Consider the following 70,759-nt stretch of genomic DNA (forward strand, 5'->3'; position numbering starts at 1 on the left):
CATCTGAATTCCATGAAGTAGAAAGAGGCTGGTCCTGCGAGTAATGAGCTCCCTCGTATTAGAGGTGTCCAAGCATAGGCTGAGGAACTCCCATTTGGCTGGATGGGCAAACTTGGAGTGGAAATTCCACATAAGCAACCTTGGCCCTAGATGTCTCTGAGTTTTGTTCCTGTTGTCTTGCAGTGCATAGAAAGGTTTCCCAAAGGCCAATATTTCATTGTTCTACCTATGATCTGGATCATCTCTCCTAGCTACAAATGACAGCCCATCTTTGGGCTCCACTTTTGGTTTAGGAAATCAGGGTGCCTCCTCTCCTACCTGTCTTTGATGTTCTTTATCTTGTAAATATTCTGCTAGTGGAAATCCAATTTCTTATCCTGCAAGTCATCCAGTCCCTGGGAAGGAGGAGTGCTCTCTCCAGGGCCTCTCAGTCTGCCCCTCCTCTCCTCTCCAACTGTCCTCACCACACCTCCCCACCCAGGGCTCACATGACTGTGTTCCCCTGGGACTTGGTTGTAAGCTATCCCCACTTCTACCATCTCCCTTTCCAAAACAGGCCCCTGTACTTCAGCACACACATGTGAATAACAGAAATGTTGAATGACAACATGATGTGGAGTTTTCACTCCAGAGCCCTGTGCACTCTTCAAAGACCTGGGTTGATAGAGACTCAGGGAGGCAGTTGGATCTCAAAGTTCCAAGGGTCTGGGATCTAACGGTGATAGTTCTAGTGAAACCCTCCCACCCTGCCAGGAGACCCATTCCTATAAGAAATATGACTGAAGAGCCCAACTGTCTCACTTTGATAACCAATTCTGCCATTTGCATTTCCATTGATGTGTATTGGGCAAAGAGCAGAGCTTTTTCTTGTGGTTAATATCTGTTTAATCCAGAAGAAGACCTTAAGGAAAGGTCAGTATTTAGGTCCCAGAGTAGCTCTTTAAAATCCTTTAAAGGAAAAGGGAGTATGGGATAGTAAAGGGCCATGGGATGGATCTTTGAGGATCAAGGAACTTGGGACAGGAGGAGAAAGGATCTGAGAGCCTTTATTCCACCATCTTGACATCTGTGTTGGTGCTTCTCAATTTTTAAGAAGCTGTGGATGTTGAGAGAACCCCTTAAAGGAGTTATGAGAGATGCTGATATGGATTTCTCATTAGCCATTAATTATCAGTGTCTAGAAGAGAGGGAGATAGGGCTCTATTAAACTAAGGATATTATCTATTGCTGTGTAACAAATTATCATAAACTCAGTGGATTAAAAGAACATCCATTGATTATCTCATGGTTCCATGGGCCAGGAGTCTGGGCATGGCTTTCCTTGGTCCTTTGTTTAGGGTCTCAGAGACTGCAGTCCTTTCTGGAGTTCAGCTTCCTCTTCCAAGCTCATGTGCTTATTGGAGAATTCAGTTTCTTATGGTTGTAGGACTGAGGCCCTCAGTTCCTTGCTACGTGGCCCTCACCACAGGCAGTTTGCATCATGGCTGTTTACTTTTCAAGGCCAGTAGAATGTTTCTTTCCAATTTGATAAGAGGGAATCTCATGCGGTATAGTGTGATCATGAGAATGACATCCCACCATCTTTGCCATATGATGTAATCCACTAGAGAGGGTCACCCATCACCTTTGCCATATTCTGTTGGTTAGAAGGAAATCACAGGTTCTACCCACACACTCTCAAGGGGATGGCTTTATTGAAGGGTATGGGTCGTTGGGGCCATCATAAGGTGTGTGTCGCACCTCATATTTTACAAATTCTGTTGATCTCAAAAGAGCTTGAGGAAGAGATGATGGAAGCCATTACAGAAGCAGCAGTGGACTCGAGTGAGGAGGTGTCAGAGGAAAGAGATGACCTGGGACCTCTTGAATTACATGACAGTGGTAAGAATGTCATCCACATCTCTGCTTTCCTGCCCCATCTCAGACACTAACTCTTTGACTGCAGCCCCAGCCTAGGTCTCCCTTTCTCCATCTGCACGGTGGACATCATATCACACATAGAGCTGGAGCTGCACAGGTAGAGGCAAGGCCAGGGACACAAGGGCACTTCCTGTCATGGTCATTTCCACACTGCACCTGGGTGGCCTTTGTTTTCATAGGTACCTTTCAACAAGTCTTGAACCTCCTGGACATCATTGACAGCGAGTCAGCAAAGACGGACACGACAGGGGCAGGCCTTGACATGCGGAAGACCCTGGCCTCGGTGATAATCACGGAGAAGGCCACCACTGAGCCTTCTGTGGTGATAAACACTCTCATCCGCTGCCTGCAGGTGCCAGAGGTAGGGCCATCTTACCCACTGGGCTCAGCCACCTTTCGCTGTGTGTGCATCCATCCACCACCCAGCACATAGTTACTGACTATCAGAGATGTGATGCATGGTACTGGGATACAGAGATGGGCAAGACTGTGAGGTGCTTACTCCTTGAGGACCAATTGGGACCTGAGATATTCATAATTTTTAAAGTTCATAATTTTTAAAAGTTCCCTTGTCTTCTGACAGAGTGGGTTTGGGAGCCATTGTCCTAGAGCACATGAGCTGAGTTGCAAAGATGTTGAGCCAGTGGGCATGGGAGAGTAAAGATACACCAGACACAGTGTCCAGGGTTGTTTGGCTAGTGGGGAGATGCTTAGCTGGGTTAAGGGGCTGGGGTAGAGGATGTTGGAGGGAGTGATACAAAGTGCAACCAGGGGACCTGGTGGGCTTGTACAGACAAGGTTTGCATCACCTGGTACCAGACAAGGTTTTGGACTAGACAAGGGTTTGGAACAGAGCTGATCTAAACCTTGCTGGGCACCACCCCCAGAGTTTCTGATTGAGTAAGTCTGGGGTGGAGCCTGAGAATCAGCATTTCTAACAAGTTCCCAGGTGATGCCAAGGCTCATCTGGAGAGCATACTTTGAGAACTGTTGGATTTTAGACTACCCTTTTGCTTGGAGTAGGTAGCAAAGGGGTGCTATGAGCAGAGGAGCTTATTTATAAAAAGCTTTATTATTTTTGTTGGATTTGGATTTGCATTTGCATTTTCCCCCTTTTATTTTTAGTTGACACATAACAATTGTACATATTTATAGAATACAAAGTGATATTTCAAAACATATATACAATGTGTAATGACCGAATCAGGGTAATTAGTATATCCAACACTGCAAACATTTATCATTTCTTTGTGTTGCAAGCATTCAAAACTGTTTCTTCTAGTGTTTTGAAAATATACAGTCAATCATTGTTAACCTTGATTCATAACCTACAGTGCTATAATCATTCATAACCTACATAATCATTCATAACCTACAGTGCTATAGAACACAAGAACTTATTCCTTCTCTCCTGCTGTAATTTTGTATCTTTTAATCAACTTCTCCCTATCCTCCCCTGCCCTTACCTTTCCCATACCCTAATACCAAAATTCTATTCTTGACTTCTGTGAGCTCACCATTTTTATAGCTCCCATATATGAGTGAGAACATGTGGTATTTATCTATCTGTGCCTGACTCATTTCACTTGACATAATGTCCTCCAGTTTTATTCATGTTACTGTAAATGACAGGGTTTCTTTCTTTTTTACGGTTGAATAATATTCTGTTGTCTATATATACCACATTTTCTTTATCCCTTCATCCATTGATGGGTGCTTAGGTTGATTCCATATCTTGGCTATTGTGAATAGTATTGCAATAAACATGAAAATGCAGATATCTCTTTGATATATTGACTTCCTTTCTTTTGGATACACACCCAGTAGTAGAATTGCTGGATCATATGGTAATTCTAGTTTTACTTTTTTTGAGAAACCTCCATAGAGTTTTCCTTAATGGCTGTACTAATTTATAGTCTTACCAACAATGTGTGAGGTTTCCCCTTTCTCCACATCCTTGCTAGCATCTATTATTTTCTATATTTTGGATAAAAGCCTTTTTAACTGGAGTGAAATAATATCTCATTGTGGTTTTGATTTGCATTTCTCTGGTGATTAGTGAGGTTGAGCGTTTTTTATATCCCTGTTGGCCACTTGTATGCCTTCGTTTGAGAAATGTCTGTTTAGATCTTTTACCCATTTTTAAATTGGATTTTTTTTTCTTTTTTTTTTTTTTGCTATTGAGTTGTTTGAGCTCCTTGTATATTCTGGTTATTAATCCCTTGTAGGATGGAGAGATATTCTCCTATTCTGTGAGTTGTCTCTTCACTTTGTTCGCTGTTTCCTTTGCTGTGCATAAGTTTTTTGCTTGACATAATCCCATTTGTCTATTTTTGCTTTTGTTACCTGTGCTTTTGAGGTCTTACACAAAAAATCTTTGCGCAAACCAATTTCCTGGAGCATTTCCCTAATGATTATTTTCTAGTAGTTTCATAGTTTCAGGTCTTGGATTTAAGTCTTTAATCCATTTTGATTTGATTTTTGCATATGGTGAGAGATAGGGGGTTAGTTTCATTTTTCTGCATATGGTTATCCAGTTTTCCCAGCACAATTTATTGAAGAGACTGTCCTTTCACCATTATATGTGCCTAGCACCTTTGTCAAAAATGAGTTGACTGTAAATGCATGGATTGACATCTGGGCTCTCTATTCTGTTCCATTGGTCTATGTGCATGTTTTTATGCCAGTACCATGCTATTTTGGTTACTATGGCTTTAAAGTATATTTTGAAGTCAGGTAGTATGATGCCTCCAGCTTTACTCTTTTTGCTCAGGATTGGTTTGTCTGTTTGGAGTCTTATGGTTCCATGTAAAAATTGTCTGTAAAGAATGTCATTGGTATTTTTATAGAGATTTCAATGAATCTTTAAATTGCTTCTGGTAGTATTGTCATTTTGATAATATTAATTTTTCTATCAGTGAGCATGAAATAGCTTTCCATTTTTTGGTGTCTTCTTCAATTCTTTTCATCAGTGTTTTATAGTTTCCCTTGCATAGATCTTTCACTTCTTTGGTTAAATTTATTCCTAGGTATTTTATATTTTTGTAGCTATTGTAAATGAAATGGATTTCTTGATTTCTTTTTCAAATTGGGTGAAGTGTTCTGTTGTTTGCCATTTGGCATATACTAATGTTACTGATTTTCGTATGTCAATTTTGTAATCTGCAACTTAACTAAATTTATTTATCAGTTCTAACAGTTTTTGGATGGAGTCTTTGTATTTTTCTAGTATGAGATTGTGTCATCTGTGAACAAGGATAATTTGACTTCTTCCTTTCTATTTTGTATGCCCTTTGTTTCTTTCTCTTGCCTAATTGCTCTGGCCAGGACTTCCAGTATTATGTTGAAGAGCAGTGGTAAAAGTGGGCATTTTTGTCTTGTTCCAGATTTTAGAGGAAAGGCTTTCGATTTCTTCCATCTGGTACAATGTTAGCTGTGGGTTTGTCATATATGGCTTTTATTATCGTGAGGTATGCTCTTTCTATACCCAGCTTGTTGAGTTTTTAAAAAGATCATAAAGGGCTGCTGAATTTATCGAATACTTTTTTTACCATATATTGAAATGATCATGTGACTGTTGTTCTTGGCTCTGTTAATGTGATGTATCACATTTATTGATTTGCGTGTACTGGACCATCCTTACATCCTTGGGATGAATCCCACTTGATCACGTTGAATGAAAGTGACTTGTCATGCCTGATTAAAAGTATTCTCAAATACGACCCTCCAGGTGTGATCTGGGATGTGCAATCTATCTGCCCAATCCCATCCTAAACCAGGTCATTTTCAGTGGTGATAAGCGCTATCATGCAGGAATTGGAAGAGAGTAAGAGGCAATTTTCCTGGGCCCACAGACTCCCTCAATAGGGCAAAGGCAAGGTGAGCCTGCTTTCTTTGGGCTTTCAAGATGGCCAATGCCCCATGCATAGAGAACCTTGTGTGTTGATCACTTAACACCTGCCTTGCCAGATATTTACTGAAATCAGGGGCAGGAATACAGATAAGCAAGTCATACTGATAAGGCCAGTGGGATGAGAAGGGCAGGAGAAGGGAAGCAGGAGGATTTAGACATGGAGGAATGGGGATCTAAGATTTGTGTGTTTGGAGGCTGGTGGTTTGGGTGTAGGGAAGGAGGACAGTGGGAGAGAGAGGTGGACTTGTGCCGGGGGCAGGGTGAGGTCCATTCCACCCACCATACTTGTTTCCCAGATATCCACCCAGTGCAAGGTCAACATTTACAACATCCTCCAGGAGATCATCCAGCAGGAGGGGGAGCTGGAGGAGCAGTGCGTGCAGAGGCTGGTGGCCACTGCCTCCAAGGAGATGAGGGAGATCCCAGAGGTAGGACCCCAAGCTCCATCGGTGCCTTCCCTCTGCCAGCCCAGGAGGTGGGCCACTGGGGGCCTGGCCCAGGATGCCCACAGCCCTGTGCAGTTACCTCTCAGAGCAGGGGTAAGGCTGAGCCCAAGGGAGCCAGGCTGGATGGAGAGAGCCTGGGGTAGAAGGGTTTTCCTGGAGGCCCGGCTGGTGGTGGTGCCATATGTCCCTCTCCTGTCCCCTGCAGATGGAGGGCTATATGAAGGCAGAGGTGGCCAGCGACACACTGGTGGCTCTGTCCCGAAACCACTTCAGCTTGGTCATGTATGAGCTGCAGCACCACCTCAAGCCCCTCAACCTCACTGATGAATTTGTCATCATCACACTGGCCAAGCTGGCCAATGGCAATGGTAGGGGCTTGAGGGCCCTCAGCCTGGCCCAGTGTGCCTTCCTGGTCTCTGCCTCTCTCTGCCCCTTCCATCTGTCCCTATGTTCACCTCTTCCCCTTCCCTTTCATTTCTCTCTTTTTCCCTCTAAAATTTATTCATTTTGTCTCTGCAGTCCTTTTGTCTCTTAGCTGTTAAGATTCTGTGTGTTCTGTCTCTCATCCTTCCTCCCCCTCTCTCCTGTCTCCCCTCAGCCTGCATTGTTCTGTCTTTCCATCTCTTTCTTTTTTAATTTCCTTCCTTCCTTCCTTCCTCTTTCGTTTCCTTTTTTATTGCCTGCTTGACTTACTCCTTCCCCTCCCTCCCCCTTTCTTTTTCTCCTTCCTTCCTTCGTCCCTCCCTTCCTCCCTCCCACCCTTCCTTTGTCCCCTCTTTTCTTCTCTCCTTCGTTCCTCCCTCCCTCCCTCCTTCCTTCCTTGTTTCCTTCCTTCCTTCCTTCCTTCCTTCCTTCCTTCCTTCCTTCCTTCCTCCCTCTCTCCCTCCCTCCTTCCTTCCTTCCTTTCCTTTTTTATTGCCTGCCTTACTTACTCCTTTCCTTCCCTCTTTCTTTTTCTCCTTCCTTCCTTCCTTCATCCCTCCCTTCCTTCCTCCCTTCCTTCCTCCCTTCCTTCCTCCCTTCCTCCATCCCTTCCTCCCTCCCACCCTTCTTTCCTACCCTCTTTTCTTCTCTCCTTTCTTCCTTCCTTCCTTCCCTCCCTTTCTGCATGTTTCTGCCTCTCATCCTTCTTCCCCTCTCTCTCCTGTCTCCCCTCCATCTGCATTGTTCTGTCTTTCCATCTCTTTCTTTTTCAATTTCCTTCCTTCCTTCCTCCTTCCTTTCCTTTTTAATTGCCTGCCTTACTTACTCTTTCCCCTCCCTCCCCCTTTCTTTTTCTCCTTCCTTCCTTCCTTCCTCCCTCCCTCCTTCCTCCCTCCCTCCCTCCTTCCCCTTCCCCTCCCCTCCCCTCCCCTCCCTCCCTCCCTCCCTTCCTTCCTTCCTTCCTTCCTTCCTTCCTTCCTTCCTTCCTTCTCCATCCTCCCTCCCTTCCTTTCACCCCAGAAGCATGCACTGAGCTCCTACTCCATGCAGGCCTTGTGGCGGATACCTGGCCACTACAATAAATAAGACACACATGGCTCCTGTGCTCAGAAGGGACCAACAGGCAAACAAGGAAATAGACGTTTATAACAGGAGGTGACGTGTATGAAGAGAGCAGCCAAATGGGCGTTTGAGATCTGGCTAACGGAGGGGACCCCATCTCTGCAGCCCTTGTTGAGGTAGCGATATTTCAGCTAAGACCTGAAGGCAGAGAGGAGGACATCTGTGTGAAGCATGGGATGGGGAGAACCTTCCACACGGAGAGAACATTGCAGAGGCTCTGGGGCACAGAAGAGCTTGGATTCTCTGAAGAGTTGAGAAGTGGCTGTGGCTGGAGTTAAGGAGTGAGAGAGAGATGAGGGGGAGAGTCAGGCAGGGCCTTGGGGACGTCACCTGGGGCACTAGGAAGCTATCGAAGGACGTTAAGCTGCAGGGTCGCCTGGTGAATGCAGGTTGTGGGAAGGCCTTTCTGACTGTTGCCTGGATGGAGAGGGACTAGGAGGTGGGTACTTGTGATGGTGGCTGGGCTGGGAAGCATGTGGTGAGGGGTGACAGGTGGGAAGGGGCTCTGAGACGGGACCTGCTGAGGACGGGGGAAGGAGCAGAGGCAGCAAGCCACTGGGAGTGTGTTGGCCTCCTTTACCAAGCTAGAAGCACTGAGAGTTGGGAGCTCAAGTGAAGAACCTCATGCTGTGTGTGGAGCTCATGTTGCCTGTGGGAGCCCCCAGGGGAGAGGTGGAGGGGGCAGTTGATTTGTGGTGCGGAGTTCAGAGGGCAGGTCTGGGCTTGGCTTTGGTTCTTGGTGACCTCAGAGTGTAGGTGATGTTCAAAGCCATTGACACCTGGGAGTGAAAGTAGAGAGAGGACCCCGCCTGGAGGGGTCCTGGCATTGGCAAGGCTCGGGAGGAGCTGTAAGAGACAGCGTGGAATGTGAGGCCTGGCACAGGGAGAACAATCTCAAGGGGTGGAGGCCCCTGTGATGCCCATCCTGCCAAGGGGTCCAGTGAGATAAGGCTGGAGAAGGCGGGAGGTGGAAGAGCTTCACGGCTTGCTGGGGATAAAGGCCTGGATGGAGTGGGAGGGGAGGAAGGGAAGGCAGGCCTGGGAAGAGGACAAGGGACAGCAGCGAGGGGGATTATTATGAAGTCTGAAGATGGGGGTGCACTCAGGGTGGTGGAGCGGAGGGGCCTGCCTCCTATCGCAGGGTGGCCTGTTACGGCTCCCTTCCTTCCTCCATCTGCTCTTTTTCTCTGCTGGCCTCGTGCCTTCTCTCAGTTCCTTGCTCTCACCTGCTGTCTCCCTGCTTCTGTGTTCGCCCAAGAATGTTTGTGGGACCCCTGAAGGAGGCTGGCCTGCGTCCAGGAGGATGGACGCACTCTGGGAGCTGCTTCTTTCTGATTCTTGCCCCCCCTCCCCTGGGGCTCCTCTGTCCTCTCTTCCCTCCCTCTCTCAGACCTCTTCCTTCTCCTGGTCCTCTCCCTTCTTCCCTTTTCTCCCCTTTTGCCTGGCTTTCTTCCTGTGTCACCTGCTCCTAGCTCACTTGTAGCTCACTTTTTTTGTTTTGTTTTGTTTTGTTTTTGAGATGGAGTCTCGCTCTGTCGCCCAGGCTGGAGTGCAGTGGCGCAATCTCGGCTCACTGCAAGCTCTGCCTCCTGGGTTCACACCATTCTCCTACCTCAGCCTCCCAAGTAGCTGGGACTACAGGCGCCCGCCACTACACCCGGCTAATTTTTTGTATTTTTAGTAGAGATGGGGTTTCAACCGTGTTAGCCAGGATGGTCTCGATCTCCTGACCTCGTGATCCCCCCACCTCGGCCTCCCGAAGTGCTGGGATTACAGGCGTGAGCCACCATGCCCAGCCTTCTAGCTCATTTTTTAATGCTTTTCTGACTCCCAGACTATTTCCTGGGCCCCAGCCAGGGCAGAGGGCTAAGCCAGCTCTGGACTGTCAGGGGTTGGAGGTGGAGGGCAGCAGGGTTGTCCTCTCTGCCTTCTCCCTGCTCACCCCCAGCCCCAACTCCCTTTAATCATCCCTCACAACCTCACAGTGTTTGAGTTCATGCCATACATGGGCATCACCCTGGCTACCATATTCACCATGCTGAGACTTGCCAATGAAGCCAAGATACGCCAGGCGATCTGTGGTGGTGAGTTTCCCACTTGGGCCTGCAGGTCTGGCTCAATCAGGGTGCCGGAGGGAGACTGCTGGATAAGGAGCAGATGGAGGGGTTGTTGAAAAAGAGGTGCACTGTTCATTTGTTCTCCAAAGAAGTTTGCTTAATCTTTTACTTCGTGTGGCCTCTGATTGACTGCCTAGGGCACAAGAGGCTGAGACAGGGTGGGGGCCTTTTAGAAGATCCTGGCTTAGAGGGAAGAAGCTGCTACTGTGACTCCATTTAGCTTGCTTTGTAGTTAAGCACTTCACGAGACCACAGAACAGCAATAAGCATTCACAGGAGAGGGAGACTGGAGAAAATGGCTCCATGTGGAGCTTGACAGGGGCTGGTCTTAGATGCTATTTCAATCTGATCACCTTGCCCCAGATATTGATTACTTAATGTTCTTGTGGGCTTATAAAAAGCCCCAGTGCCTGAGAAAAAGAGGGCCACATGTGTTCACTGTTCACTGCCCTCTGACCTGGAATCCCCAGGATGTGGGCAAGGTCATACTCCAGGCCTTGCCCTTGACCCCATCTGTGTCCTTGAAGGAGAGGGACCCAGACACCCCTGAGTGCTCAGTTCTCGCACACACAGGCATGTAGGGTAAAAAGGAAGGTGCTGTGGGGGGTTGGAAGGGCAGGGTGCAGGCTGCTCACTATGGCAAGGCATGAGCACCTCCTCTGGGGAAGCTGGGCTGGGAAGGCTTGGTTCTGCTTCCAGCCCCTCTGGTGCCAAGTGCATTCCCCTGTTGCCGTTGGTAGCCATGGAGACCTTCTGTGAGACGGTGCAGGCCTGGTGTCAGGACCCATGCTTTTCACGGTGGTGCTTTGCAACCTCTGTGTGCCCGCTGCATGCCCACTTCGTGCCCAGTGCTCTGTTCCCAGCTGCAGGGCACTAAAGAGCTCGTAGGCAGAGATCTTGCCCTCAAGGCGAGTTCACCTGGGTTCAAATGAGATACACGCAAAGCAGTGGCCAAGGGAACGAGGCGTGGAAACAACAGAGGGGAGGGAGATGGCCAGGGAGAGCCTGGCCAGGGAGGCTCCTAAGAAAGTGTCCCTGAGCTTGGGGAATGTGGGAGAAGACAGAAGGTGAGGCCCTGATGTGGGGCGAGCCACCTGACATCTCCCTGAGCTGCAGCCCTCCAGCCCACCGAGTTTTCCTCCTTCAGAGCCCAGGATGAGTATCAGAGCCATCAACCTGGCTATCCGGGTGGTCAAGAACACCATCTCTGATACCCGATCCAAGGTAACAGGGCAGAGACCTGGAAATGGGGGGCACTCGGGGAACCCTGCCAGGGAGGCAAAGGGAAGTCTGGACTCTGGGAGGCAGAGGCTTTTGATGGAAAACCCTGCTTTCCATCGGGTCTTGACTGGGGCTGCAGGATGGCGAGGCCAGTGAAAGCTGAGGTTCCACTCTCGAGACCTCATTCTCTCCATGGATCTAGAGTTTTCGAGTGGTGTGTCTCAGGTACCACCTTGGACCCAGCAGAGGCCGAGTAAATCCAGCTGCAGCTGGAGTCACTCGGCTGCCAAGGGTTTTGTGAGGTCTTTATCACATGTGAAAAAAGCAACTAAGGGGTACTCCTCTACCTGCCCTCAAAAGGCTGAAAACCACAGTCCCAGGCTCCATGGCAGCCACATCCACCTTGGAGTGGAGCTTGGTTCTGGCCACGGGCTGGGGAAGGGAGGTCCAGCGTAGTGAGGGTCTGCACAGCAGTTTTGAGGAATATCAGAGAGGGAATGGAGGAGAATGGGGGCTAGAGATTTAGGCAGAGCTGTCTTCAGTACCTGGAGGCTATGGAGGGAAGAGAGAAAAGACTCATTCTGCATCTCCTGCATATGGTGATTCTCATCAATGGAGCAAGCCCCAGGGAGTCCAGGATAACAGATGGGCTCCCCACAGCAAGGGCTGCTAGAATGGAGCAGCCTAGGTTGGAAGGGAGGGAGGGAGCTTTGTGTCTCTCCAAGGCTCAATGAGCTCCCAGGTGGGCATGCTGCTGAGTGGGACCCCTGGATGAGGCAGGGGGAGGTGGGCAGAGTGGGCAGTAATCAGCCCCTGAGGCCCCTTCTAGCCCAGAGCACCCCCAATTCCTAGCTCTCAATGTCACAGGATTGGGTGCCCTGGAGCCCACCCCAACCCCCAGCATGTCCATGGTCCTGTCCCCTCAGGTGAGGATGGCTATTCTCCACATCATTGGGCAGTTGGCTCTCTCTGGCTACCAGGAGAGAATCAAAGGCTGGGGCCTGAAGTACGTGTCTGTGCAACTGACCTTATCCACCTACAAACTGGTGAGTGGCCCTAATACACAGATCACAGAGCAGCTGGACTTGGAAATGGTTTCCACAGTGCTGAGGGGAGAATGCCACTCAGCATACCTGTGTTGAAACCTGCGTATCCGTTCACGACATGAGTTCAGAGATACACAGTGAACCTGCAGGTGACAATGTGTGGGGTCCCAGCTCTGAGCATTCTGTAGACTCAGTATCTGGGCATGGAGCCCCTGGGGAGTGAGGAGACCACACTCGAGAACACAGCAAGCCCCTGCCAGGCCACAAGTGGGAATCCCTTGGTTCTTTCTTCCAGACAAATCGCCGGGAGAACTTTTATCAGAGGGACTTGGAGGAGAGGATGGTCCACAAGGTCACCATGGACACTGTGAAGATCATTACCTCTTCCGTCAGTGGGATGACCAGCGTGAGTGGGTCCTGCCCCACCTGCACAGTGGGTCACCACGCCAGGTGGGGGGTGAACCACACATGCCCAGAATTCCACATCTTTGCTTCTTCCGTTCCTGCTGTCTAGAGTGTTGAGGGGCCTTTCTCTTCCAGTTGCCTGGAATTACTCAAAACCCAGTTCCAAAGCCAGGTCCTTGATGAGAACTTACCCTTCATCTCTGTACCCCCAGAGGCTGGGCAGTGCACGATCTCAGCACGGCTGGCAGTATCAGTCTGTATCATTTGAGCGAGTACCTGAAATGTGTCCATTACTTTAAGGCCCGTGTGTGTGTGTGTGTGTGTGTGTGTGTGTGTGTGTGTGTGTGTGTAGACCAATGATTTTCATGGTTGAATTTTGTAAACATTCATTGAGTTCTTACTCTGTGAAAGAGGACAGAGGAGTGTGCACTAGGAGGACTCAGTATGACCAGGAGTTCACAGACTATGGGAGAAACAAATGTGTCAACTTTTAATTGCAACAAAATGTGACGTGGCAATAAGATAGGAAAAATGTGCCATGAGAGCATCAAGGAGGGAATGATTATGCACTAAGTGAGGCTGCAGCTAGATGATCCCTGTCCAGTGACAGCTTTTTTTAATTGCAGAAATAATAATAATCATCATCATCATCATAGCTACAGTCCATGTGGCACCCACATATAGCAGGTATACTGTACTAGTGTGCAACATGTACAGTCTTGTTTAATTACCCAGCAACTACCCGCATAGAGGGTAGTTGTTATCCTGATTTTGTAGATGAAGAAACTGAGACCCCGAGGGATTCATTAATTTGCTCAAGGCCTCACAGCTGGTAAACAATAGAGCCAGGATTGAAATTCCGTTTGTAATTCACCATGCTGTCTTTATGGGGAAGCCCAGGAGCTGGGAGATTCTAGTCCTGGTGGCTGGAACAGGTTAAGCCATTGCACTCGATAGTTGGTAGCACAAGAGCCTCACCTTCAATTCCTAGGGGTGGGGGTGGGGTGGAGAGGGATTGCAATTAGTTGGGGGTGTTGAACGGTCACCCAGGGAGAGAGGAGATGGTGGGGTGAAGTCGGAAACACAGCTCCAATAATCCATATCAGTCAGGGTTCTCCAGAGAAACAGAACCAGTAGAAGACATATATAGTCTGGTTTATTTTAAGGAAGTGACTCATGCAGTTGTGGGGGCTGGCAAGTCTGACACCTGCGTGGCAGGCCAGCAGGCTGGAGACTCAAGCAGGGGCGGATGCTGCGGCCTTGTGGCTGAATATCTTCTTCCTCAGAGAAACCTCAGCGTTTCACTCTTAAGGTGTTTCACCTACCTATGTTATTGAGGATAATCTCTTTTATGGATTATGCACTTTTGTCACACCTACAAGCTACCTTCACAGCAACACCTAGATTTGTGTTTGACTGAATGACTAGGTACTCTTCGCCCAGCCAAGTTGACACACAAAACTGACCGTCATACCAGGCACGCACAACTGGATCATCTGCCCAGGGTGCCCCTCTAGAGGACTTGGGATCAGAGGGAGGGCCCTGGATGAGGAGGGTGTGATGGGTGTGGGTTTGTATGAGGCTGGCAGCGATAGGAGTTGGGCAACAGGGATGCTGCCCCAGCAGGGACTAGCAGACTCTCTTGCCACATCAGGGTGGGTGACACTTAAATGCCCCTGAACAAGACTGGGGTTGGCAGTGGAGCCAGTTCAGGGCTGACTGTCAGGTGACATCTCTGGGGAAGCTGGGATGGGGTGGCACCATGGCAGAGCCTGACTGTTCTCCCTAGAGGCCCAGGGCTTGGGCTAATTCTGAGCCCCTTTCTCTCCCACCCCCACCCCAGGAGTTTTGGGTGAGGCTCCTGTGCTACATCATGGAGACAGACTACATGGAAGCTTTGACTCCTATCTGTATCAGCCTCACAAACCTGGCAGAACACCAGCTCCGTGGTCAGGACGTGGATGTCAGCATGGCTGGCAAGAGCAGGCAAGGTGGGCAAAGTTCTTGTGCCAGCTGGTTGGATTGGGCAGGTGGGCTGGCTCCTTGTCTGGGAATGCCCACCTCTCTCCACATTCCTCCCACCCTCATTCCCCCTTCTCCTGGAAACATCCAAGTCCAAATTAATACTATTAATGCCTACCTGGATATTAATGCCTACTTGATCATATCTAGGACATGTTAGAATTGTGTAAACTTCCTTCTGGATAGCTCACTCCTCATGTCCTGTCCCCCCAGCCCACACCCCGGTCCAGAGCCCACCCTTGGGAGCTCCTGGCCCAGCCTTTCCCATGCATGACCTTACTGGGCCTCTGCTCTGTCTGGCTTCTCTGTGCCAGCTAGAGTAACTGTAGGCATCCCATCCTCTGTAGACTACCCTCACTGTGGTCCACTCAGAGTGGGCACTGTTAACACCAGGCTCTCAAAACAACTATGCCCACCTACCGTGCTTGCTCCTGTCCCCTTCCCTCCCACCTCTGGCCCCAAGGGCGTGGCTGGTGATGGAGGTGATTGATGGGGTCCTTTAGGATCCAGGGCTAGCAAAGGGCAGAGCCTGCTCTCTGACTTTGATCTAAACAAGCCAGCCAGTCGATCCTCTGAGATCTTCCTCATGCCCCTCTCACTCTTGACTCAGGTTGAGTCCTCTCCAGGGACCCTGCACCGGCACCTTTTCAGCAGGCCTGGCCTTGCCCTTGTCCATTTGTTTGTGTGCTGTTGGTTTGCTTTTCATGGGCTCATTGCCTCCCAAAGCCTGTGGAGAGAGTCAGGAGTGGGTAGAATGGCAGTGTCTAATTACTTTTGTCTCAACAGAGGACAGGGTTCACAGTAGGAGACAAAACATTGTCATGGTAAGTCTTGGTGTCCACTACAAAATGAGCATGGCCTGAAAAGAGCATCTTCTAAACCTCAACCCATTAGCACGATTCTCCCCTCTCCCCAGGATAAGTGAAATGTAATGATGCTCTTAGGAAATTTCCTGTGCCAACCTATTCTCCATTATGGGGGTTTGGGGAACGAGATCATGTTGGGGAGCCACCTTCTAGGGTAAAGTTCCTAGATGGGGACATAGGAGCATGTCCTGGTACAAGCCAGGAAGGCTCAGCTGGGGTTGCATTTCCTTCAATCAGTGGAACTGCCTGCACCTCAGAAGCTGCTGGCCCGTCTCCTGGTGAGTGGCTGACCTGCACCATGCCCTGGCCTGGAAAGGCCATGCCCTGTGGCACCTCTTCCTTAAGCTCCTAATTCCCAGAGCCCCAGGGGTATGAGGAAGCTGAGGTGCAATGAGGGAGTTTGATGCTTGGCAGGACAGATCATTCCATGTCCTTGAAATTCCTCTCGAGTTTGGCAGTGCACTTGTAATAACTGGGGAGCTGGCCTGTACCTACTTTTAGATTCCTCTGCCCAAAGCATCCCCACGACACTGCCAATGCCTGCCTACCCCTGGGGGTTGGCTCAGTCCAGGACCCATGAGTTCTCCTCTTTATGTTAACTGTGGACACTCATCTATATTGCACTGAAGCCTGGGGTGGGGAGGGAGCCCAGGTCTGGCCCCCATCCCCCATCCTTCCTGTAGTGTCCTCTGCAGGTGCACTCTCTATTTGAAATCCCTATTTGAAAACCACCCATCTTGTCCAGCTCCTCCCTTTAAAAATGAGGACAATGAGCTCCAAGACAAGGAGCAAGGTGCTTAGGTGCTACTTCACTGTAGTCTTGGTGCCCTCCAGGTGCTGATGTCATCACCTTACAAGGGCGAGGGTCGTGGGATAGCCATGCTCAACCTCTTGAGGACCCTGAGCCAGAGCATCGCACCCTCTATGGCTGACATGTGGGAGATGGAGATTCCGCTACTGGTCCGGTACCTGGAAGGTGAGGTTCCTGGGGAGCCCATTCCAAGCCAACCCTCCAATCCGTGTACATGCTGGGGTTCTAATCACATGACTTGAATAACAAGAGCTGAGGCTCACAGTCGACCCACACAGCCAGCCCACTTTTGTCCTGAGAACTGGTTGAGCAGCCTGGGAAGGTGAGGAGTGCAATGCAACCTGTGATGTGTTCATCCATGGAGGGCCTCAAATGCTACACTAAGGAGGCATGGAGGGCCTTGAATATCAGGCTTAGGGGAGCAGTGGAAGAAAGTGGCATGTGTGACCATGCATGTGTTCCTGCAGAACATACTGAGTTCACTTGGGATCAGAAAGCCTGGGAAGACAAGCTGATTCAGGTAAAGGGGTAACAAGTTTGCGGAGGCCTGGGAGGAGGAGAAAGATGGGAGCAGATGGAAAGGCATTTGGTGGGCTGGGCACGTGAGGAGTTTAGAAGCCCCTAAAGGACGTGTTCTCCTTCTGTCAGAGAAGACTTGGGAGTTACAAAGTCTATAGCTGTGTCCATCCCCAGGGGAGAACTGAGAGAACCTTCCATCCTGAGAGCCAGGTGCCCAGGAGGGCAGCAGGGAGTGACACCCCTTCTGCTAGCCGCCAGAGCCACAGCCGTTTCTCAGACCCACAGAACATTATTAGCACTGGATCAGGGATCTATGGACTGAGTGATCTGGAGATGTGGGCAAGGGAAGTGAGAGAGGGCAAGTCACTACTCAGGGTCACGTAGCATTCCCAGAGCCCAGGCAAGAACAAGGATGAAGGCCTTTGGCTCTTCCCACCAACGTCTTGTTCCTCCCCAGTTTCTGCGAAACTCCCTCAAGAAGACCCGGGGGTCTAGCTGGAGCCTGCGCTTGAGCAAAGAGCTGAACAACCAGATGGCGAGCTTTGACAGTCCCTCTCTGGAGAAGGTTTGTCTCCACAGGGGCAGGAGAGTTTGGACAGGAAGTAGACTCCAGGGATGATGGAGTGGAGAGGATCACACCGTGTGTGTGAGATCAGCTGGACCTGTGGCTGTTTACAGGGTCCTGGGAGGAGAGGAGGGTGGTCTGGATTGGTGCTTTTAGTTTTGTTTTGGTTTGTTTTTTTGTTTTGTTTTGTTGTTCCTCCAGATTCTGGTTAGAAATCACATGTGTATATTTCTTTGTAACACAAAACTATACCACATTGCTACAAAATTCTAAAACATTGTTGAAAGAAATCAGTGAGGGTCTCAATAAACAGAAAGCACCCCATGTTCATGGATTGAAAGATGCTATAGTTCAAATGGTGATACTCTCCAAATTTATCTTCAGTTTTAGCATGACCCCTATCACAATCCAAGCTAGTTCTTTTTTTTTGTTTCCAGAGACTGACAAATTGATCCTAAAATTTATATGGAAATACCAGGGGCTCTGAATAGCCAACATAATTATGAAAAGAAGAATAAAGTTGGAGGACTCAAACGTCTCAATTTCAACTTCTTACACAGCTGCAGTAAAACTCCTTACACAATTGCAGTAAACAAGACAGTGAGATACTGGCATAAGGACAGATTGATAAAATAGAAGTGAGAGTCCAGAAATAAACTCTCACATTTATGGCTAATTTATTTTCAAGAAGGGTGCCAAGACAATTCAGTGGGGGAAAAAATAGTTTTTTTCAACAAATGGTGCTAGGATAACTAGAAATCCACATGCAAAAGAATGAAATTGGATACCTTCCTCACAGCACACATAAAGCTGAATCAGGACGGCTGTTAGTGCTGCTGCTGTTGGTTCGTCGCGGCGGCGAAGGAGGAGGAGGAAGAGGGCGAGGCGACAAGGGAAGAAGGAGGCAGGCGCGGCGGCAGCGGAGGCGCCCCGGGCCGGCGGAGGCGAGGCGGGTGGGGGAAGATGGCGGACGTGCTTAGCGTCCTGCGACAGTACAACATCCAGAAGAAGGAGATTGTGGTGAAGGGAGACGAAGTGATCTTCGGGGAGTTCTCCTGACCCAAGAATGTGAAGACCAACTATGTAGTTTGGGGGACTGGAAAGGAAGGCCAACCTACACATTGGATTCCATTTTATTTCTGCTTAATAATGTGCACCTTTCTCATCCTGTTTATGTCCGACGTGCAGCTACTGAAAATATTCCTGTGGTTAGAAGACCTGATCGAAAAGATCTACTTGGATATCTCAATGGTGAAGCGTCAACATCGGCAAGTATAGACAGAAGTGCTCCCTTAGAAATAGGTCTTCAGCGATCTACTCAAGTCAAACGAGCTGCAGATGAAGTTTTAGAAGAAGCAAAGAAACCACGAATTGAGGATGAAGAGTGTGTGCGCCTTGATAAAGAAAGATTGGCTGCCCGTTTGGAGGGTCACAAAGAAGGGATTGTACAGACTGAACAGATTAGGTCTTTGTCTGAAGCTATGTCAGTGGAAAAAATTGCTGCAATCAAAGCCAAAATTATGGCTAAGAAAAGATCTACTATCAAGACTGATCTAGATGATGACATAACTGCCCTTAAACAGAGGAGTTTTGTGGATGCTGAGGTAGATGTGACCCGAGATATTGTCAGCAGAGAGAGTATGGAGGACACGAACAACTATCTTACAAAGCACAGGAAAGAATTTTTCCAAGAACATTTTTGCAATTCTTCAATCTGTAAAAGCCAGAGAAGAAGGGCGTGCACCTGAACAGCGACCTGCCCCAAATGCAGCACCTGTGGATCCCACTTTGCGCACCAAACAGCCTATGCCAGCTGCCTATAACAGATACGATCAGGAAAGATTCAAAGGAAAAGAAGAAACGGAAGGCTTCAAAATTGACACTATGGGAACCTACCATGGTATGACACTGAAATCTGTAACGGAGGGTGCATCTGCCCGGAAGACTCAGACTCCTGCAGCCCAGCCAGTACCAAGACCAGTTTCTCAAGCAAGACCTCCCCCAAATCAGAAGAAAGGATCTTGAACACCCATTATCATAATTCCTGCAGCTACCACCTCTTTAATAACCATGCTTAATACAAAAGACCTTCTGCAGGACCTGAAATTTGTCCCATCAGATGAAAAGAAGAAACAAGGTTGTCAACGAGAAAATGAAACTCTAATACAAAGAAGAAAAGACCAGATGCAACCAGGGGGCACTGCAATTAGTGTTACAGTACCTTATAGAGTAGTAGACCAGCCCCTTAAACTTATGCCTCAAGACTGGGACCGCGTTGTAGCTATTTTTGTGCAGGGTCCTGCATGGCAGTTCAAAGGTTGGCCGTGGCTTTTGCCGGATGGATCACCAGTTGATCTATTTGCTAAAATTAAAGCCTTCCATCTGAAGTATGATGAAGTTCGTCTGGATCCAAATGTTCAGAAATGGGATGTAACAGTATTAGAACTCAGCTACCACAAACGTCATTTGGATAGACCAGTGTTCTTACGGTTTTGGGAAACATTGGACAGGTACATGGTAAAGCATACATCCCACTTGAGATTCTGAATTATTTGGCTCCTCCATTTCTGGAAATTGAGACTCAAGCTTTATGAATTTATCAAGAACTTAAAAATGAAGAAGGTCACAGATTGATCTTTTATAAGATCTTATTTGATGCTTTGTGCTTCAAGGGCATGATGCCTGTCATCCATGTAAGCAAACTTTTTGGCTTACAAATTTTTTTTAATAATTAGCCTTCTAGTCTATAATGGAAATTGTATATTTTGGTAGAAGTTTTTTCTCCATTGGTTAAATTAGCGTTACTTAAAATTTGTTTCTTTAGAAAATAAATGCAGGTTATAAATGTGTGTATATTTAGAGATTATAAGGCTCTCTGAGCTATCTTCTGATTTTTCATTGCTCTATAATTCTTTTTACTGAAAATACTATGTTATGAATGGTATTAAATTTTAGTCTCTGGAACATCCAAAACCAAGCAAAGGGATGTGACTATTTTGAATGAATCAGAATGTCAACTTGTATGTACACTATATCTACACTTACTCTTTATTTTAAAAGAATAATGAAAAATCAAGATCAATTCTTCAATTTGATTGAACTGTTCAGCCTTTTCAAGATGTCTTTATTTACAAATGATTACATTTAAATGAATGTACATTCTTCTCACTGACTTTGGTGATTTTGAAACCTAGAATGATGTGTTTCTATCTGTAATATCTTTCCATCTGAAAAAAATCTCAAAACACAGATTAAAACAACAAAAAAAAAAAAAGCTGAATCAAAACGAATCACAGATCTAAATAAAAGAACTAAAATTATAAAATTCTAGAAAAACACAGGATAAATCTTCTGACCTTGGGTTAGGCAAAGCCTTCTTAGAGATAACACCAAAAACCACAAGTGACAAGAAGAAATAAATTGGACATCACGAAAATTAAAACCTCTTGTGCTAAAAATAATACAATAGAGAAAGTGAAAAAGAAGCACATTAAGGAAGAATGTGTTCTTCTGTAACAGATCAAAGACTTAAGTGTACAAAATAAAATAGAACCATGGAACAACTAGAAGAATATATTGATGAATATTTTTATAATCTTAATATGGAATAGCCTTTATATGCTTGCAAAGAAACCAAGAAAGACGAGGGAAAAGAGGTAAACTTTATAGATATTAACATTTTTTGTGTGCTTCTACTACTTCCTGTTTGTTTTCTCATCTCCAAAAACAATAATATTTACCCTAGAGAGTTGTGGTGAGGATTTAATGAAATATGGATGGTTTTTCTTATTATGTCTCCAAATATAAAACAAAATTCTTACAAATAACAAAGAAAAAACCCACCAAAAAATGGGAAAAAGAATATAGCCAGAAATTCAAAGAATTAAAATGAATCATGAGAATATGAAGAGATGATCAGCACAACGAATAATCAAAGAAACACATCACAGTGAGAATGTTCCACTTCTCACTGATCATGACGTATGTTGGGGAGTAGGTGGAGAAATTGGTGTGCTTAGGTTTGTTGGTGGGAGCGTAAATTTGTTCAACTTACACAGGAGTTGAACAAATTTACACTTCCCCCACGTATAACATGCCTGCCCTTATATAGTCTGACCTCCCAGAATAACCTGAACATTTATTTTATATATATTTTTTAATTTTTTTATTTTTATTTCCATAGGTTTTTGGGGAACTGGTGGTCTTCGGTTACATGAATAAATGGGAATTTGCAAGATTTTGGTGCACCCATCACCCAAGCAGTATATGCTGCACCCAATTTGTAGTCTTTTATCCCCCATCCCCTTCCTACCCTTTCCCCCTGAGTCCCCAAAGTCCATGGTATCATTCTTATGCCTTAGCATCCTCATAGCTTAGCTCCCACTTACAAGTGAGAACATACAATGTTTGGTTTTCCATTCCTAAGTTACTTAGAATAATAGTCTCCAATCTCATCCAGGTTACTGCAAATGCCAGTAATTCATTCTTTTTTATGGCTGAGTAGTATTCCATTATATATATATATAAATAAAAAATATAAACTGATATATATATATAAACTGAGATATATATAAACTGATATATATATATATATATATATATATATATATATATATATATATATATATACATACATATATATATATATATATCAGTTTCTGTATCCACTCGTTGATTGATGGGCATTTGGGCTGGTTCCACATTTTTGCAATTGTGAATTGTGCTGCTATAAATGTGTGCGCAAGTATCTTCTGCACATTAAAAAAAATTGAAGAATATGTAGCAAACTCTCTACAACAGCACCCCTTGAAGGCTGGCTGTAGGGAGGCCTGAGCTCCTTCCTCCCTTCTGCCTCTCCAGGGCTTTCTGTACCGGGCCTTGGGCTTCACCTTGGCCACAGGCCTGGAGGCCAGCAAGGTGGAGGTCCTGCTGTTGGAGCTGCTGTACAAGACGGACTACAGCAATGACTTCGACAGCGAGGTGAGGGTGCCTGCAGCCCCCTCCTGTCCACCAGATGCCTCTGGACCCTCGGGGACGTGTGTGTTCATGTGGCTGCATGCGTTTTGTGTGTGTGTGTGTGTGTGTGTACGTGTGTGTGTGCCTTGCGTGTGTGTGTGGGATCCTCCTCTGCCCCCTGGCCCCTGCCCTCACCCTGGCTGGCTGGGTCTCCCTGCAGGGTGTGATTATGTGCTTTGGCCTGTGTGCCCGGAGCCAGGTAAAAACGGTGCTGAATGTACTTCATGACTTCGAGGACAGGATCCAGGAGTCAGAGCAGTCCTGGCAGATCAGTGCTTGGCGGGTAAGCCACCTTCCCTCCACAACTGGGTCTTGGGATCTCTTAGCACAGTGCTCTGGGCACTGACACAAAGTCCTTTCTAGATCTCAGTAGGAAACTTGCCTCACACCGAGTCTCCTGTCATCAAAATGGCTGAGACGTTGTCTTAGTCTGAGACCTCCTGGACAGAGCTTTTGCTATTGCATCATCTTAAAAATGCAGGGTGGGCCTTTCCAGGACCCAGATACTGCCACGGAGTCCCAGCCACTTGCTACTCATGGTGGGGTTCTCAGACTGGCAGTGGGGGCTCCCTGGGTGCTGATTGGAAATGTAGAGTCCTAGGCCCCACCTAGACCCACAGGATTTGAAGAAGCTGTTCAGGTAGTGCTCAGTGGGTGCTTGACACTAGGAGCTCTGCCTCAGTGAATGGACGGTGCTGGGATTGAGGGGCTCTAGCCACTGTTGCAGGGTGAGAACACTGAAGCTTGTCCATAGGCATGCGACTGGTTCACTGGTGAAGCCAGGATTTGGACCCAGACAGCCCATGGCCTCATCCTCTGGAGGCTGCCCCTCCCTGCCACAGGAGATGGTCCCACCAGCTGGCTGAGCTGCTAGTGGGAAACCATCTGAAACCATCACCCATGCTTCAGGCTTTGCCCTTGACCTGGAACCCTTGCCCTGAGGTCTGGTTGTTTGGATGAAGAAAATTGAGAGTCCCAGGCTTCGTTCCAGCTTTTCTGCAAAGAGGACCCGACACCTGGATTTCTACTCAGTCTGGCAGGGCACTGGGGCCCCTGCTCCCCAGTGGGTTTGGTGGCCTCCAACATCTCCTCCTACTCAGAGGTTGTTCTGAGGGTGTGAGCACCGTGAGGGCAAGGTGGAAGCTGTCAGTTCCTGCTGGATCTCCAGCCTCCTGTGTGCTTGGCCCATAGCCGGTGCCTGGCAGGTGAAGGTATGAGGTGTACAAGCAGCCTCTTGCCTTTAGGGGTGTTCACATGAGCACCTCCCCCCACAGCTGATGGGTGGTCTGGGCGTCTATAGCCCTGGTCTGTCTTGCTCATTACTGCATGCCTAGTGCCTGGTGTCTAGTAGATGCTCAATAAAGATGCATTGAGTGAATGAATGCATGCATGAAAATACAATGAACATTTCAGGCACCCAGAAAACAGTCAGGTGAAGCACCGCCAGCTGACTCGATGGATCGTTTGGTCATGTGGCCAGAAACCATCACCTGCATCTGGAGCAGCCCCTGCTGCCCCCAGCGGTTCTTTTTCTCTTTGGCCTCGTAGAAGGACCATCCCTGGAGGCAGGAGACAGTGAAAAGTGCCCTCATGGTGATGTATAGCTGCGTGGCCTCCTACTGCCACCCCCAGTTGCTCCTCAACCTCGTGGACAGCCCCATCACCGCTAAGATCATTCACCATTATGTCAGCAGCTGCCAGGTAGCCCCATCTGCTGCCTGGGGGGATGTCTTCTGGACCAGGCTGGTGGGTAGTAGCCTTCTGCCACTCTCTGGGCACCTGCATCCCTACCCAGGGGACATCCAGGCATCCTACCTGATGCCCAGCCCGTGGGAGGCCCATTGCCCAAATGTGTTGTTCTCTGTGCTTTGGTGTCATGCAGAGGAGCTGGCGGGGGTGAGGATAGCCCCTCTTCCAGAGTGCTGGGTGGGGTCTCCAGAAGCCACAAGATGAGCCCCAACTCTTCCCAGCCTTTCCCACTCCCTCTGCCCTTGCCTCTGGCCCTCCCTCACACTGACCCAGACCCTTTCATAAGGAACAAGAGGTGGGGTTGTCTTCAAAGACATGCAAAGGGACTGGCTATTTGCTTGGAATGGCAAGGAGGGGAAAACACAGAGAATAAAGCAAAAACTTTTTATTTTTTAAAACTGTGGCAAAATACACATAACATAAAGTTTATCATCATAACCATTTTTAAGTACATGGATAGTTCAATGGCATGAGGTGCATTCACATTGTTGTGCAACTGTCACTGCCATCCGTCTCCAGAAGTCTTCATTTTGCAAAACCAAAATCCTATATCCATTCAACACCAACTCTCCATTCCCTTCTCCACCCAGCCCTGGCAACCACCTTTACTCTTTCTGTCTGTGTGGCTTTGATGAGTCCAGGTACTTCGTCTAAGTGTAATCATATGATAGTTGTTGTTGTGATTAGTGCCCTCCTAAGATACCAGAGATCTTGCTCTCTCCAGCATGTGGGGACACAGCAAGAAGACAGCTTTCTGCAAGCCAGGAAGAGTCCTCACCGGAGCCCAACCATGCTGGCTCCCTTGTCTTAAACTTCTAGTCTCCAAAAACTGTGAGAAAATAAATTTCTACTGTTTAAGTCACCTGGTCTCCAGCATTGTTATGGCAGCCTGAGCACACAGGCGTGCGCACACACACACACATAACATGGTCCCAACATAAGATGTAGGGGGGAAGGGATATGGGGTAGGGTAAGGGGGTGATACCTGACATCAGGAGAGCAATCACCTGGGGCGGTAGGCAGCAATGAAAAATGTGTAATTTAATCTCATTTTAAATCTTTCCTAAAAAAGCAATCCCAAACACATATGGCAATATATTAACTATTTACTCCAGCATGAGTTTCACCAGTGTATTCTGAATATGTGAAATATTTCATTACAAAAACGTCACCATGATACCCTGTCATCAACAGCTTCAATAAGAATCATGAAGAGTCACAGGCGTTGTGGCTGCAGGAGTGTCTGGGACAACCAGGACTGTTTATTTTCCTTCAAGGGTCATTGCGTGCAGGGCTCAAACTTATGTCTCACAAGCAAACAATATTCTCGCATGAAATGGGAAACAGGAGAGGATTCTCTGGACATATCTAAATTTAAAAAAGAACACATGGCTGGGCGCAGTGGCTCATGCCTGTAATCCCAGCACTTTGGGAGGCTGAGGCAGATGGATCACGAGGCCAGGACCTTAAGACCAGCCTGGCCAATATGGTGAAACCCCGTCTCTACTAAAACTACAAAATTTAGCCGGGCGTGGTGGCGCGCACCTGTAATCCCAGCTACTTGGGAGGCTGGGCAGAAGAATCGCTTGAACCCGGGAGGCGGAAGTTGCAGTGAGTGGAGGTCACGCCACCACACTCCAGCCTGGGCGACAGAGGGAGACTGTCTCAAAAACAAACAAACCAACAAACAAAACCCCCCAAAAACACACACATTAGAAAAATAGGCCTATCAAAGAGAACCCTAAAAATTCTAATTAAGCAACTTTATTCACATAATTTCTACACCAAGAACTTGAGGGTCATCTCTGATGGAGCCAATTTCACTAATATTTGCTTTAAGGGCAGAGAAGTCAACCAAGTCCTCAAAGTCTCAAGAATTAAAAACAAAACAAAACCACAAACAGAGAGCAAGTGGGAAGAGAAGTAACACTCCAAAATGACCTAGCTACGCACTTTTAGTTTTGAATTTTCCTAGCATGAAATCACTTTTCTCTTCCATCCTGTAAGACGTGTTCTCTCCCCTAGGAAAAAAAAAAGACAAAGAAAATTATGTTAGCAAAATTCTAGTAGAATTCCCAACGCCAGCCACAAAAAGGTTGTTTTCTACTTATTCCACTGCATGTATAAAAAATACTTATAGAAAGTGGCATTACGTTAAATAAGTAAGTTACGTTAAAGAAACAACAAAAATAAAACGGCAACCCCTCCACCCCCCCCACCAACACTCCCCCAGGGAGCACAAGCTGGTGGGGAAGCCCACATCCCACACCCTGGCCCAGCTAGTGCTACTGTATGAGTGAATTTAGGAGTTCTAAGACTTAAGCTACTTTTCCATATCTGTTAAAAGGAGAGACAGCCTGCCTATTGGACAGAATCGATCTAATCAAGGGGTTCTGGTGGGGATTAAAGAAGATAAGGCATAAAAACAGTTCCGCATGGCCTGGCACACAGAAAGCACTCCTCAGACGTTAGGCATGAAAACCCCATATGTAGTTGCAGCTCATGAAGATTTGGTCTCTTTCCTCAAGAAATCTCTCATTTAAGCAGGAAAAGCAGAAAAACATAGGAAACCAGTTAAACATGTTTATATTGTGGTTTAAAATGAAACCTGGGGTGTTCATGATTTGACTTGCTATCAAATTCCAGGGCAGCTGGGAGGGCCCTGCTGGGCCACCAAGGTCTGAATCCTCAGGATGGTCCACTCCCCAGCCCCACAATAATGCAACCTCACACCATTCTCTGCAAGGCCGAGGTCCCTCCTGTGTGGCTGGGCCAGAAGAAAGCCCTTTAGGCTGAGCAGGTGAAAAAGCAAGACAGGAGCCTCTGCACGGAGCACCGGGGCAGGATGTCACTCATGGAAAGGGGTCTGCAGGCGACTGGCATGGGGCCAGCAGATGATGGAACAAGGTGGGAAAAGGCACGAGACAGAATCCCAGGGGCAGGATGATGGTAAAAGGAAGAGCTGGGGCACTAGCTGAGAAAAAGCAGTTAGGTTTAGACAAGCAAGGCGAGCAGAGGAGCTCTGATGTGTGGGAGACCAGGAGAAACCTCAGATCGCTCTCTGGGCAAGAGAGTTGTTTTTGGTGAAATTCTCCCCTTTCAACTGAGAAAGAGAATCTTGAGAGGTCATCTGTTAAACAGAACGCATAAACTTCGCTCTCAAAGCAGCCTCCATGAAGTGTCTGCCATGAAGATGCGGCTGAGATTCTCGAAGTCTTCACTAACTGTGGCTAAAAGTCACCTGGCTGGCGGTTTGGTCTGAAAAAGCCAAGTGGGCACAGGAGGGGGCATCAGGCACACAGTTGGAGACCAAGACCCGAGGGAAAGACTCTGCTGTTAGCCGTGCACTGCCAGGGGAGGAGCTCCGAGGACCCTGCCCACACAGTGCCCCTGACCCTAGCTGGGGCCCTGCAGAGAAAAACCTTTCCCATCACCTGAACACTTACGTATGTCCATCCTCAACTGGGAAGACAGATGACAACCGACGCTTCTTTCATCTGCTTCTGGTTAGCTCACACAGTATGACTTTATACACGAAAATAACTTTGAAAACCAAAACATCCAACAAAACCTGGGAGCTTCTAGAACTGAGCCAAGGAGCCTGAGCCGCTAACCTACGAGACTGGCCCGTGTCCAGACAGCTCCCCACCGCAGCACCCACCATGTGCAACCCCTGGGAGGGTGGGGGTTACCTGCACGGAGCAGGCAGCTGAGCGGTGGGTGGAGTCTGGGGAGGACGTCTGAGGATGCAATAGCAAAGAACTGGGGAGTAGGGGAAGAATGCCAGTGAAAGTTCCCTGGAAGGGAAGGGCTGTCCTACGGCAGACCCTGGAGCGGGTGGCCCTGAGCAGTCCAAGGACACTGGGAAGACAGCGACAGTGAGAAAGGCCCCAGGGGGCTCAAGACACAGGAGGCTGCTGGTGGTTAGAGGGTGTGGTCTCTGCCATGCACAGGCCGGACTGCAGGCTTCGAAGGCAGGCACCACAGAAGGAACAAGGCACACCAGACCTTGGTTCTGAGCTGGACGGACGGCAGGAGCCAGTGGCTGAGAAGGGCTCGCAGGCCAGGCGGGTCCAGGTGGGAGAAACAGAAAATGGGACACTTATGGCAGGCAGGGTCCACCCAAATGACCTCAGAGAAGAGGCACATCGCCAGGCTAGGGCACAAGGGAAGAGGATACTGGAGACACAGCCTCACCTGCCGGAACCACAAACACACAAAACCCAAAGGAACTGGCCAAATCAAACCCACAGTCAAGTCCCGTCCACCTGTGGGTGAGCCGTGGTACTGAGTTAAAAAAGTCGCATCCTTCAGATCCTGGCTGTGGACACACAGAGAAGCTGTGCTGGGGAATCCAACCCTTAATGCCAACAAAGGTACCTGCTCATACTGACCCACCCCACCCCATCCCACTGTCTCTAGAGAAAAGGATACACGCAGACTAAAACTCTAGCTGACATGATTTGCACAAATTAAGCTGCGGAACAAGGTGCAGAAGTTTTAACACTGAGCACTGAGAGGATCTGCAGGGCACCCCTCGCACCTGTGAGAATACTATGCTCGTGGCTCTCCCAGGCCACTCTTGCTCTTTCCCTACCAGGAATCCAGAAATAGACAGGAAGTCATTCGCCTTAGATCACTTTTGCCTTACAACAGCTATTTTCTGAGTGTCAGATGAAGAGATTAGAAATGAAGGTTTGACAAAGATGAATCAAGTGTAGAAAGTGAGGATTTGTAGGAGAAAAGCCTCTGAATGCATTCTAATGGAAAGTGTGTGAAACTTCTGCAAGAGCATCTTCTGCTCCACCTTGATGCATCTCACACAGGAACACGTTCTTGATATAGATGCTGACTTTACAGGAAGGAAAAGCATTTGGGAGAAAGCTCGGAAAATGATCACGTATGTAAGAATTCGGTTGAGATTCACTAAATGTGGCACAAAGGTTCCTACCATAAAAAGCCTCTGTCCAAAGAGCGGTCACTCACAAAAAACACCACATTCAACCAAGAGAAACGCACCTTCCTCTCTTCTGAGTTGGGCTGTGAAGAGCTGCCCTGGTCTCCCAGTCTGACGGTGTTGCCCACCCCATCTGAGGCACTCCGGGAACTGGCCTGGCATCCGGAGTCCTGGGGGTCTGATAGCCTGGGTCTTTTTGCAGGGAACTGATGGTCCCTCCTTGTGGCACGAGCAACACATGTAGATGAATGAGCCTCAATTGCAGTTGAGCCCAGTAGACTTTTTCTGCACCCCAGGGGGGATGATGGCAACTTCTGGAAGCCCTTGAAGTGAGGGTCTGGATTTAATTTTCCTAAGAAGCCTTCTGTTTGATATCGAACTTCCATACTTGCTTTATCTGTAGACACTTCAATACATAAAGGCGCCTTCATCTGCCCAGGAGATTTGAGGCAATACTTTTGATGAAGCTTGTCAAATTCTTCTTTAATTTCATCATAACGATTCCTTCCGTGGCCTAGCACTTCTTTATCTGGGACTGGAGTTTTGCTGGGTGACACTGACTTTCTAAATATTCCAGAACTGCTTCCTTGAACGTGAAGGTCAGATGTCTGCTGCGGGCGAGCTGGGCTGTGTGTGGGGTTGGCCTTTGGAAGTGATGAAGAGGAATCACTCTTGGGCAGGCACCTACCTGCTTCCAGAGATCTTTTACCCAGGTTTTCAAAAGCCTCACTTAAACTTTTTGCTTTTGCTTTGCTGGAAGGTAAACTCAGCCTGCGGGTTTCTAAGCCCTGAAGGCCACCAGGACTCGCAGGACCCCCTCTGTACATGTTCATGGCCCAGGAGCCTGGGAGGCCCATCAGGCGAGGCTGGTTCCTGGGACTCAGGCAATATTCCCGATGAAGCTGATCAAATCGGATTTCAATCTCCCTCTGACGGTTCTCTCCATGGTCCTGTTGTATTGTTGGTCTGGAAACTATTTTTACAGGAGAAATTAACCATTTTAATGTCCTAAATCTATTTTCCTGATCAAGGTTATACGTTGCACCGGAGTCAAAATAAATCAAGGAAGAATACTTTGAGGGTGTCACTTTCAGCTCCTTCCAACTTGGATCTAACTTATGGATTTGGGGTTTGTTGACTTCAAGAAAAGCTTTTTCCAATTTTAAACCTGTCTTATGGCAAGAAACATCCAATATGTTCTTGCAATCTCTTAATGCTCCTGTCTCTTTCACAGGCTCAGAGCAGGGTACGAAGTTCTCCTTGGAGCTCCTCTGAGAGCGTCTGGCTCCTTTGCAATACGTTTTGTTCATCCTGCTCTTACATCTGTGCCTCCTCCTGGAGTTCCAGTTTTGCGTGATGAACGTTTTGGTGGAGATGATGCTTGACGGCTTTGTGCTCAACAGCCGGCTCATGGAGTGCAGCATCCCTGCGTACAGGTCACTGATGGTCACATTGCAAATGTCATCGTCTTCAAAGAGCTGGCTGTTTAAGAAGCTGCTGCTACTGGTCTCTTGTAGGGAGAGGCTGTCATTTCTAGGTACTAAGGCCATGTCTGTGGAGGAAGGATGCAAAGGATCCCAATCTCTGGGAGATGAAGCTAGTTTCGCTGGGTCACCAGGACTCTTTCCGGAGACACGACTGCAGTATCCTGGGAGAAAAGATACACATAAAGTAAAGGTGTGTCACCATTCTAAACCACCCACGTGCACAGATGACAGAACTTAAGATTGGATCAGGACTATGTTTTTTTAAGCAATAGCAAAAACAAAAACACCGCAAATGTGTAGGAATAGACTCTTCTCAGAGATATTTTTTGCTATCAAAATTTGATTTCTACTCTCCATCGTACATTTCCCAAAGGTGTCTTCCTTTCCCTCTAGCCTGTTTAGAAGATGGATGCCTTTTCAAAAGCTAATTAGAAACTGAAAAATGACAACACTGTTTACCTACAGGGATGGGAAGGGGTGTAAGACTTCTAAACAAACCTCTTCATATAGCTTTGACTTTTGCATCATGTAAATGTTTCCTATATTTAAAAAAAAAAATAAACCAACGGTGATGGGAAAAAACCATAAAATCAAACACAAACAGAAAAAAAAAATCTGTATGTTAAATTGATAACTCAGAGAGAAAAGAAAGAGTCCAAATACTCTGAATGTCTGCCTCTTAAAGAGATATTGTCTAAGGATAGAAAGAGCTGCTTGGAAATTTTCAAGCTTATTTAGTAGATGGTTGTGAAGAGTGGTGGCAGGTGCTGCAATGCTAGAGTTATTTTATGCTGTACAATTGACCAGATGAGCACGTGCTAAGTCATTGCAGCTGGTGAGAACTGCGAGAGGCAGATATGGCATCAGGGCAGGGGTGAAGAAGTGCTCAAAAACGCATGGCGCTGCACTACACGACACAAAAGCCAGCCTGAAAGGGGCTCCCTGACAGCTAAATCTGGGGTTACTTGAGCGTCAAATTGAATACTGGCAATGGATTATAACATGTGAATCAAAGAACAAAAAGACTCCATGAATTCCTACTGATCCCAAAAAATAAAAATAAAATAAATCAAAGCATGAGAGGGAACTACAGGGAGCAAAAAAAAACCAGAGGGGAGATAGCTCTTTTGAACAGAATAATGCCAACTGACGTGTGCCAAGGAATGGCAGAGACAGAAACAACCTGGGCAGGGACCCCCACCCAGGCGATCCGCATTGCTGGCTTCTAAGTCACTGGGTGAGAAGTTTTTAGAGAAAAGGTTCCTAGGAGATCTCAAAGAATCACACACAGATGACTCCAAGGAAAAAGGGCCTGTTGCAATGAGAAACATTGAATTAAGGTCTTACCTTAACTCAATGACCAGCCTCAAAAGTCACCAAGAATGGGACACACGGACCAAATGTTCTGAGAGGACACGTCATCCTTGTAGTAATTTTGCCAAAAATGTTTAACATGAACCTAACCATGAGGAAGCAATCAGGTCCAAATTCAGGGACATTCTGCAAAATTACTGGCCTGGGCTATTCAAGAAAGGCACTCACATGAAAGGTGGCCACAAGGGAGAAAAGGCCAAGGAGCCACTCTTGATGGAGGGAGACTAAACGCAACGGTGGTACCAGCCTGAGTGGGTCTGGAAATGGTCAGGCAAACCAGAAAGGCTGCAAAGGACATCATTGGCACAATGGGTAAAACTGTACTGCATCCATGTTCAATTTCTGGCATGTGTTAAGCGTACTGTAGTCATAAAGGAGAATTAGCCAACTTTTGGAGGTATGTGTGAGGCATTTAGGGATAAATGCATACACAAATGCAAATAAATACACAGTGTGTGTGCATGTGTGTGTGGGGGGGTGATAACGCAAATATGACAACATATTAATTGTGAAACAAGTGAAGGGTGTTCACTGTACTAGTCCTGTGCTTCTGGAGATGCAAAACTTTTCAAGCTAGTAAATTGGAATAAAGAGCAGACGTGCAGAGAATCAACAGCTCATTTTAAAACATCTCAATCTTCCAGTGAAATCCAAGTGTATCTCTAACAATTTATGTTGATGAAACACACCAGGAAATGATGGCGTGGCCAGTGTGAGTAGCTCTGAGGGGCCACGCAGCTCCAACAAAAGTGAAGGAGACACGCACGGTTCACACAGTTTCTGTGTCACACTCACCAGGGGCAGGCATGGCAGGTGAGGTCAGTGAAGGGAACGGAGTCACACGTGCATCCTTTCCAGCTCTGTCACCTGCACACTGAAATCAGAGCCAGTGGTTACAAGAAAAAAGTTGCCAGGTGTCAACTGGGTGCAAGGAGCTGGGTTCTTCCAACAATGTGGACTGTGCATCTTAGCACAGCCGTGTGGATGAGCGTGTGAATGTGGTGACAGTGGCCAGCTAGGCTTCGGGCAGTGGGAAGAAAAAATGTCCTACTAAGATCTGGATACTTGATGTGGTCTCCAGGATAGCTTCCAGCCACAGTCACCACTCATCTGCCAGTAACTTCTTACCCCAGGGGCACTGGTAGCTTTCTTTGTCTAGCATTATACTCGGACCACAAGAACACCTAGGGGCAAGCTGGATGGTGGACAAAGAAGACCCAATAGATCCGTTCGTTCCTAACCCTAATCTGTTCCCTGGATCAACACAGCAACCAAGAGGACACCATTTGCTGCCTTGGGTTAAAGGAAAAAGCATTTCAGGTACATCCACTAAGTCGGTGGTCCTCAAATACAGGCTTTCCACTGGTCAGCAGCACAGTAAGAAAACACATACACCCCTGTGAGATTGCTGCCCTTTTTTGGAGATGAATTTTTATTCTGCAATGTGTACTTCCTGGGTATTTGGTGTCGCAATGTCCTTTATTCTATGGCAGAGGGCACTGACCGTAAGAGAGGGGTTGGCAGGTGAGTGTGCCCACCTCTCATGCCATCACACACCCCCCCCAACATGACCCCTCAGCAGGCGGGACAGGTGCCAAGGGTCAGCCTCCTCACCTTGCAGCTGATTCTAGCCTGATCACACCAGGGAATGTGGGGACTATTGCTTCTGTAACTATGCAGCTTCAAATCCCGGTCCAGAGGCCGGGGCTGCTCTTAAGAGTCCCATGTGTGGCCCCAGTAGATTTTTTTTTTTTTTTTTTGAGATAGAGTCTTGCTCTATCACCCTGGCTGGAGCACAGTGGCACAATCTCAGCTCACTGCAACCTCCGCCTCCTGGGTTCAAGCAATTATCCTGCCTCAGCCTCCCAAGTAGCTGGGATTACAAGCACCTGCCATCACACCCAGCTAATTTTTCTATTTTTAGTAGAGATGAGGTTTCACCATGTTGGCCAGGCTGGTCTCAAACTCCTGACCTCAAGTGACCCACCTGTCTTGGCCTCCCAAAGTGCTGGGATTACAGACATGAGCCACCATGCCTGGCTGCCCCACTAGATTTTTCTCTGAGTTGCCCCAGAACAGTGGGCAGAGCGCCCCCGCCAGGACTCCCACCTTCCTGATGGCGCTGCCCTGGGGGACCTGGAGTGTTTGTTCAAGAAGAGCAAGTATGTCAGCACGTGAATACAACAATTTGGAAATCATTACCTCAAATGCTCTTTACAGGTTCTGTAGAAAAAACAAAAAGCATAATAACACCATACCTCAATGTATTTATTTTATGATCTAATTATATAAAAACAAACAACTGGGAAACAGATTACCTCAAAATACTCTGCACCTTGTAGCAGTATATCCACTTGTGTCAAGTATTTCCTTCTTAACTCATTTTTCAAAGGGCTCTGAGGCACTGCAGGCTGATCAAAAAAGAGAAGTCAGAATTTTTAAGAGCTTCTGAGTATAGCTGACCTTTTGGATTCTGGAACAAACTGGCAAGCTCATTAATGTACAAATCTTTACATGATGCTACTCAAAGTCACTTTCACCTCCATGATGTTATTCAAAGTCACTTTTTCACCTCCTGCTATGTTAATAACCCAAAAGAATGTAAAAAGACAAAAAAAATTAAAACCACGTCTAGAGAAGTTTATGACAGCATTGCTAGACCAGGAAAAAAAAAATCTGAATATTCATAGGTGAGTTCAGGACTCAACTACTGGTAATAACTTCAAACTGGTAAGTTTATAAGAAATTCAGTGCTCCTGGCTGGGTGTGGTGGGTCATGCCTGTAATCCCAGCACTTTAGGAGGCTGAGGCAGGTGCATCACTTGAGGCCAGGAGTTCGAGACCAGCCTGGCCAACATGGTGAAACTCCATCTCCACTAAAATACAAAAATTAGCTGGGCATGGTGGCGGGCACCTGTAGTCCCAGCTATTTGGGAGGCTAAGGCAGGAGAATCACTTGAACCCAGGAAGTAGAGGTTGCAGTGAGCTGAGATTGCCCCACCGCACTCCAGCCTGGGTGACAGAGTGAGACTCCCATCTCAAAAAAGCCAAAAACAAAAACAGAAATTCAGTGCTCCAGCTCAGGAGGCTCCCCTACCCCTCCCCCCGCTAGACACTGGAAATAGAGGGCATCACCCACTGTCCTCTGCTGAGTGGGGCTGGCACTTTGGTTCTTGACTCTTGGCACCACCCACTTCCCCTTTGTTCCAATCCCTACAAAATCTCTCAGTTTCTTCCCCAGGATCATAGCCTTTTTCTTCTTAGTCACTGAAAGTCACACATGGGTGCGTGGGAAACCCTCTGCACAAAAGTAGCAATTTTAAAGGAAAACCATGCACCAGGTATCCTAGCAGGTGACAGAGTGTGACACGGGGGCCAGGAAAGATGCTGAAGCCGGTTACGCTCTGTGTAAATTCTCATCTATCCCAACAAAGGAGGATAAGAGGCACATCCCATAAGAAAACGGGTGGTTTCTGTGACCCAGGGGGCACTCTGGGAAACAGACATATAAATGACACTTACTGTTTAGGTTAGTGACAGCTGCCCAATGAGGCGACCTTGTGACTTGGGGCATTTGAGGACAGACCTGGAAATACTCCCTAGAACACCTCTTTTTACCCTGCCCCTGTGGGGGGGACTGACCGAGAGCCCAACTTTCCTGTCGTGTGCTCATGCAGGCAAACGGTGCCCTGCCAACCACACTGACAGCTTTATCTGCAGAGTGAAAATCATCGTGAATCAGGCTTGCACTGGGGGTAGAACTGGCTGCCAAGTGCTAGACTGAGAGGAGGGCCTTACCGCTGAAGGGAATCTGGACACGAGGAAATCCGAGACTTGGAAGTAGCAAAAGCCAGCCTCAGGAGAGGACTTCCAGAAGGGTGCAGGCAACGCTGCCCGCCCCAGGCCACATGGGCTTTGATGGACCCACCCCTGAGCCCCCAAGCGCCCCCTCTGTCCATTTATTACTAAAGGCAGTACTTACCGCTAAGGCCCAAGCAACTGACTCTTCCTGGTCCAACGTGGCATAGACCTCACGGCGTTTTGAATCTAAAAGTCAAACAAGTAAATCTCAATCAGGATTTTCAGGAAAGAGTGCATGTTCCTGGTTTTGGCATCACTTCGAATAAGTTCTACAGTAAAAATCCCCATTGCTTCAAGGGTGCACCCACTGGAGCCATCTACGGCTGCCCGTGGTTCTTAGTAACTCAGAGAACCCCTTAGAATGGGAAACTGCCTGGGGCCATGGAGTGAGGAAAGGCAGATTCTGCACCACCTCCAGCTTTCCACGGCCTCTGAGCCTGGATGTTGAGATGCTCAAGCCCAGCACCGCTCGACAGAACTTCCAGTGACCATGGGAAGTTATCTGCCTGCTGTCCTAGGCTAGCCACTAGCCACATAGGGCTACTGAACAGCTGGGATGTGGCCAGTAAGGCTGAGGAAATGGATTTTAAATTTTATTTAACTTTCAACTAATTTAAATATCATCCAGAGAGGGCTGGTGGGTGCCATACTGGGCAGTACATCTGTCAAATAACTATTTCCTGTGATTTCAAGCAGTCAGGGAAATTCATGGACCTAAGGATTTATAGGTAAAATCTGGATTACTAGCAGTAAACACATAGCACCACAGGTAAGTATCCTCATGAAGAGCTCTCCAATTCTACTCTGAAAGAGCACCAGCTTCCCTTTAGCAACTCAACACCCATCACTAACTACGGTGTAGGCAAGGTGCCAGGGAAGGGGCCGGGCAGAGTGGACAGAGGCTGCAGAAAGCCAGTGTCCAGGAGACAGGTGTTTAAAGGCTAGTGACAAAACCGTTTCACAAGCAGAGGAACCCAGGTCTAAAGAGCGTAGATAAGAGTGGGGGTCTGTTCCGGCCTGGGGATCACAGGGGCTTCCTGGGGGCAGTGAGGAGGCCATGCGGTCAGGCAGGACTTCAGGCCCCATTCTGGGTTCTGGCCTTTTACCCCAAAAGCAATGGGAAGCCACGAGTTGCATCAGAGAAGCGGCTTGACCACATTCACAGGTGTGTCAGTGGGGTGGAGGGAGCCCGAGTGGGGATGGGGGCTGGTGCTTAGCGGGGGACATGAGAGCTAACGAAGCACAAGGCACAGAATAAGGATGCCTTGGCCATGAGGAATGAGGCAGAGGCTGAGATGAAGAAGACCCTGGGTTTCTGGCTAACACTAGAGGGAAGATGGCAAGGGCCTGTACTGAGGCACAGAGCAGAAGATGGGGAGCCTGTGTGTCAGGCTGAGTCTTAGCTGTGCCAAGTCTGGACATGAAGTATTGAAGCAGAGGGGCTGCTAGGCAGTAAAACGCCCCCAGCTGAGGTCTGGCTGGAGGTTACAGTCAGCACACAGAGAAGCCATGGCTCCACCCGTGGGAAGGGCAAAAGCAGCTCAAACAAACCCTCCAGAAAGGGCATCCGGCAGGGACGGGAGGCGAGCAGACTGCAGGCTGGGAAGGACGAAGACGGAAGGAGGAAAATGGGAGGAGCATGGGGCCGAGGAGCAGGGGGCCACAGAGGCCCAGGCCAGAACTTCCAGAAGGTTTAAATGCTATGGAGAGGGCAAAACCCAAAGAATGCCAACAGGATTTAGCAATGGGGTTGCGAGAAACCTCACACAGAGCTGGGCTTTAGAGATGGAGCCGAAAGGAGTCAGGAGAGGAGGAACGCACGGGGTTGGTGGGGTAAGGAATACATGGCAGCAAATGGAGCAGGTTATTTCACTCTGGTTGTAAAGGGGACTGGACAAAGGGACGTGGCAAGGAAGGGGCCCAGGACAGGGGAGAGCCACGAAGGGTCTGATGTGTCTAAGGTGAGTCTGAGCGCATCTAAATACCAATAGATGGATCCAGGGGACAGAGGCTGAAGACAGAAGGAAGGGGTGAGGGACGGATTCCCGAGAAAAGAGGACAGGATGGGGTTGGGCAGTGAGACTGGCCCGGGGAGAAGGAAGGAGCTTCCTAGGAGGATGAGGCGGGAAGCTGCCCTATAGAAGTGAGGGTTCACAACACCACCCTGTAGGGGCAAATCTGAAGTCTTAGTAAATCTGGATATTAACTTTTCACATGGAGGGGCACGTTTATTCACTCAAGAAACACCTGAGTACCATTCATATGTCAGGCACCGGATGTAACTGTGGGCACGGCAGAGCTCAGAAGGAATCAACAGGGTACTTTAACATGATTTTAGTTTGTAAGATACACCTTAGAAAAAATAAAAACTTCACTACTGAGGAATCTAGGCTTTAGGCTGTTGTAACAGGTGCGTCAGGACTGGTCCCTCCTGACCTCAGTTCTGACGAAGGCGACACTCACCGGCTCCCAGGACTGTGCGGTGCGAGGGAAGCTCAGGACCCCAGGCTGCAGCTTGCACGGAGCCATCTGTTCTGTCCGCGGGCTTCACGGAGGAGTCCTCCAAGTGCAGAAGCCAATAAAGACATGGTTGTTTGAGTGACAGCACATTTCAAAGTCACTGCAATCCTTCTGTTAACACAGGAGACAGCAGGAGCCTGCCACAAGGCTTCTCTTCTCCCTGCATGTCCACTTTATAAGAGGCCTCAAGAACGTAGGAGGGAGCTGAGGCTCCCCTGGGTTGTAGCAGGGGAAGTCAGGGGCCCAGGCACGAGCAGATAAGCTCACATCTCCTAACACTGGCCCAGGGATGACAGGGACTGGGGCAAACAAAAAGGCAAATTGAAACAGAACAAAATTGTCCTGAGGTCATCAGCGAGAACAGATAAATAGTCAAGTGGCCCCTAGGCAACTTCCTGTGATCTTTAAAGAATATGCTGGAGAATTTAAGGCGGGGAGGAGCCATTTTAAGGCCAAGCTACACGCACAGAGGCAGCTGCTTGTCCTGACCAGCTCACACTTGGTGGGCAGGGGTGGTCGGGCGGCCACACTCCTGGTCAGGCCTGCTTCAGCTCTCCAGAGCCTGCTCTACAGCAGGCCCCACAAATAATCCCAGAACATGGCATCGGTGGGTTCTCATTAGTGAAATTCAAGCATTCAGGATACCAGATTGGCTGAAATATTAATATTTTAGGAACCACCCAGCCTTATAAAAACAGGGCGTGAGAAGGTGGCGCAGCCTATACCGTTAGGGATGGTCCTCAGGTGTCAACTCTGAGGGTTCAGAGGACTTGGGGCTACCCAGGACCACTACAGGGTAACTGAAGCCCACGTCCAGAATATCAGAACCTTTGCTTCCAGTGAAACCGTCATGTAAGGTGGAGTTTACAGGGTTGTTTTGTGGCTGTGTCTGAGGCAGAACCTGGTTTGAGAATCACAGAGAAGCAGGCGATCTACACCAACCCCAAACAAAGTCGTAGCTCTGGTAGCTACAAACAGAGCCCAGGCATTGTGTTATAACCAACCCAGCACAGGTCAATGCCCGGCCTGCCAGGGCCCACAGCCTCCCCCATCCTCCAGGGCAGCAGGAGCACCAAGTCATCTGAGAAAAGGTGAAGGCGGATCTGGGCACTGTCACCAACAGCAATTACAGTGAAGTCAGAGATGTCCCAGCTGAAATCTCAGGCTACGCCCAGTTTCCTAATCCCAAGAAAGGGTCTGAAGATTCTGGAGACCCAGGTAGGGGTCCTCCTACATTTTAAGCAAAAACCTTAAATAAATCTTTAAATGAAAACTTTTTGCCACCAGGACCATATAAGCACTGGTCTGATGAATGGACATCTCTATTATGCATAATTCAAAGAGTACATATACTTTAACCCAATAATCCCACTTCTCAGCATTTATTGAAAAGGGGGAATATCAGTATCGGGAAGAGATAAGGACCAGGATTTTCTCTGAAAACCATTTCTAACAGAGGCTTTATAAATAAAGTTTTATTGGAACACTGCCACGTACACTCATTTACATATTATTTTTGGCCACTTTCCTCTTGCAACACAGAGCTGAGTAGTTACAACAGAGACCATACAGCCAGCAAAGCTTAAAATATGTACCATCCAGCCCTTTGTGGAAAAAGCGTGCTGACCCTTATTTATTAATAAAGGAAGCCACAAATAGCTAATTGCCTATCAACAGGAGAGCAGTTAAAAAAACAGGATTTTAAAAATAATTATATAATTTTATAATTATACAACAGTTGATGAAGAGTTAGCCAGATGTATTAACTGGAAAAGTGAGGGAGAAAAAAATGCATTTATAAAGATGTGTATTATAGGGAATCACATTGTACTAAAATAGCATTAGTGACCATCTTTGCAGAGAGAAATCAGCTCATTTATGTGTTGTACGTACTTTTAACATTTCTATGACTAGAATAATTAATCAAGAAGACTTGATTTCAAATTTCCTGTTAATATTATGTCGCCTTGACCTTGATGTTTTCATTCTTGGGTACAGGTTCCTTGACCTGTGACCACAGGGAGGAACCACGTGGCATCTGAGAGGTAGTGATTAACTGAATACCAGACAACCTGGCAAAAGCTACTGTGGCAAAAGGGCTCCTGGGTGTCCCCGTAGAAAGGCCAACAGCACCTTCCACTAAAATAACGGGTCTCAGAGCTGCAACACCCTCGGATCAACTAGGCAGCGAAGCCCGGGTCTCCCGAAGGTAGAAAAATGCAGAAGGAAAGACATGTGATCCTCCAGGCCGCATCTCCCCTCATCTCTCTTCCTCCCCTTTCAAAACAGGAAGAGAGACATTCTGCTTCCCTAGAAGGAACAGGATTTGGTCTTTTCTGTAAGGACCCAACAAAGTGAGTCCCTTGCTGGGCTGGCACGTGGCCTTGGGGAGGGTTACCCAGCTGGACCAGCCTCTGCACGTGTGTTATCAGAGCCCCTCAGCCTGTGACACAGGAAACACAGGGTGACAAAAAAGGCCAAACATTACACAGTGCCTCCTTGCACTTGACAAGCTACAGAAGAAACGCTTCTAAATCCTTAAAAACAGAAAAAGAGTATAATCAACATGAGAAAAAGTACCCGTGGTGGCCTCTGCGTTAAGCTCAGAGGTTGGCCACACCCACACCTTTATTCACATCAATACTCCTCCACAGCAAGGTTATTTGGCAATAAAATTTGACACTAAATACCTGGATCTCTCCATTTCTTTCCTTTATTAGTCTTCCACCCCAAATTCTCAATCCTGAAGAAAAGAAACAAAAATGACCATTTACATAATCCTGAACGCTGAACTTCTGCTCAATCTGTGTTCACCAGAAGCCAAAGTGACAGGCAGAAAAAAAGTACAATATTAAAACCAAGCCAGGTTTCCGACACCCTGTGGTTGTTCCTCTTTGTAAAGTTTCAAGTTTTTAAGGCAAATTTGTCATTCATGGAAATCTCTCCTACCTACTAGACAATGGCTCATCAAATTACATCATTAGCCCAAAAAGTTAAATGAAAACAAGGAACATATGACAGCGACTGTCCTTAAAATATAGAGGGCAATCTATATACCATATAGAGGGAGTAAGCACTTTTCACAGGCAAGCTCTACATCCCATATACTGAATGAATGCTTTCTAAGGGCAATCTACATGTTATACAGAGACCAAACGGTAACAGACCTGCCACTGGAATATTTTACTTTCTGCCTGTGTAAACTTTTCACCCAAGATGTGCCTGGATTGGCTATAAAGGCAGAAAGGTAGGATTTCTTTTTACTCAAGGAGCAGATCTTGTGAACCTTTTGTGTCCGTCTGTTTAATGCAACATAGAACTTGCTCTGAGGTTTGTTTTCATTAAGTGATACTGAGTTAGTTATAAAGCTATATGGGAGGAATTGACCCCAGCCAGTGCAAAGTGTCACCAGCTATTTACCAAAAAGAATCCAAAAGATTTCAGTCCGTTTACATTAACTATTAAACGGAATGCCTTCTTCTCCCTATTCAAGTACTTGGAGCCTCAAGGAAGACAGTTACTACTCCAAGTTAAACAGGGCAAACAATAGTCAATGTGAGTATTCGCAGTGGAGGGTGGGTACTGTTCCCAGAGTTTCACAGGGATTGTACGTAACTGTTACAACACCCACGCCCGGGAGACGTTATTGTCATTATCCTTCCCATTTCACAGATGAAGACAGAGACCAGTCCAGCTAAGCAACTGCCCCAAGCTGCCATGGTGGGGAGGTGGCCAGCGGGGATGCCAACCCGGTAAGCCGGAGGCATGTAAGCCAGGAGGCACCTGTCTCTTCAGGAATTGTTTTAATAAGTAATTTACAGGTTTAAGGGCACCAATGTTTTGGTTCCTATTAGTTAGGTGAACAATGTTTACTTCTTAAGAGAGCAGGGACAGCATTTCAACTACTCCATTCACACTCTTCACCCGAATACTCAGAAGGTGGGGATGACCCTTACCCTGTGGCGTCTCGTAGGTCAGTGTGGCCATTTGCACCACCGGGGTGTCCTCGAAGGGCTGGTTGTACTGCGGAGGAGGAAGGGGCTTCTTGTCAGGTCTCAGGGCCACGAGGACTCCCAGACCCGGGCGGAGGCGGCGCCAGCCCGCGAGAGGCCGTTAGTCTGGCCTGGGGCGCCCCAAATGCGGTCACTGCAGCGGAGCCCCCAACTCCGCCTCTGTCGTCCCACTCAGGAGCCCCCCCAGCCCCACCAAACCCTCCTCTCTGCACCCGAGCCCCAGTCCCGCTTCCCCACTCCCCGTTCCGGAGGCCCCAGTCTTTCCTCCCCGTCCCCGCTCCGAAGCCTTCGGCGCTGCCTCCTTTTCCCCTGTCCGGAGCCCCCAGCTCCGCCTCCACCTTCTCTCCGCATCCAAGTCCCAGTCCCGCTTCCCCACCCCCCGCTCCGAGCCCTCAGAGCCCCTTCCCTTCCCGTCCTACGTCCCCTCCCAGCCTCACTCCGACACGCAGGCCTCCCCTCCCGGCGGACCGGCGGGGGCCGCACCTTCTCTATCAGCCGCTGCATGCGCCGCTGGAAGCGGCGGCGACTGGCCCTGAGCTTCTGCAACAGCTGGTCGTCTTCCACGTCCTCGCCCTCCATGGCGCGCAGCGGACCCGGCATCGGACCCAGCGGCGGACCCAGCCAGTACCCAAGCGCCAACCCGGACTGTTGGGCCTCGCGCGCCACACACTCAAATAGGCGACTCCGCCCTTCCTGCCTTCCTCTCGATTTTCTATTGGCTAGAACGGAGAAGCCGGGCACTGATTGGGCCTTTCAAACAAATTTGCGTCCCTCCTCCCGGCCAATCCACGCCCGAGTTTCCAGCCACGCCCCAAGGACCGTGTCCGGCGGAAGAAAGGGAAGGTGTCCGGCGGAAGAAAGGGAAGATGTCCGGCGGAAGAGAGGGAAGGTGTCCGGCCGAAGAGAGAGAGGTGTCCGGCCGCCACGGCCGGTGGTAGTTTCACAAACAGCTCTGTGCTTATTAGTCAGCGGTGCTGTGCGAGATCTGGTGGGATGCGTGTCATCTCCTGCGCTCTGCACCGGAGATAAGTGCGGCCTGGAGATTTCTGCGTGACTTGCCCTGGGTGTCGCCGCCGGGCGGGGGCCGCATCCTCACCCGCCCGCCTGGGATCCCGGCGCAGTTTCGAGGGCAGGGGCCTAAGAAAGACAACCCCAAATTACCAACCCAAAAGGAGGCAGGATAGCGAATATTCATCTAGAAGGAAAAAATAAGTCTCAACGAATGACACATTTAAAGATGCTGACAAATGCGACACACATCACAAAATCCAGGAAAATACTTCTATTAACCCACCTTTTTCCCCATGTATTTCTGATTGCATATTCTGCTTCTTCATTGATATTAATCTTGAAATATTTTCTCCAGAGAGAAGAGCAAGATAAATCAGTCGTTTGTATGGTTGATGGAATTTATGATTGACATCTTAGGAAAGTTTCATTCAGTTTCGTCACTTAACCACATTTGTGTGCTTGTGCTGATGTGATTACCATAGTATGTGGTTGAGAATAAAAGCATTGCTGAGCACCAGGAGGTCCCTTAGAGGGGGCTCTTCACCTCCTTTCAGCCTGCACAGCAATTCTATCATGATGTCCTGCGGAAATTTAGGTGGGGGTGTAGGTGGAGGGTGAGAACTTCAGGGCTCATGTAGCCTGTGTGTCCACAAAATGTGTTGCGTGTGCTGGACACAGAGATGTGCTGGCCTGATTCCCCTTAAGATGCCACAGCTGCTGGAAGGGCAGTTGGCAGGGGCCTTCAGTTGGCAGCCTATTCTGGGATGATTCAGTTGCAGAGAACTCCCTCACCCAAGGTCCTGCTGCCCCAGGGTGGCCCAGCGCCAGTGACTGATCCAGGTGGAAACAGGAAGGCTGTGTCATTTCAGTCTGATGGAAGAAAACCCTGGGCCACTTTATCTTCTGAGCTCTCAATTCCACGGAGTTGGATGGGGTAACCTACCAATCCTGTTTCTTTCCCTTCCTTCCTCCCTATATAAACATCCTCTCTGAGTCTTCTCCAGTTGCAGGATCTACACATTTAATCTGTACCTTTTCCAATTTTCACAAACAGGCTGGGTGTCTTCCTCCTCCTTCTTCAGGAGTGTTCAGAAACTTAACATGCTCTTCCTTGGACTCTGTGCTTCCCACACATAATTTACTTTTCAAACATCTAACTGGGCCCGTTTAGAGACTTGAGACCTTGAATAAGATTTTCTTTTTTCGAGTTTTGGACGACTGACTCTTCCATTGTTACCAGATAGAGTTGTCCAGGTTCTTGGTGTGTTGAACAAAGAATGAACAAAACACACAGTTACAAAGGAATGAAGCAACGAAAAACAAAGCAACAGGAGAACGGAGTAAGGAAAGCACAGATTCATTGAAGAGAATTCGCAGAGTGAGAGCGAACTGGAGCACGCAGCTTAACAGCCTCTTCAGTTAGGGTTTTTATAAAGCCAAAAGAACTTGGGAACACCCCTGGGTACCCTTTAGAGGCCTCCAATTGGTTACACCCTATGAAGGATTGGCCTGCTTCCAATCAGAGCCTAAAGTGGAAACTTGGCCTGCAGTCATTCAGGGGCTGAAGTGGAAACTTCTTTCTTGTTATCACAGGAGTGAAGATGTGGCCTGTGTCCTGCCCAATCTTGCTTAAAACTGGCTGCACCTGCTGTTCTCTTGCTTATGCGAACTGGCTGCATCTGCTATTCCTTTGCTTATGCCTCAACCCTTGGCTACCCCAGTTCCCTATTCTCCTGCCTCACTATGACTCTCTAACAAGCACGATAGTACCAGTTTTCAAAACTGGCGTCTCCCAGGGCTTATTCTCTATTCCTGGGAAACCATTCCAAGATTTCCTTTGCTGGCTTCACTGACAATCCAAGCATCTGCCTCTGTCCTAGGAGTTTGGGGGCAGCTTCAGTGGAAAGATTTCTCAATCTCAAGTTCAAGTCTTTAATTGAAGTCGAAAACATACTTGCTTTAGCCAGACTCCTTCTGAGCCAGCCAAAGTCTATGCATTAACCCTTACTGTTCTGACCTGGTGGTCTTCCAGTTGTCTCTGACTGGCTTTCCCCATCCTATGGTCCAAAGTGGTGCTCCAGCTAAGGAAAGAAGAACCCTGCATCATGCTTCTCATGTGATGCTGTAGCAGGACAAGCCGCAGACAAAACCCCTCAGACACCGAGTTAAAGAAGGAAGGGCTTTATTCAGCTGGGAGCTTCAGCAAGACTCATGTCTCCAACAACCGAGCTCTCCCGAGAGAGCAATTCCTGTTCCTTTTAATGGCTCACAACTCTAAGGAGGTCCGTGTGAGAGGGTCGTGATCGATTGAGCAAGCAGGGGGTAAGTGACTGGGGGCTGCATGCACCAGTAATTAGAATGCAACAGAACAGGACAGGGATTTTCACAGTGCTTTTCTATACAATGTCTGTAATCTATAGATGACATAACTGATTAGGTCAGGGGTCGATCTTTAATTACCAGGCCCAGGGTGTGGCGCCGGGCTGTCTGCTTGTGGATTTCATTTCTGCCTTTTAGTTTTTACTTCTTCTTTCTTTGGAGGCAGAAATTGAGCATAAGACAATATGAGGGGTGGTCTCCTCCCTTAATGCCATTCTCTATAATACCTCACCCAACCACCCTTGGCAGCATAACCATATTACTCTAGACCTGCTAAGGAAACTCTTCGCCATCACTTTCCACTGTCACGTAACAGGGAAGGATCACAAGTCAGCTCCTTCCCCAGCAGCAGGTTTCTGGGTGCAGCATCTTGGAATCTCACAGGGTTTCCAGAGATGAGGGCAAGTTGCTCTGGCTGCACCTGCACAGTGCCCTGTACTGGCCGGGCTGGGATTTCCAACCCTCCAAGTGCTGTTTAAATGCCTAGGAAATAGTTCTCATTAAAGTTACATTACAGCTTCTCTTATAAAATGTGCCTGAATTTTGCTTCAAATAAGAGAGATGGAGACTTATTCTGCATGGAGTTGTCATGTAAATTTGTTTCTGTTGGAAAGGTGTGGAAATGTTACCACCAGTCTGTGGTTGGAGAAGCGCAGCTTTTGGCTGGTCCCAGCATTGACACAGAAATTGTTATGTAACGGTGAGAATGTCAGTCTGAGATAAATTGTCGCAAACATTAGACCCCACGCATTAGGCTGCTAAGAAAAGGGTGTGCTTTTTTCTGTTGCCCTAGAGCTGATGCAAACACAGAGGCTGTGAAATAGGCAACAAGCTGACTTTCCACGAGGTGTCAGTCAAAGCTCACAAAATGTGTTCATTGTTTGATTTAATGAGTCTCATATTTAACTGAAGTAATTAAGGATGTTGGCAAGAATTTAGCTGGAGGATCTTTCATGAAGCAGTTTATAAAGTCCAATACTAGAAGGATGGCAAAATAAATGGTGATACTTACTTATGTTCTATTGGCAACAATTTTAAAGAAGTGTAATTATTGATATCAAAATTCTATATGATCTTTTTAATACAAAAGGTTATAAACCTGTATTATATGTCTGCATTTAAAAAGTATATATTATATAATTTAAAGTATGATTATACATGTTTTAAAAATGTGAGTATATATGTCTCAGAATGTTTCCAGGGCCATCTCTGGATGATGGTGTGATGAATTATTTTTAATATTAGTTTTCCTTAGCTGCATTTTCTAGAATGAGCATTTGTTGTGCAATTATGAGTTTGCATTACTGATGTAATTAGAAAACACAGAAGGCCAATTGTCTTAGTTCATTTTGTGCTGCTATAATAAAACCTGACAGTAATGAACCTGTAATTTATAATGAACAGAAATTTATTTCTCACAGTTCTGAAGACTGGCGAGTCCCAGCCAGACTGAGTGATTGGCCTGTGGTGAGGGTCTGAGTGATTTGCCTCTGGCGACGGTCTTCTTGCTGTGCCATCTCATGGTGTAACGTAAAAGAACAAGAGAGGGCAAGAGAGAGCAAAAGGGAGCCAAACTCATTCTTTTTTTTTTTCTTTTTCTTTTTTTTTTTTTGAGACAGAGTCTTGCCCTGTGATGCAGGTGGAGTGCAATGGCGTGATCTCAGCTCACTGCAACCTCCACCTCCTGGGTTCAAGCGATTCTCCTGCCTTAGCCTCCTGAGTAGCTGAGATTACTGGTGCGTGCCACCACACCCAGCTAATTTTTTGTATTTTTAGTAGAGATGGGTTTGGCCAGGCTGGTCTCAAACTCCTGACCTCAAGTAATCCGCCCACCTCGGCCTCACAAAGTGCTGGGATTACAGCCACTGTGCCCAGCCTTCAAACTCATTCTTTTATGAGAAACCCACTCCTGTGATCATTTCCACAATAATGGCATTAATCCACTCCCTCTGCCCTATGGCCTAATCACCTCTCATTAGGCCTCACCTCCCAACTCTGTTGCATTGGAGATTAAATTTCCAGTACATGTTTCTGTGGGACACATTTAAACCACAGCACCCCTCATGTGTTTTTACCTTGGCTTTGCAAAATCAGGGGCCATTTATCCAAATAAGACAATGGCCCCAAACATTCTAAAGCTGCTATTGTACTGCAGGTACAACACATAACTGGTAGCAATATATTCAGTTTTGTCTTTTCAGTTCAGATATTAAGGGTGGTCTTATCATTCTATGGCAAATCCAAAGTTTCTACTGAGGTCGTTTCAAGGACTCTCACTTAGAAGCATTCTAGGGCATTCTTAGGACAACAGGTATACTCACTGGGCCTCTTTGCCAATCTCCATTTATCCTTCATATCTGCTGCCAGGTAAGCCAGCCTCAACACTGAGTTCTTGCTAGTTTCATTGAGCTTTCATTGCTGAATTTGTTACCCTAGGATTTATAACCAAAGTAATTAGATCTAGGTGTTTCTGTAAGATCATTAGACCTTATGGTTTGGGGATAAAAGATTTAGTAAATACCTTCGCTTATTCTCCTGCTGCGCTGCTTGCTGTGTGTGTGTGTGTAGGCAGTCTTATTTCAACTGTCTTTGTTTTGTCCTGGATTATCTTGTGTTTACTGATTGTATAAGGGAGTGTTCCACGAAAGACAGATGCATATATAAGTTGATTATTTTCTGCTTCAATCTAATCCAGTCTTGAAGACAAATGGTTAGAGGTTCCTTAGACCTGTGACAATTATGTGAAAAGGCAATTAGTCGAACTTAGCCTTGGGCACCCTACAAAACCTTCATAATGACATTTACACTTTTGTTAACTTGTGAAAGAAGACCTCTTTGCTCAGTCTATAATTTAGGTCAAACAATTGTTGGGTTATTGGCAGTTTCGCTGATTTCTAACTTCTGCTTGGTCTAACTTCTGACACCACTCATGAGCGCACACTGTAGCACAGTCGACTGTAGTGACCCATCTTCTTTATGTGGATTTGTCTGTATCAAATTTTCAAACTCCTGCATAAATTCTTCTTTCTATATAAAGTCTCATTATGATCCTTACTCTTGCATTCTTTTGGGTAAAAGGCAAAAGATGGCAAAAAGCAATGACCATTTTAGGGAAAGTTTGCTGTGTCAAAATCAGTTCCTATTTTAGGAGGCACTCTAGAAAAACTGGGAGGCAAACACACCAGTCTTTCAATAGTCAGCTTCTTTATTTGGTGTGGTGGAGCTGAAAACACAAGTTGTCCAAGGACACTAACCTTCTGAGACCCACCCTGTTTGGATCTAAGCAACTTTTCACTTGTACCTCTTCTAGTCTTTTTATTCCTTCCTCCAATCTTCTAAATGAGTTAGTATTGCCTTGGGATTTCTCAGGAAAGGAACATTCATGTAAATGTGCGAGATCAGAAGGCAGATATATAGACGTTGAATTTAAAACCTAATTTAGAGCTGAGTCAAAGACAGTCTGTACAAGCTGCTATTAACAGGATGCCATAGACTAACCAGCTTATACACAATAGAAATTTATTTCTTACAGTTCTGGAGGCTGGGAAGTCCAAAATCAAGGTGTTAGCAAGGTAGGTTTCATTCTGAAGTCTCTTGTCTTGGCTTGCAGGTGGCCATATGCTCACATGACCTCTTTTTTTGTGCATAGGGGGAGACACTGTGTGAGAGAGAGCAAGTCCTCTGGTATCTCTTCTTATAAGGACACTAACCGTATTGGATCAGAGCCCCATCCTTATGATCTTATTTTACATTAATTATATACTTAAAGGCCCTATTTCCAAATATAGTCACTTGTGCATTAGGGCTTCAACATATAAATTTTGGGGGGACAAAATTCAGTCCATAGCAATGCTATAAATATTTTCTCATACTTCAGGAAGATGGACAGATATTTGCAATAGGATCTTTGTTATGTAGTATTTTCATGAATGACTAGATGTGTACAGACTAGTTCACTTCATTTTAGCCCCTCAAATGGGGAAAGTAGTTGAAAACAAGAGATTAGGAAAAAGATTTAAATAATCCATCTGAAAATTAAAAAATAATTCTTAGAGACAAAAAGAAGGAAGCTCATTAAATGCATTTTAGAAATCTGTCTCTTACAAAGTAAACTGGACAAAGATGAACATTTTCATAAAATAAACACTAGATTTAAAAATTGGATTCCAGGAACCTATTGAACATTATTCTAGGGTAGGATCAACAGCTGAAAATGGACTCCGATTTTAATTAGGAGCCATAAATGAAAAAATATATATATAAAATTGTGAATTTAGAAGACAACAGAACATTTTCTGATAAGTAACTGAGCCCTAGGAAAAAAAGAAGCTAGAAATAAAAATAAATATACAGCTCTATAAATGAAACAACTAGTCCCCCAAATAAAAACAAGAATCTAAGAGCCTCTGTATTCTCTAAGAATCATAAGGGTATAAATAAGGACACCTGTAGATTTTGAGGAGAAAGATACTGGGAGAGCCAATGCCCTCTACTGATGGTGCTACTCTTGGGGAGCTATTAGCACCCCCAAGTTCCTTGTCCTTTCTCTAATCTTCTAAAGAGGATTGTTTACAGATGGACAATGACATAGTTCCTCTTTTGATATGCATGGCCCTGTATCTACAATAAATCCTACTTCCATAGAACATCATCCCCTTCAGAATCAAATTTTAAAGTTGTCTGAAAAGAATAAGGAAGGCACATTGACCGAAAGCAAGAAGAGAAAAATGAGAAATTTGGTCTTAAACTAAAAATGTCTTATTGTGCCAGATTGTCAAAGAGACAAATTTGAGGTATGCAGTAAATTGTAGAAGGCTTGAGGGCAAATAAACTTTGTCTTGACTTACTAAAACCATCCAGGTAGTGGAAATTTGTAACAATCCCAAGCCCTTTCCTAAATTCCAACATGTTGTCTTCATCAGATGAATACTTTTTTTCCTTTAGGAAATAATCTCTACATACTAGCCAGAGTTCTCTAGAGAAACAAAACCAATATGATATAGATATAGATAGATAGATAGACAGACAGACAGACAGACAGACATTTATTTTGAGGGATGGGCTCATGTGTTTATGGAGGCCAAGAAGTCCCATCATCTGCCGTCTGCAAGCTGGAGGTCCAGGAAAGGTGGTGGTGTGGTTCCAGTCCAAGAACCATGACCTCTGATGTCCAAAGGCAGAAGATGGATATGCCAGCTCAAGGAGAAAGCAAACTCACCCTTCCTCTACCTTTTTGTCCTATTCAGGGATTCTCAACAGATTAGACCATGCCCCCCGCCCACATTGGTGAGGGTGATTTTCTTTCCTTGGCCTGCCTATTCAAATGCTAATCTTTTCTGCTGACAGTAGGTGGAGTTTTGAAGAGTGTGGTGTTCAGGATTCCTGGAGTTTCAGTGGTGTCAGGGGCTGGTGCAGTCTGTGTAAGTGTGGGTACTCATGTGAGACTGCTGAGTCCTCGGAGAGGTCCATGGAACCCTTTTTCTTCTCAGTCTCCTCTTTTTGTTCTCATTCAACCAAAGTTACAAGAAAGAATCAAAAAAATTATCCACATCTTTATCACTACAAATGATTCTTTCTGAAGAAGAGGTTTCATTTGCAAAGATCATATTTTCAGTCTGAACATTGATCAGCAGAATTACATTCTTATTTCATCTTTGAATATTTCATTGAATCATCTATCAGGACAGTAGCTGCACAAAATCATTTAAGACTAACAACAGATCTCAAAGAATTGTGAGATTAAAAAAAAAAACATATAGGCTGGGTGTGGTGGCTCATGCCTGTAATTCCAACATTTTGGGAGGCCGAGGTGGGTGGATCATTTGAGGTCAGGAGTTCAAGACCAGCCAGGCCAACATGGTGAAACCCCATCTCCACTAGAAATACAAAAAAATTAGCTGGGCGTGGTGGCACACACCTGTAATCCCAGCCATTGGGGGAGGCTGAGGCAGAATTGCTTGACCCTGGGAGATGGAGGTTGCAGTGAGCTGAGATCACACTACTGCACTCCAACCTGGGCAACAGTGCGAGACTCCATCTCAAAACAAACAAACAAACAAAACAAACTTAGGAATATTATTTTAAGAAGGGGTTGGGAGATTTCCTAAGAAAAGAATTCTCAACAACTTGGTGAGAAGCTCACCTTGCCTTTCTTTTAGCTTTGACATAGATTGGTCCAAGTCACATAGAATTACTCTAGATACAGGAAGTATTATACAGGAAGTATTATAGAATTACTCCAGATAGCGGGAAGTATTATTAGCGATGGCCTAGACTCTCCCTTAATTGGCCTAAATAAAATCCAAGCTTGGGGGGTGTGGTGGCTGATGCCTGTAATCCCAGCACTTTGGGAGGCCGAGGTGGGTGGATCACGAGGTCAGGAGATCAAGACCATCCTGGCTAGCACGGTGAAACCCCGTCTCTACTAAAATACAAAAAATTAGCCGGGCGCAGTGGCGGGCGCCTGTAGTCCCAGCTACTCGGGATGCTGAGGCAGGAGAATGGCGTGAACCCAGGAGGTGGAGCTTGCAGTGAGCCGAGATCGCGCTGCTGCACTCCATCCTAGGCAACAGAGCGAAACTCCATCTCAAAAAAACAAAAACAAAACAAAACAAAAATCCAAGCTTATTCTATTATGCATAGCTACTATTTGGGCTGAGGAATTTAAACTGGCTTTATGTAGCTTGATTAAATTCACATCAGTAGCATTAATTATAGAAATGGCTATTATTTGGGTCTTTCTAAGAGTTGGGAAGGCAAACTCAGTTCACTTCAAATTGTCCTTCAAATTGGTTGCACAAGCAACAGCTTAGGAGAGTTGTATTATAAAATTCAGCTCTCTAGTAAAGCCTAGTATTGGGCAAGAAAAGTAATTATCACCTAGACTTCCTGGTATCATCTCTTTTTATTCATTTTTAAGATAACATGAAAAAACCATTAACTTGGGATTCTGTATTAGACTATCCAAAGATTAGTTATGGGCATGGATACTTTTTGAGTGAATGGAACACAAGTACGAGCTTCTCCTTCATTGGATAAGAGTAACAGAAGGCTGCCAGACTGAGTGTGTACATAGGAATATGGTAATATGTGAGGGAAAGAGTAACAATCAAATTAGTAAACAGCAGAAAAATGTTGGGTGGTTTCTATTAACAGTAGGGATTTGCTGCGTATGTTAACATCAGATTTAAAGGTAATCCCAGTACAAGACCAAAAGATGCTTTGACTAATTTAGTGGAGGCCTGTAACTGCTTGGATACATGAAGCTAAGCCTTGGATATTGGATCAAAGAATAGCTAAAAAAGACCATGAGTTATTGACGTATGCCATGCCATAGAGGTAATACTTTTAAGAGCATCACTGTCTATTAAAAATATAATGTGAGACACATTGGTCATTTTAAGTTTTTAAAATATTAACCTTTTTTAAAAGTAAAAAGAAATAGGTGAAGGTATTTTCAAAACATTTTATTTAACTCAGTGTATCTAAAATATTGTCAGTTCAACATTTAACCAGTGCTGAAAATTATTAACGAGATATGTTACATTTATTTTTACATACTAAGCCTTCAAACTCCAGTGTTCTAACCTCACACTTAAGAGCACATCTCAATTTGGACTAGCACAGTTCAAGCTCTTAGCTTTGTGGCATAGCTTATCCTTTCATGGACATGCAAGAGAATTATGATAATCTAGGAAGAATGCATCTGGACACTTACGGGTTTTGCTCAAATTAACTAACCAAAAATACATCCAGCTTTGTCTTTGTACTTCAGATATTGTGGGTGGCACGTCATTCTCTCACAGTATTATCACTTTCCTATTTGATGCTACTGAAGCCACAATGGGAAGATATGCCTCTGTGGGCTTTCTGTTAGGATCGCAGAAAGTGGCATGTTTTCTGTTTTCTCTTATGTAGCAATTTGTGGGCTAGCACCTAAGGAATTTCTGACTCTAAAGACTAAAGCTTATGTGGTCTAAAATTTACATTAAAATGTCAGCATAGTGTGCAATAAATATGTGGGTTTTAATTTCTACCTTTGGGGCTGTCAGGTGCCACAATGAGGAATACCTACTTTTTCGGGGGGCGCCAGTTTATATAATATATATTTTCCTAAGTAATCATTCATTTTTGTCAAGACTTTCAAATTTACTGGTTTAAATGAATATGTAGCATTCTCTTATATTCCAATCGTCATTATATCTGTAGTTATGACTCCGAGTTAATTTTTTTTCAAACAAGACAGGCTTTATTTAGGTCACCAAAAAACATTTTACAGAAAGGGAACCATAACATTACACAAAAAAGTATAGCTGTAAAATTGCAAACAAGAAAGGCAATGCTTTCTTTAGATCACCAAAAATAATGTTTCACAGAGAGGGAACCATCAGAAGCAAATTATAGCTGCAAATTTTCTTTTGCCATCAATATGGATTCCCTCTAAAAGACTTTGAGACTACTTTGCAGTTTTCAAGTACAAACTAAACCTTGTTGGACAGAGTTGCTCAGCTTCATTGAGAGAATGAAACCAATTTGCAAAAAAAATTTTGTTTAATGCCAACAAATAACGAAACAATGTGGTTCTTGCTAACTAACTGCAATGTCTACTGAAATGGCCTAACCTATGTACACTTCCATGAACATTTCACTGTGAACACAGTTGCTTTTTACCTGCCATCACAGATGGCCTACAAAGTAGCAAGTGTCATGTCAGAACACTGTCAGGCACCTAGGAAATAATTCTAAACAGAGTAACTACAGTACATGGGGAACTCAAACAACAGGGCACACCTCTGTCAAAGCCCCCTGGTGGGCACTGTGTTTTGTGCTCTGGGTAAAGACCACCACCTTGTTAATTGTTTACCTGGAACTCAGAACGCCATGCTAGATGGAGCAGTTGTTCTTACAGAACCATCAACACTTTTATTGACTGCCTGGGGGTTCTTGGTGCTGTAATGCACCTCAGAGGCAGCGATGTAAGCCGACTCTGGGAAGAAGTCATCGTGGTATTCTGCTAAAAACCTCACAAAGAGATCAAAGTGCTTCAATAAAGCCTTCAGATTCTTCTCAGTAAAGGACATTTTTCCAAGAATTTCTGGAAGTTTTACAAACAATCGCAGCAAATGTTGCGCCCCGTAAATGTAAGAGGGTGGAGGTGGCTGGTCACCTGGTGGGTAATTGTCAGGTACGAGCTTCCAGGAGAGGACCTCATTTATTTCATTAGTTCTTCTCCCTTCAAAGCCAGCAAACACAGGACTCCCTTCCTGGCTAGGAGTCAGAGGAATAGGTAGAGATGATCTGCTATGCACAGGTGTCTTCTTTTCCAGGTGCAGGAACAGCTTGGGCATGCTGGTGGACATGTCCTGCTGCCAGCGCTTGGGCTGAGGTGAGGTGCTGCTCTTAGAAAGCCTGTCACAGTTGGCGGTGTGGGGTGAGGACCGCCTCAGGGACTGCACTGCTTGCTGCTCGGCTTTGCGCCTTTTGGGGGTGGCTGGTTCACCGCTGGTCGACTGACTGTCTGTAGACTGCGGCCTGGATGGATTCAACAAACGTGGGCTGGGAGAGAGCTTCTCCTGGCTCCTATTACTATTTGTGGCACTTTCCTTAATTGCAAGAAAAACCTTAGATGCAGTCACCTTTTTATACTGAGCTTGTTCATAGGGATAGAGTAAAACCAACGGGAGAGTGTAATCAAAGGTTATTCTTAATCCATCCACCATCTCCTTACAAAGGTCAACATTCTTTTCTGCTGGGATATAAGGCACATTCATGTTGGCATGTGGCATAGCGCGATGGTGACGAGGCCTCTCATTGGCTGAAAAGGCTGCACTGATAGCAAAATGCTTCACATAGGATTCCAAAATTGTTATGATGTTGGTGTGGCATGGAAGTTGCACTAACCGTTTCCTCCGATTAATGTAGTAACAATCATCCTCCAGCTGCCTCTTCAGAACTTCAGGGATTTCTAGAGTTACTGTTCTTTCTTCCATTTCCCTTTTTGTTTGAAGCTCCGGTTCTTCTTTCACTTCAGTCTTTTCTTCAGTATTACTTTCTTCACTTATTTTTTCATCCTTGTCTTCACTGCTGTCGGAGGAACTGCTTAATGAGTTTTCATCATTTTCATCTTTTTCTTCAATAGAGAGGCCTTTTAAAAAAAGACAGAGTCAGCACCAGGCAACTTGGAGCGGCTGCTTCTTTCTTGCTCCTCAGGTGAGCTACAGCTTTTCTTGCCAATTTATGCTGTAATCTATGATTTTCTTTCTCTTTCTTTCTTTTTTTTGTGACAAGAGTTTCTGTCTTGTTGCCCAGGATGGAGTGCAGTGGTGGGGTCTCAGCACACTGCAACCTCCGCCTCCAGGGTTCAAGTGATTCTCCTGCCTCAGCCTTCAGAGTAGCTGGGATTATAGGCGCCCACCACCATGCCCCGCTAACTGTTTAGTATTTTTAGCAGAGGCGGGGTTTCACCATGTTGGCCAGGCGGGTCTCAAACTCCTGACCTCAGTGATCTGTTCACCTTGGCCTCCTAAAGTGCTGGGATTACAGGAGTAAGCCACTGCGCCCAGCCCCTAATCTACGATTTTCTTTCTTTCTTTTTTTTTTTTTGAGATAGAGTCTCGCCCTGCTGCCCAGGCTGGAGTGCAATGGCGATCTTGGCTCACTGCAACCTCCGCCTCCCGGGTTCAAACGATTCTCCTGCCTCAGCCTCCCGAATAGCTGGGGTTACAGGCACCCGCCACCACGCCCAGCTACTTTTTGTTTTTTTAGTAGAGAGAGTTTCGCCACGTTGGCCAGGCTGGTCTCAAACTCCTGACCTCGTGATCCGCCCGCCTCCACCTCCCAAAGTGCTGGGATTACAGGCGTGAGCCACTGCACCCGGCCAATCTACGATTTTCACTGGGCTCACGAGGCACATGATCTTCGGCTACCCATCTATCCCAGCTTCTGTTCCAACCATTACAACGGATCAGATATTCTGGGATCTTTCTGCCTTTTTCGCCTTTCCCAGCAATAACATTAACAATCTAGGTCGGACAGCGTCCGACGGGAGCCCACGCGGCACCAGGCCGCGCTACAGGAGAGATTAAACGCGAAGAGAGAAACCCACCGTAGTTAAAAGTCCTCCGTCGGCGGCTTGCGTCTGCGTCCCGGGTGCACACGTAGCGCCGGCTGTGCGACAGGGCGCGCGCGACGCTCCCGACGGCGCATGCGCAGTCCGGCATGCCGGGCGGAGGCCGCATTTAATTTCTAATGCTATTTATTTATGTATCCCTTGTCTTTCTTTTCTTAATTATATTGTTGAACTTTATCTGTTTTACTGGTCTTTTAAAGGAACCAGCGCTTAATGTTTCTTGATCTACCCTACACGTTTTTGTGTTTATTTTCTTTAATTTCTTGACTATTATTTTCTTTTAACTTAGGTTAAACTGTTCTAAAATCATTTCTTGAATTGAAAGCATAATGAATTTACTTCCATTTACTTTTGTTTGCTAATAAGTGCGTTTAAGACTATCTATTCTCTGAGTACCAGTTCGTGATTTTCCTTTTGTTTCCTTCTTTGATACAGGCATTATTTAGAAGTTTTTTATTACTATTTCTACTTGCAAAGATAAATTTAATATTATTCCCTACTTTAAAAATCCTAAGTATAATACCAAGAGATAGTGAATATTAAAATAATTAAAATTTATAGTCCTAACATTTTGCTTAATGATAAATTCTAGAAGCATTTAATTTGTCAAGAAAAAAAAAATCATTTTATGTTTAATTTTAAAATTAAATATGCAATACATACAAAACCTCTTGTGGCATGCATAACATATAAAGAATGGCAATAAAATATCACTCATGTTGGTGTTTGAGTTCTTATGCTCTTGCCAACACTTAGTATTGTGTTTTTGCTAATATTCCCAGTGCAAAATTGAAGTAAAATTTGTATTTTTCTCCTTTATGATAGGCACTTTTGGTGTCTTATTTAAGAAATCCTTTTATGTTCCGTGGTTTTAAGACTTACCTCTCGTGTTTAAACTTTTAATCCACTGGAACTGATTTTTGTATTTGCTTTAAGGCAGAAGGCCAATTCTTTCTCTTTTCCTTAATGTGGATAACAAATTGTCTTTGTAACATTTATTGAATAATGTATCCTTTCCTCACTGTTCTATAATGCCACCCCTGAACTGTATCTCTTCTATGTGTACATTGGCCTGTCTCTAGATTCTATATTGTGTTTCACTGGTCTGTTTTTTTTCTGCCTTTGCACCTAATCACAGTGTTATAATAACTATCTAGCTGGGTAACTCTTCTTACCTTGTTCGTTTTCCTTAGCTGTGTTATGGCTATTGTTGACCTTTGATTTTTCCATATACATTTTATTACCAGCTTGTTAGTTTTACAAAAAACTCTTTTGGCATTTTGATTAGAATTACTTTGAATCTATAGATAAATTAGGGGGAATAATTGATATGTTTATGATATTGAGTCTTCTAATCCATTAACATGGAATATCTCTCCTGTAATTTAGGTCTTCTTTAATATCTTTCAAAAGATGGAATAAATTATATTTTCTTTATAGTTATAATTTTAGCAGTATATATTTTATGAATTATAATTTTATCAGATACTCACATTGTGTTGGATTTTTAGGAGTCTTTTGTAAATTATGTTGATTTAAAGTTCCATTTTTCTACTGTTGATGTATGAAAATGCAATTGACATTTTTAAATTAGAATTTAATGAAATAATTACAGATTCACATGTAGTTGTAAGAAATAATTCAAGATACCTCTTTTATACTTTAAATAGTTTCCCTGAAGGTAACATTTTGCTTGTGTTGGCTTTATTTTGCTCTTCTTTTTCTAATTTTTTGAGCTAGGAATGTAAGTTATTGATACATAGCATTTAGTGCTATAGATTTCCCTCACATAATTGCTTTAGCTGCATCCTACGTACTTTGATTATGTTTTCATTTTCATTCAATTCTATATATTTTTAAAAGTTTCCTTTTATAGTTCTTCTTTGATCCATGGCTTATTCAGAAGTATGTTGTTCAATTTCTACGTGTTTAGAGATTTTCTTGTTGTTTTTCTGTTATTGATTTCTAGTTTGATTCTATTCTCATCAAAAGACATAATCTATATTATTTCAATACTTTTAAACTTGTTGAGACTTGTTTTATGGCCCAGAATACTGCCTATTTTGGTGTACGTTCCATGGGTGCTTGAAAAAATGCATATCCTGCTCTTGTTGGGTGGAGTAAAAGACTCCACAAGTCACTGAATGCTGTCAGTGGTATCCTTTGACTGAGATATTATTTGGCAAATAAAAATGAAGAGTTTGGATGTCTTGTCCTATATATAGTAGCAAGATGGTTCTCCAAATAAAACAGATGAAGATTCAGTTGAATATTTGCTTCTATTGTAAAAAATGTATAATCAATGACAAATTAAACAATTGAAATATTGAGAAACATAGTTATATTTGAAAGTTAAATGAGATCTTTATTAATCTTTAAAAAAGTGAGATCAAAGTGAAGGGAATTACTATGGGGTTAATCAAAAAGCTTACATAATTTAAAAATAACCCTCAATGTTTCATCTTTGTGGCAGACATATAAGGATAGGATTAAGGATGCTGATTTGGAAACACGTTATGCTAATTTAGGTTTTATTAAAAATTATGTGGTGATTACATTCAAAGATCTGTGTAATCATGTGAGATCAGATCAGGTTGGGCAAATTAACCTCAGCATTAACCCACATTTCTAGGATGAATTAATTGAACTACTAAACAATGACTTAGAGGTCAAACTTGACTTAATCTAATTACAGAAACTTTTTGTTCTAGTTAAGACTTTCATATCTACTGTGCTACTTAATAAGCATAAGTAGCTTATTATAGCATTTTTGGCTACACATTCAGGTGGAAAGGGTTTAGAGCAATAATTCAGTTATGCAAAATATTGCTCATATATAAAAGAACAGATTTGAGACTTGGGAGACATGAAATGCAGGGATCTTACCAAGTTTTATTAATGAAAGTTGTTTTAAGACATTTAATACTATTTCCAATCTACATACTAGAAATAACTAGAACAGTTTTGTAATATAATGAGAAGTTTTTATCATGAAAATTAAATATTGAAATAATATACTTTTGGATTGCTGGTTCAAATCCACTGTACAACTTTGAAACAACTGCCCAGTGACCTACAGTAGTAGAACTTTTCTGTGTTCTCTTGGGTTCTGAGTTCTTTTTCCAGGCTGTTCTCTGTGCCTATCACCTGTTAAAGGATATGGCTCCGAGATCTTTCTATTACAAATGCTTAGCATTTGGTAAGATTTCAAGCCTGTGCCGTTGTTATTACTCCATACTATGACCTAAATAATTTGCACAAAAATAAAACTTCCTAATATTTTCCACTTTAACACTCTATAATTTGCCTTGTCTTCTTATTCTTCTTTCAGTTAAAATTATTTCCCCTTTCTCGTATCTTCGCATAAATATGATCTACCATTACTAAACACTAACTTTAAATTCTTGTGTTTATTAGTACTTCAAATTTTTGGTTCTAGTGTTTATTAGTACTTCGTTCATTTTTCTGTATCTTTTATACAGAATGGCTTTTACTTTTCTTTCATGATGTTTTTATAGCAGCTGGGCTTAAATATTGACTTTCATGATCATTTCAATATTGCAAGGGGGTCAGGAAAGTCTTTCCAAGAATGACATCAAAGGCAAGAAATAGAAAGAAATTATGTTTAAAAAATGTGAATATATAGAAATGAAACATTTTTTACGACAAGTCACATGTAATAAACAACAAAATGGAAAAATAGTTGCATTTTATATTACAGAGGTTTAATAGGAAGAATGTATAAATAAGAACATGAAGACTCCAAAAAGAGAAAGGACAAAGTTCATAAATTGGCATTGTTAAAAGAAAAACTTCAGCTGAATTAAATTTAATGGAGTTTAATTGAGCAATGAACGATTCATGAATTGGGTGTCTCCCAGAATCACAGCAGATTCAGAGACTCCAGCACAGCCACATGGTGGAAGATTTATAGACAAAAAAAGGGAAGTGAGGTAGAGAAACAACTGGGTTGGTTACAGCTCAGCATTTGCTTTCTTTGAACACAGTCTGAACACTCAGAAGTGTATGAGTGATTGAAGTATGGCTGCTGGGATTGACCAAGACTCAATTATTGTTACAGTCACATACTCCTAAGTTAGATTTTCAATCTTGCCTACCTATTAAGTTAGGTTGCAGTTTGTCCACAAGGATTCAAATATGCATGCATTATGCAATCATGAGAGTGCATTACTTACATAATTAAAAAACACAGAAGACTGATCATGTGTTTTTCACCTTGGCTCGACAAAATTAGAGTCCTTTTAGCCAAATAAGGCACACATAGCTCCAAACCTTCTAAAACCGCTGGCGTACAGTTGGAGGGTGTTTTATCATCATTCTCCCTCGCCTCCCAGCTCTTACCCAGAAATCGTTTTTCCTGGGAAAAGTAGGGCCACAGCTCTCTTTGGTGATGTTCCTGCCCCAGTTTCATGTGGTGGGGAATTGCTTTTTATTTCTCACCTTAGGCTTTTTGCAATACAAGTACACTTTTAGGGTCACGATTAATGTATTTTAATGGGCTATCCATCTTAAAAATCAATGAAAAGAATTTATATTAAAAATAGAAGGCAATTAGACTGATTTGGATGACCTATTTTTAATCAACCCCATTATTTATGGATCTGAAAACTCTCAGAACATCTTTCTCTGGAGCATTCAAGGGTCGGTCCTCTGTTATGAGATGTGAATAATTTTAAAACAGGAGGCATGAGGTTGATAACTTGTGAAATCTTTTTAAATTACCCACCTTAGAAATGCTCCAGAAGGCCCCCTTCCTCTTTCATCGGCCCTTTGCCATTCTTTTTACCTCCCATGGTTTACTGGGATAAGTTCGACAGGTACAGAAGACATTGTGTTCTGTTTCTTGAAAAGTTTTAGGGCATCCACTCCTTACTTAGAATTAACTTTTATGTCAATAGTGTTATATCTTCTCTCAGCTATCTTCATCCCTTTATATTCAACTATTTTCACCATTGCGTCTAATGTTATTTCTTGCAAGAAATAAGAATTATTTGTGTCACTCTCATTTATCAAAATTATTTCTTAACATTTTTATAAAATGCACAGAATTTAGGCTCTTTAGAAATTCTTGCTTTCTTAGCTTCTGTATTTAAATTTTTAGCTTATACCCCAGATTTTTTTGTATTGCTGAAGGGGATATGTATTTTAGAACTCTTGATGAATTTTCCTAATTTTACAGTTTTGGAAGTACTTGACAGAAAACAAGTAAGAACTGCCATTTCCATTCCTACTCGTTTCTCTTGTTTCTAAGTAGTATTTTTACCACATTCTTGGATTTAGTATGAAAATGTTATGTTCTCCATTTGCAGCCACTCCTCAGAAATTAAAATAATTTGCTAGTGTCCCAAGGAGAAGTTACAGAAACCAATTGTAGTGGTTAATATTGAGTGTCAACTTGACTGGATTGAAGGATGCAAAGTATTGTTTCTGGGTGTGTCTGTGAGGGTGTTGCCAAAGGAGACTAACATTTGAGTCAGTGGACTGGGAGAAGCAGAGCCACCTCAGTCTGGGTGGGCACCACCTAATCAGCTGCCAGCGTGGTCAGAATAAAGCAGGCAGAAGAACGTGGAAGGACTTGACTGGTTTAGTCTTTCAGCCTACATTTTCCTCCCGTGCTGGGTGCTTCCTGCCCTTGAACACTGGACTCCAGGTTCTTCAGCTTTGGGACTCTTGGACCTTTGACCACAGACTGAAGGCTGCACTGTCTGTCAGCTTTCCTACTTTTGAGGTTTTGGGACTTGGACTGGCTTCCTTGCTCCTCAGCTTGCACACAGCCTATTGTGGGACGTGCCTTTGTGATTGTGTGAGTCAATACTCCTTAATAAACTCGTATATATTTGAGTTTAATTAACTCATATATATACTCCTTAATAATTCATATATATTTGAGCATTTGGGTTGGTTCCAAGTCTTTGCTATTGTAAGTAGTGCTGCAATAGATTGCACTTTTTAGAGCAATTTTTGGGTTACAGCAAAAATAAGCAGAAGTACAGAGATTTTCCATAAGGCCCTTCTCCCCACACATGCAAAGCCTCCATTGTCAACATCCCCAAGAAGGTACATTTGTTACAAGCGATGAACCTACATGACACATCATTATCACTCAATGTCCATAGTTTACATTAGGGTTCACTAATGGAGTTGTACATTCTGTGGGTTTGAACACATTTATAATGACATGTGTCTACCATCGTAGTATCATATAGAGTAGTTTTACTGCCCTAAAAATTTTATGTGCTCCACCTATTCATCCCTCCATTCTCCTCAACCCCTGCCAACCACTGATCTCTTTACTGTCTTCATAGGTTTGCGTTCTCCAGAATGTCACATAAATGGAATCATTTAGTATGTAGGCTTTTTAGATTGGCTTCTGTCACAACTAATTTCACAAGTAATGTGCATTTAAGTTTCCCCTGTGTCTTCTCATGGCTTGATAGTTCATTTCTTTTGAGCTCTGAATAATATTGCTTTGCCTGGATGTACCACAGTCTATCCATTCACCTACTGAAAGATATCTTAAGTTGCTTCCAAGTTTTGGCAATTATAAATAAAATTGCTGTAAACCTCTGTGTGCAGGTTTTTGTGTGGACATAGGTTTTCAACTCCTTTGGATATATACCAAGGAGTGGAAATCCTTATATCCTAAGAGTATGTTCAGTTTTGTAAGAAACTGTCAAACTATCTTCCAAAGTGGCTGTACCATTTTACATTTTCACCAGCAATGAATGAGAGATCCTTTTGCTCCACACTATTTTTTTTTTCAGCATTGAAAGATTTAGAATTCTAAGAAGCAGCCATTCATCAAATGATCTTTATGAACAAAGTTACATCTATTTTCTGTTCAATATATTACTCAAGATTCGGGTATTGCCTGTACTAGTTTCTCAGGCCTCAGCCAGTGAGCAGAGTTTTATCTGTCTCAAAATCCACACAGCAAAGGCCCCTTTTTGTGGAAGGAAGGGCATAGAGAGCTTTATTTATTGGGATAAGTCTCTGAGGCATCATCTGTTTTACTTCCAGGATGGGAGAGACCTATGATTTGTGTTTTTTTTCCATATTTTAATTGAAGCTATTTATTGATGAAACAAAAGGGAAAAGCATGCTTCAGATTACCAAGCAAAAACACTTTATTAAATATAAAGGTTAGTTTTCAACAGTTCTGGAAATTTCAATCAAGAAAGGGTGGATGTTTTCCAAAATGGTGTTGAAAATTGTGTTCATTGTATACCCCCATGATCTAAGGAGCTGGGTTCTCTGTGCCCCTGACATTCTCTTTCCCTGTGTGCTCCTTGGGTGGTTCCTGTGTCCCTTGACAGCCCCTCAAGTTCCTCCTCTCCAGTATCCTGTGTTCATTCCTACTCACTTGCAGCATGGCCTGCAGGGCTTGTACCACATGCCTTAGAGGATGGTGCCTCCTGCACACACCTTAGAGCATGGTGCTTCCTGGGGTCCTTCCTGGGCTCTTCTCTTTGAGATGGAGTAAACGTCCTCCTCACTCAAAGAATTTTTTTTAAGTCCATACTTTGTTCAGTTATCCTTAGTTTTTACCTACCGTCCTTTTTCTATCTCTGGATTCCCCATCTAAGATATCATATTAGTTGGGTATCAATTTACTTCTCATGTCTCTTTAGGCTCCTCTGGGCTGTGACAGTTTTTCTGATTTCCCTTGTTTTTGATGATCTTGATCATTTTGAACAGTGCTGGTTAGATATTTTGTAGAACGTTCCTTAATTAAGATTTATCTGATGTTTTTCTTACTATTAGACTTGGGTTGTGTCCTTTTGAGAGGAGGACCACAGAGGTAAATGGCCATTTTCATCACGTCACATCAAGGGTACACACTATCAACCTAATTAATCACTCACTATTGGTGTAGACTTTGATCACCTGGTTAAGGTAGCGTTTGTCAAGTTCCTCTGCTGTGAAAGTATTCTTCCCCCGCCCCCCTTCCCTTTTCTTACTCTACCCTTTGGAAGGACATTCCTATACACAGCCTACATGTCAGGAAGTGGGGAGTTATCCTTCAGTTTCTTGAGGGTGGGGCATTTACATAAATTCTTTGGAGCTCTTCTGCATGGGAGATTTGTCTGTTCAACCCCATTTATTTAGTTAATCATTTATTTATATCAGTGTGGACTCATGGATACTTGTTTCATACTTTGAGTTATAGTCCAACTTTATTTGTTGCTCACAGTGTTCCATTGTTGGTCCCTGGGAGCTCTATCAGTGTGCTCCTGTATTCCTTTGTCATACCTCCCCATCCACAGGTTTTGTTTTTGATCACTTCCTAACTTCCTGGCACTTCGAGATGTTTAGTCCCATTGTGTATATTTCCTGCCCCAGTCTTAGAATTAACCATTTCGCCAAGGAGTTCCGGCTACTTTTATTGGATAATGGTATTAGAAATCAAGATCTGGGCATTAGATGTGCTTGTTGCTGTTGGGATGTCATTCTTGTAGGGCCTCTCAATCAATAGAGCAATGAAATACATGTGTATATGTATTGTAGATATGTATATATATATATAAAAATATCTATATTTGTAGATATTTATATATGTAGCCATCTGTTTCTATATTAAGTTAAGCATGAGTTCTTACTGACGTCTCCAATTCTAATCCATTACCACATGGCTCATTCTAGCCTCTTCCCTTTGCTGATCTGTAAATTCCCACCCCAATAATAAGAAGCCTGTCTCCCAGCACCCATCCTCTGCTTACTCAATTGTTCAATTCTGGTATACACATATAGTAGAATAAGAATTATTAATCTATACCTCCATAGAAAAAAATATGATCAACTAGAGTACAATGCTGATGTACAGCTCCTTTTGCCTTTAGTCTTAAAGATGCCAGTCATTTACAAGTTATTTAGGTCAGCACTTTTTCCTCTATCCCTTTCAGTGAGGCTCTTTCATACATTTTTAATAGTGGGATTGTTTTGTTATGTTATCCGTTCTATCCAGGTGTTCTCCAACTTCTTAATTTTTTTTTCTAAATTTGCATACACTAGGATTCATTCGTTGTGCTATAAAGTTCTACGGGTTTTAACAAATGCTTATTGTCACGTATTCATCATTTTAGCATCATACAGAAGAGTGTCATTGCCCTAAACAATTCCCCTTCGTTTCACTTTACTGTTTTCAGCTCCTGCTAAACTCCTGGCATCCACAGATTTTTTTTTAAGCCATCTCTATAGTTTTGTCTATGACTTAACATAAAGAATATTGATTCCCAAATCATGAAAATATAACTTTTTAAAACTGGGGTTTGGAGAGATTGGTTGTCTCTTTTTCTTCATAGAATATTATAAGTGATCCGCTTGCATGGTTCTTAGAGTATACAAGGTGGAGGTTTTTCAGGAAACCTCAAGCTTTGGTGTTCTTCCTTCAGTGGAGCACAATCATTACCCACTGGAGATAAGAAGGCCCGGAACATTGGTACATGTTTCCCAGTGACAGTTTATCTTGCCCATTTTTTCCAAATGGAAGGATTGTCATATGGCAAATGGCCTGCCAAGCAGGATTTCTGGAGGTCTCCTGGCATAGACTCTAACTAATTATCCTAGACACCTGCTCTCTTAGGTATTGCCTCAGGGGCTGACAACCATACACCACAAAAGGGACAGTCCTGATTTCAAATAATCTAACTTCCACACAGGATATTTTTGTCTTAACTTTGAAAAATTCTGAATGTGCAGAATAATACTAAAGATCAGAAAGAAAATACTGACGCTCCACATGCTGTATTTTAATATTTGGAAGTTTTCTTTAGTTTTTCTATTTATTTTAACTTTTTATATAAGATATTATGATATCCCATTTTACTTAATATTTCAAGAGCTTGTCCTTTTTTATTTATTTAGTCAGGTGTATTTATGTATAATTTATATATGATGGCATTATCCATTTGGTGTACAGTTCTATGAATTTTGACGGATGCATTGAGTCATGTAATCATGCTCATAATTAAAACATGGAATAGGCTAAGGACGGTGGCTCATGGCTGTAATCCCTGCACTTTGGGAGGTGGAGATGGGCAGATCATTTGAGGTCAGGAGTTCAAGACCAGCCTGGCCAACATGGTGAAAACCCATCTCTACTAAAAATACAAAAATTGACCAGGTGCAGTGGCTCACATCTGTAATCCAAGCATTTTGGGAGGCTGAGGCAGGCAGATCAGGAGGTCAGGAGATTGAGACCACCCTGGCCAACATGGTGAAACCCCATCTCTACTAAAAGTACAAAAATTAGCTGGGCGTGGTGGTTGGTTCATGCCTGTAGCCCAGCTAGTCGGGAGGCTGAGGCAGGAAAGTCGCTTGAACCCGGGAGGCGGAGGTTGCAGTGAGCTGAGATCGTACCACTGCACTCCAGCCTGGCAACAGAGAGACTCCATCTCCAAAATAAAAAAAAAAAAAAGTACAAAAATTAGCTGAGGGTGGTGGGGCGTGCCTGTAATCCCAGTTACTCCAGAGGCTGAGGCAGGAGAATTGCTTGAACCTGGGAGGTGAAGGTTGCAGTGAGCTGAGATTGCGCCACTGCACTCCAGCCCGGGCGATGGAGCAAGACTCTGTTAAAAAAAAAGACAGTGATTAACTTCATTACCCCCCAAAATTCCCTTGTGCCTTTTGTCAAACCCTTCCTCATGCCCAGGGCCTGGCAAACATGCTACAGTTATTGATTTCAAGCTCAATTCTGTTACAATCAGAGAACATCCTCTGTGTGATTTCAGTTTTTTTTTAATTTGTGGAGGATTTTAAAATGATCCTAATATGGTCAATATTGGTGACTGTGCACTTGAAAAGAATGTATACTCTCCCATTGTTTGTGTGTCAAGTTCTTTGACAGTGTTGTTCAGGTCTTCCATATCCTTATTACTTTCTACTTGATTTATGTTATATCTTCTTGGTGAAGTGACCACTTCATCATTTTGTAATGTCCTTCTTTATCACTGATAAAATTCCTCATTCTGAAGTCTAAGATGTCTGTTATTAATAGAGCCATTTCATCGCCTTTTTTTTTTTTTTTGACGGAGTTTCCCTCTTGTTGACCAGGCTGGAGTGCAATGGCACAGTCTTGGCTCACCGCAACCTCTGCCTCCCGGGTTCAAGCAATTCTCCCACCTCAGCCTCCCGAGTAGCTGGGATTACAGGCACCTGCCACCACGCCCAGCTAAATTTTGTATTTTTAGTAGAGACAGGGTCTTGCCATGTTGGCCAGGCTGGTCTTGAACTTCTGACCTTGGGCGATCCACCCATCTCGGCCTCCCAAAGTGCTGAGATTACAGGCATGAGCCACCATGCCCAGCCCTTCATCTCAGTTTTGATTAGTGTTTGAATGGTATATCCTATTCAATCATTTTCTTTTTAACCTATTTATGTCTTTATGTTTAAAGTGGATTTCTTATAGACAGCCTGTAGTTGAGTACTGCTTTTTAGAAAATCCAATTGGTATCTCTGTCTTTTTATTTGGTGAATTTAGGCCATTTAATGTAATTATTGATAGGGTTGAAATATTATCTACCTTCTTTCTAGTTGTTTTTTGTTGTGTCATTTATTTTTTGTTTTCTTTTTCTCTATTTCACTCTACTTTTAGATTATTTTTTATGGTTTAAATCTTATTTCCACTATTGGCTTGAATTTTTTAAGTCATTTTCCTATTGTTTACAATATATACTTTTGATTTATCACTGTCCACCTTCCAATGATATTATACAACTTGAAAGATAGTATTAAAGCCTTACACCTGTATATTTTCAATTCCTCCTCTTCATTCTTTGCGCTATTGTTGTCATACATTTCACTCTTACATATGTTATAGATCCCATGATGCATTATTTCTGTTTTTGCTTTAAACAGTCAATTATCTCTTGCAGCACTTAAAATAGAAAAAGTTATTTTATATGTACCTTGATTTTTACCATTTCCGGAAATCTTCAATTTCGTCTGTTATCATATTCCTTCTTCCTGAAGAATTTCCTTAGACATTTCTTGTAGTATGTCTGCTGGAAGTAAATTTTCTTAACTTTTTCTTTTTGTCTGAAAAAGTTTTATTTGGCCTTCAATTTAAAAAAATGTTTTTGACAATTATGACATTTTGCAGTTCTCTTTTGCTGCACTACTTTAAATATCATTCCATTATCTTCTGTCTTGTATGGTTTAGGATGACATATCTGCCATGATCCTTATTTTTGTTCCTTTGTATACTATGTATCTTTTTATGTCTGCTGTCAAGATTTTTTCTTTGGGTTTTAGGAGTTTGCTATGATGTGTCTAGGGGTGTGTGTATTTATGCACTCCTGCTTATGGTTCTTTTTTCTCCTTAGATATATGGTTTGATGTCTTGTATTCCTTTTTAAAAATTCTCATTCTTCTTATGCTTATTTTGCCCCCCTTCCCTATGTAGTCTCATTTTGGGACTCCAATTAAACATATGTTAGACCATCTTGTATTGTTTCACAGTTCTTGGATCCTCTGTTCTTTGTTCCCCCTTCTCTTTGTTTCCTCTGTGTTTCAGTATGGGTAATTTCTACTGATGTATCTTCAGTTTTACTGATTCTTCTTCAGTTGTGCCAAAGATATGGATGAACTCATTAACAGAGTCCTTTATGCTTGATACCATGTTTTTTTATTTCTAACATTTCCATTTGACCTTTTCTTATCATTTTTGCCTCTGTGCTTAAATTCTTCATCTGTTCATGCATGTTGTCCAACTTTTTCACCACAATCTTTAACATATTAATTATAGTTATTTAAAAATTCATATCTAATGGTTTCAACATTTTGGTCATCTCTGAGTTGGTTGATTTATCTGTTAATAATAGGTTGGGTTTTTTTTGTTTTTGTTTTATTGAATTTAGAGCATCATGTGTAAAAGAAGCTGAGGTGAATAGTTTGTTTTCTTGGAAATGTGCATCATAATTCTTCTGTTAGGTCATTAGTGAAGGGAGCTTGTCAGTCTAGTCAGCTGACTATCTGGGTTGGGGTTTTGTTGTGGCTTTGGATACATTCATTGCCCCATACACTTCATAGTTTCCAGTGGTGAGATGCTGTTGCCTGTGTTCAAGGTGATAGATGTGTTGTCATGAATTTTTTTTAATGTTCCTGCTCCACCCTCAGTTTTCTGGCATTTCTGAATACCTGTGTCACATTGTGTGTGTGTGTGTGTGTGTGTGTTTAATCTTGCTCTATGCTCTAGCTCTTCTTCCAGGACTTCTGGAACAGTATACAACTATTGTTTGTTGCTCTCTGCCAAGTTTGCACTGACAATTCTTTGTTGTGGGTCAGCTCTAGTTTTAGGGAGCAAACTAGTTGAACTGAACACTTTTTATGCATTTATTAGTCCTTGGTGTCTGCTCTAGTCTTAATGTTTTTCCTATTCATTTATATATTTTTATATTTAATGCATCTATCTTTGTCATATTGTTGCAGGTATCTCTCCCATCTTGTGTTTCTTTTAAATTGCTTGCAATTTTTTTAAATGGGCAAAAGATTTAAATAATACAGAAACTGTCAATTTTTTTATTTGTAATATTGCTTATTGCTTTTAAGTCTAGAAAATCTCTCCGTTTCTTGTCCAAGATGCATCACTTACATGTTTTCTAAAAAATAATTTGATTTTCCCCTTAACTCTGATTTGTCTGGAATGCATGTCTATGTTGACAGGTAAGATTTAGAAGTGAGTTTTGCTTTTGCACTCAGACCTAAACAATTAGGCTAACATTATTTCTTAAATAGAAACAGTAGCCAAAGATTGATTTACTGTGAAACTGACAAAGCTCAAACTTCAGAGATTCCTTTGCACAGGCTTCTGCATAGTACACTGACTTGGTCATAATTTTTCTGACAAC

The 70,759-nt window shown here is 44.5% G+C and overlaps 3 protein-coding genes and 1 pseudogene across 4 annotated transcripts; 2 read left to right on the forward strand and 2 right to left on the reverse strand.

The window, feature by feature from the left end:
* The first annotated feature begins 836 nt into the window (after positions 1-836).
* Positions 837-24,365, forward strand: MROH2A (maestro heat like repeat family member 2A). The gene is made up of 18 exons (XM_003278563.3): positions 837-912; positions 1,774-1,881; positions 2,100-2,281; positions 6,130-6,261; positions 6,485-6,647; positions 9,810-9,908; positions 10,682-10,789; positions 11,089-11,165; positions 12,089-12,208; positions 12,504-12,614; positions 14,457-14,604; positions 15,739-15,779; positions 16,336-16,477; positions 16,780-16,832; positions 17,289-17,396; positions 22,257-22,376; positions 22,573-22,695; positions 23,961-24,365. Exons 1-18 carry the CDS (start codon positions 837-839, stop codon positions 24,363-24,365), a joined length of 2,316 nt encoding a protein of 771 aa, XP_003278611.3.
* LOC100595800 lies at positions 18,360-20,053 on the forward strand (annotated as a pseudogene). Its single transcript, XR_122966.4, has one exon. The product of XR_122966.4 is annotated as a parafibromin pseudogene (transcript).
* A 1,564-nt stretch (positions 24,366-25,929) lies between the features above and the next one.
* HJURP (Holliday junction recognition protein) lies at positions 25,930-42,973 on the reverse strand. The gene is made up of 10 exons (XM_030802316.1): positions 42,857-42,973; positions 42,317-42,383; positions 41,051-41,103; positions 38,304-38,400; positions 35,962-36,026; positions 34,298-34,390; positions 32,775-32,853; positions 29,167-30,766; positions 26,115-26,182; positions 25,930-26,030 (listed from the first exon to the last, which is right to left on the reverse strand). The coding sequence occupies exons 1-10, from the start codon at positions 42,971-42,973 to the stop codon at positions 25,930-25,932; spliced, it is 2,340 nt and encodes a 779-aa protein (XP_030658176.1).
* An 11,025-nt stretch (positions 42,974-53,998) lies between these two features.
* On the reverse strand, positions 53,999-56,982 carry LOC100596485 (putative male-specific lethal-3 protein-like 2). The gene is made up of 2 exons (XM_003278552.2): positions 56,868-56,982; positions 53,999-55,907 (listed from the first exon to the last, which is right to left on the reverse strand). The coding sequence occupies exons 1-2, from the start codon at positions 56,980-56,982 to the stop codon at positions 54,634-54,636; spliced, it is 1,389 nt and encodes a 462-aa protein (XP_003278600.1). The 3' UTR covers positions 53,999-54,633.
* Between the last annotated feature and the right edge of the window lie 13,777 nt (positions 56,983-70,759).

The sequence above is a fragment of the Nomascus leucogenys genome, chromosome 22a, assembly GCF_006542625.1.
Source record: "Nomascus leucogenys isolate Asia chromosome 22a, Asia_NLE_v1, whole genome shotgun sequence".
Classification (NCBI taxonomy): Eukaryota; Metazoa; Chordata; class Mammalia; order Primates; family Hylobatidae; genus Nomascus; species Nomascus leucogenys.

Bases quoted from the DNA above. Each gene is read 5' to 3' on its own strand.
- MROH2A (XM_003278563.3), top strand. From the start codon at position 837: ATGTGTATTGGGCAAAGAGCAGAGCTTTTTCTTGTGGTTAATATCTGT. The intron at 913-1,773 runs GTCAGTATTTAG...TGATCTCAAAAG, and splicing joins GAAGAAGACCTTAAGGAAAG to AGCTTGAGGAAGAGATGATG. The intron at 2,282-6,129 runs GTAGGGCCATCT...CTTGTTTCCCAG, and splicing joins GCTGCCTGCAGGTGCCAGAG to ATATCCACCCAGTGCAAGGT.
- HJURP (XM_030802316.1), bottom strand. From the start codon at position 42,973: ATGCCGGGTCCGCTGCGCGCCATGGAGGGCGAGGACGTGGAAGACGAC. The intron at 36,027-38,303 runs GTGAGTGTCGCC...TTTGACTTTTAG, and splicing joins CCGCACAGTCCTGGGAGCCG to ATTCAAAACGCCGTGAGGTC. The intron at 30,767-32,774 runs GTGAGTGTGACA...CTTTTCTCCCAG, and splicing joins ACCTGCCATGCCTGCCCCTG to GATACTGCAGTCGTGTCTCC.
- LOC100596485 (XM_003278552.2), bottom strand. From the start codon at position 56,982: ATGCCGGACTGCGCATGCGCCGTCGGGAGCGTCGCGCGCGCCCTGTCG. The intron at 55,908-56,867 runs GTGGGTTTCTCT...TTTTTTTAAAAG, and splicing joins ACGGAGGACTTTTAACTACG to GCCTCTCTATTGAAGAAAAA.